Raw genomic sequence first — 72,089 nt, 5'->3', positions numbered from 1 at the left:
GTCATATAACGAACATTTATGGGTTTAGCTCTGGTCAGCAACTTACTGCTGCGGGCCACTTCTCATTGCCCTCCCTGTGTTGTGTTCCTTGGCCAACTTGATAAGACTCTGTGTCCTTCCCCATGTGGCAGTTTCTGCCACAGAGACGTCAATTTGAAGTCAGGAGAGATTCTTTATTTAAAGTATTTTAGAATCATGGAAATGTAGGGCTGAAAGGGAAGTCAGTCAGAAAAAGACCCCTGGTTCTAGTGAAGATTTGAAATGTTCAACCTCAATTTGAACGTTGCAATTGTTGCAACTTCGTCTTTGAGAAATTCCATCATCTTTGTGCAAAATATCTTGAGCCATCCCAGTTTGCATAGGCCACATTAGGCCACAGTGGTTTGTGCAAAATGTCTTGGGACATATAACGAACATTTATTGTTTAGCTCTCGTCAGCAACTTACTTCTGCAGGCCACTTCTCGATCGCCTCCCCATCTTGTGTTCCTTGGTCAACTTGATATGACTCTGTGTTTGCTGCACCTGTTCTTAAATATCTCTAATGACGGGGATTCCACAACCTCCCTTGGAAGCCTGTTCCAGAGTTTAATTTAGTTAGAAAGTTTTCCTATTTTCTAACCTAAATTCCCCTTGCTGAAAATTAAGCCCATTAGTTCTTGTCCTACCTTCAGTGGACCTAGAAAACAGTTGATCACCTTCCACATTATCACAGCCCTTTACATATTTGAAGACTGTTATTAGTTCCCCCCCCCCCCGAGTCTTCTTTTGAAAAGACTAAACATGCCCAGGTATCTTCACCTCTCCTCCCAGGTCAGGTTTTCCTGTGGACTCTCTCCAATTTGGCCACATCTTTGCGTATGTGTGGCACCCAGAATTGGACACAGCACTCCAGCTGGGGCCTCGCTAGTGCTGGGCAGAGCAGGACAATTACCTCCCATGTCTTACGTACGATCCTTGTGTTAATACACTGCAGAGTTATATTAACCTTTTTTACAACTACATCACATTGTTAACTCATATTCAAGTTGTAATCCACTATAGCCCCTAGATCCTTTTCAGCAGTACAACCACCTAGCCAGTTATTCCCCATTTTACAGTTGTGCATTTAATTTTGCCTTCCTAAGTGAAGTACTTTATTGAATTCCATTATATTTTTTTAAGAGCAATTCTTCATTTTAGCAAGGCCCTTTTATATTTTAATCCCATGCTCCAAAGTGCTTGCAACCACTCTGAATTTGGTGTCATGTGCAAATTTTATAAGCATACTCTCTACTCCATTATCCAAGTCATTAAAGGAATTAATGAATAATACCTGACCAAGGACTCACCCCTGTGGGACCCCACTAAATTTGCCCTCCCAGTTTGAGAGCAAATGTATTCTTTGAGTATGGTTGTTCAACCATCTGTGCCCCCACCATATAGTAATTTCATCTAGACCATATTTCCCTAGTTTGCCCATGAGTATCTTTTGCTAGACTGTCAAAAATCTTACTAAAATCAATATAAATCATATCTACTGCTTCCCCTAATCCATTATGGCAGTAACCGCTGTTATAGAGTTGGTTTGGCATAATTTATTGTTGACAAATCCATGCTGGCTATTCCTTATAACCCTGTTTCCTCTAGGTTCCTTCTAACTGATAGTTTAATCGTTTGGTTCAGTATCATTCCAGGTATTGAAGTTCATCTGACTGGTCTATAATTCCTCAGGCTTAACTAGAAGAGCAGGTACTTTGCTTCCCACCCTTACAGGGATGTTGTGGGATGGGATGTACCTGCATATCAATAGCACTATAGTTAAAATGGTGCAACTTTTGTATTTAGATAAGTAACTAGGAATAGAGCACATAAAATCAGATTTTGGATACATATCAAACTAAACACCTGAGACAACACACCTGTGATCATGTAGAGTCAAAAGAACCATGATTGTTGGGGGGGGGGGTCCCCTTAAATCTTAGGGTCTGCACAGAAACATTGTACTGCTAGAGTAAAGCTGCTCTAATTACCATAAAGTAAAGCAGTGTAACCCTATAGTGGGGGCACAGTTCTACTGGGGAAAAGGTGCTTATTAGAGATGGTCAGAAATTTTCTATTGAAACTAGGTTGGAAACACCATTACTGGTGATGCGAAGAACCTTGTGATCTGGAGAAATCCAAACAGGAGACTTTGATCACCCAGCAAGAGGCTGATTTCCCCACTTATAATAAAATCTAGTTGTTGTGAAAAAACAAAACTAACAAGTGCACATTTGCCATGGTGGAAGGGGTGGGAGGCCTGCTATTGTCCTTCTCATTGGAAATCCATTTTTAAAGGAAATGACATTAAAAAATAAAAACATTAATCTCTATTGAATGTTAAATCCACACATGAGTGATTGGGCCACTGTGGTCAATGCAATTGTTTGTATTTCTACATGCTCACATGGATAGATCAGTATTTATTTCATACCACTGCTACTAATCCATTTTGTTTGTTGTTTTTAAGAGAAGCGGGTTCTCTCACAGCTTTATTTATAACCCCATCTCATTGTTCCATGTTATTATTTTCTTGGCATACAAATGGAAAAGAGATAAAACAAAATTATTTTGCTGGAAGGTTGCAATGTAACGCTACTTCTTAGAATTCAGAACAATAACACAAAAGAACTCCAAAACAGATAGAGACAAAGCAGGCTGCTACTTAAAACAGAGAGGCTCAACTCACTCCACCTTACTTTAGGCTTTTTCTCTGAAGACAGACTGCCAACAGCGCAGATTTTAGAGATCCCTCAGAGCCCCATAGCCTGCAAGCAGGGCTAGGATACCCCTTCCAAACTTGAAGCGTTAGTTTGTACTTTTAACACAGTTTTCCGTACACCACACATGGCAGCCAGAGTTCTAATCCTATTATTATAATGAAGAACTAAAGGAAAACACCAAGGGGTGTCTGCGCTGGGCCCTCTGCACTGTATGCCCCCTCTGTATTGCTCATTGCTTCGCTGTCAGCACCTCACCTACACAGCCCTCCCCCTTCTCTTCCACACTGGTATCTATACAGCTCTGAGGGCCCCACTCTCCCTACAGTGGCTACATCCTAGCTCTGCCCTTTTCCACCCCCTCAACACCTGGGACATACTGCCTCCAAAAAAAGCCTTTACGTAACCCCACCTGGGAACTCTACAGCACCCAGATCTCCTTTCCAATGCCAGACACTCTGCAACAGGTTCTCCTATTGCCAGGCTCAGGGGAAATATGGGGTTTCCATGTTTTCAGAGGAAGTATCCTCCTTTCCAGTAAACCCACCAGGTCCATCCCCTTCACCACCTCCTATTCCCCCTCTCTTTTCTATGCCTGGGCAGGAAATGGCACAGACCTAGTCCTTATGCAAACAGCTTCCATCAATACAAGGTCTCCGAATTCTAATGCCTGGCTCCTATTTCCCTCTTCAGAAAAATCCTCCCTACACACACACACACACACACACACACACTTCAAAGCCGTGGCTCCCCAGTATATTCCCCAAACCAGGGCTCATCTAAGTTTGGCACCCCCTAAATCCCCAGCACTCACATCCTCACTCCACTCAAACTACTGGATGACTCAGACAATGGCTCCCTACTCCACCCCACAGAAGGTTCTGCAGCATTCTCAACACACTGAGGTGTCTGCTGCCAGTCGATCCAAACCCCACAATCCCTTCCGTGTGCCTCTGAGTCCCCCCAGCCCCACCCCACAAGTCCCAGTTTACTGGATCCCCCCATATAACTCTATCCCCTCTAGTTTCCACACCATGTGCTTCTGACCCTCCTGATCCCACCACATGTCCCATTCCTCCTCATCCCACCCCCTCCTTCTTATCCTTCAACCCCCCTCATGTTCCTCTAACTCCCAATCCACAGACCTCAAATCTCCCCTGCCTCACACCTCAGGGGCGTTTTCAGAGGGGCCCCAATGGCCTCTCCCTCCCTTCTGTCTTCAGGCCTCCAGGTTCCCCCAACTCCACTCTTCAGTGGGCTGCCAATGGAAGCTGCTGCCCTCCCAATCCACAGAGATACTGATGGATCTTCAGGGGGAAGGACAGGGCCCAATCCTACATGAAGACTGAGCTCTGATGGAGCCAGCTCTGCTGACTTGCGGGGAGCTCCATCATCTATAGTCATGTTCAGATCCCGGCTTTGTCATGGCAAAGACTGTCAAAGTCATTTTAGAGGGATCTCTTGTGCCCTTGCTCTCTACGATGCACTAAGACTACAGGAAAACCAGGCAGGCCCCGCTGCTTCCACAGAACTGTGTGTATTACTGGGTTCAAAAATACTAGGTCTGGCTTCCCATGGAGGGTTCTGCTCCAAAAATTTTGATGGCTACATCAATAAAAGACATGGAGGCCCACGGGAAAGATCACAATTCCTATACACCACATGATGCCACCACCCACACACATATATTCCTGGCTCACTGTATCCTCCATATTATGAAGGTTATTCTGTGATTTTTCAAGGATTTGAAATATCTCTGTAATGGGATGGATGCATAAAAATAGGAAAAATAAAAAGCATACACTAAGAATATTAATAAATACTGTATGAAAAAATTGCACAAGTAATACACACACACATACATATAGAGTTTGATTCCAAGTTACTATTATTTTTAATAGTGTCATATATGTCCAGGGACGAGCAAGAATCCTTTGCAGAATTTAGGACTAAGCCCTTAAAACATGTCTAATAGCAGATGCTGCATCTGTGGCTCACAGAGGTGTTAGATTGAGTAACAGCAACAGTTGCTAGAGGAGCTAACCACAAACTCTCACTCACTTGTGAAGTAACTTCACCTTTTATCACTTTCTTCTATGTTATTTGCTTTATACCTAGAAGTCCATAGCAGATAGACAAGATCAAGCAGAGACTTGATGTGGCAGCATAATGTACACTTTAGAAACTATAGAGAAAATTAAAATCTATCTGGAGGTTTCTACAACAGAGCCCTGTAGTTTGGGGAAGTTTCATTACCCAGGTGATGTCACTAGAAAGAGTACTGAAGGCATTTTGGAGAAAGTTGTGTATTTTAAAGGAGTTGGCTGAGAAGCTGGCTGCACCATTAATGTTGGTTTTCAATAAGTCTTGAACACTGGGGAAGTTGAAGAAGACTGGTAGAAAGCTTCTTTTGTGTCAGTACTTAATATGGATGAACGGGAAGCCCTGGGTTATTATAGGCTTGTCAGTCTGACATCAATCACATAAAAGGTAATGGAGTAGTTGATAGAGACAGGATTAATACAGAATTAAAGGCAGGTAACAGAATTAATGCCAATCAACATGGGTTTATGGAAAAGAGATCCTGTCAAACTAACAATATATATTTTTAATGAGAATACCAGTTTGGCTCATGAAGATAAGTTTGTTGATATAATATACTTAGTCTTCTGTAGGACATTTAACTTGGTATTTGGATTTAAAAAACTGAATTATATAAAATTAATCTGGCACACATTACATGGATTAAAAGATGGCTAACTGATAGGTCTCAAAATGTAATTGTAAACAAGGCATCATCACTGATGGGGTAGATGTCTAGTGGGATCTGGTAGGGATTGGTGAATTTTAAAGAGAAAACAGATAGATAGATAGATAGATAGATAGATAGATAGATAGATAGATAGATAGATAGATAGATTCGATTATCATAGCTCATCATGCTGCAACATAAAATCATTTAATTCATGTTGCTCGGTTCCCCACTAATAATACTGATAAAAATTAATGGCACAGTAAAACAGAACAGCTCTCCTCTCTCTGAACCCATACGTAGTTATTCTCTACACTTCATCTGAGAGTTAGAAGGATGGCTGTGTATGTTATGAGATCTCTTCAGAAATGCCAATCCAATGGCTCATCAGGCAAAATGGCCATATAGCTCTTATGAGATTTCAGTGGGCTTCACTTTACAGGTTTTCACTTTCCATTGGTTTCACAACATATCAACAGAGTGTATCAGCTTCCTTAGTATAAACAAATGCTTTGGTGTACTATATAAGTGATAATTAATGAAGTATACCGAGGCATTCGTTTGTAATAAAGAAGCTTATATCTGATCTCTAAGGCGGAAATTTGACCCCTAATCCAAATGTGACCTCACAGGGTATGTCTAAACAGTAAAAAGACACCGAGGTGGCCTCAGGCTGTGGGGCTGTGTGTGCCGGGGCTGCAGCCTGGGCTCTAGGTCTCTGTGAGGTGGGACGGTCCCAAAGCTCGGTCTGCAGCCGGACCCAGAAGTCTACACAGCAGTGAAACCACAACAGAACGAACCCCACGAGCCTGAGTCAGCTGGCATAGACCAGCTGAAGGTTTTTTGTTTACGGTGTAGTCATACTCCTAGATCATCTGAAATATTATTTTAGTATTAAAAATTCTTAGTCCTGGGGCCACTCTGCTCCCACCATATGAGCAGGTAAAACACAGCACCCCTTGAGCAGAGCTAAGGTCCTTTTGTTTTAAGTCTTTATGTTAAGGGGAACAGCTGTCTGAATCATGAAACTTTATCCCTAAATAAGTCAAAGCAGAGATTTGTTCTACAGGGTGGCCATCTCTTTTCCACTCAATTTGCGGAGTGTTCTTCCCAGAAATCATGACTTGGTCTCATTACAAATGAGAACCAGGTCTTTTGCGAGTTAAAATAAGAGGCCTCTTCGAGTTTGCGATAAAACAACCACATCATCAGCATATAGTAACACCGAGATAAATCTACCTTTAATGTGTGTTGGAAAAAATGTATTTTTCTTTAAAACATCCATAGCATCATTAATATATACATTAATAACAAGAGGTGCTAGAAGGCCTCCCTGGTGTTCTCCCCAAGCCACTGGGAAAACATTCTCCATTGCCTTTACCTGACCCACAGCACTCTGATGCAGAGCCTCCAAAATGTTCAGAAGTGTTAGATCGATACCCATCCTTCTTAATTTTGCCCAAAGTTTGTCTAGATCAATAGAAGCAAATACCATCTTTAAAACTCAAATAGTAGCATACAGTTCATACCCTTAACCACAGTATATTTATTAATGATAGAGGAGAAAATAAAGCAATTATCAATTGTGGCTCTACCAGCTACCTACCTGAAAGCGTATTGCTGTTTTTATCTAACTTCTCTGTGCGTATGGCAAGAACATAGCAGGGAAATAATAGGAGTGACGTGACCGTCAGGGCGATGTGCCCGCTCTTTGTGTCCCCCCTCGGCAGAGAAACATCCAGTGCCCCGTGAGTTTTCTCTGTGGAGAAAGTAGCAGGTGAGAAGACCAGCACCTTCCAACAACAGAGAGACAGATGAAATATAGAACAATTCCTGGGAGATGAGAGGGACAGCTCACTCTCCTGTCACAGCTCCTCATTGCTCTGTGAATGTCCTCCTCACCATGGATTCTCATTCTTCATTCACTCCCCTCAACTTTTCTATTTGGCACTTCCAAATGGGAGGAAATGGGGAGAAAGAGGAAGAAGGTGAATGGGAGGGAGTCTGTGAAGGGGTCTGTGAAGCTTTGCGGGTGGTTAGAATGAATCCTCCAGGGAACTTTGAGGTGTCATACAGCTCTGTAGAACCCTTAGAAATGTTCTTACGTTTCCCTGGTTGCAGTTTAAGCCCAATCACTTCTTGTTCTCTCTGTCCTGAAAGATATACAGAAAAAAACCACCCTAGATTCCTGGCACACAGTATTTATAATGTTATTCACTTTATTTCTCATTTTAAAAACAATGTTTAAACTCTTTGTAATGGGTTTTGATGCATGAAATTAGGAAATGTCCCTAAATACCAGTAAAATATTTCTTAAATATTGTACGAAATAAATATACAAATGCACACACCCTACTGCCAGTGCTTCCAAGGTGCAGCTGTATTCTGAAATACTTCTCTGCAAAAGGACCCTCATTTCAATTTAATGGGAGGCTTTCCATTTTTTAAGAGGGCTTTCGGTCAGGCAGTAGATGGGAAGGCAGGAACTTGACTACTGAGTTTCCCTGAAATTCTCCAGGAATGTTTATGACGCTGTACAAATTATAACTATGCTTATAATTATAATGATACTTATAAAGAGATTGCAGCACAAACTTAGTAAATGTGACATGCATCAAAAAAGTTTTCAACAGATCAGCATTTCACAATCCCCGGTAGCCAATAAATAGAGACTCTCCATCTCCTGTCCATCGTGAAGTCTCTTCTCCCCAGTGACGTTAAGTTCTCAGCCAAACTTCAGCCATGAAGATTCTCTACCTGCTCTTTGCTCTCTTTTTCCTGGTGCTGCAAAGCTCTCCAGGTAAGATTTTAATGAAATGAAGGGAGAATATAGAAGGATATTTGTGAGTCTGTACTAAGGTTTCCTAAAACTTTGTATCATAATTTTTCCAGCTTCTATTTTTTTCTAAAGAGTTCTATGGTTTTCAGCAGACTTGACATTTGACTGGAGAATAGTCATGGGGTGAGAAAGGCGCCTTTAAATGTTCCTATTAAGATCCATTTAGATTTGGCCATTTAGATTTGGGACTATTTAGAAAAGCTGGATGAGCACAAATCCATGAGGCCGGATGCGCTGCATCGGAGGGTGCTAAAGAAGTTGGCGGATGTGATTGCAGAGCCACTGGCAATTAGCTTTGAAAAGTCATGGTGATCGAGAGATGTCCCGGATGACTGGAAAAAGGCCAATGTAGTGCCCATCTTTTAAAAAGGGAAGAAGGAGGATCCAGGGAACTACAGGCCAGTCAGCTTCACCTCAATCCCTGGAAAAATCATGGAGCAGGTCCTCAGGGAATCAATTCTGAAGCACTTAGAGGAGAGGAAAGTGATCAGAAACAGCCAGCATGGATTCAACAAGGGCAAGTCATGCCTGACTCACCTAATTGCCTTCTATGATGAGATAACTGGGTCTGCGTATGAGGGGAAAGCAGTGGATGTGTTATTCCTTGACTTTAGCAAAGCTTTTGATATGGTCTCCCACAGTATTCTTGCCAGCAAGTTAAAGAAGTATAGGCTGGATGAATGGATTATAAGGTGGACAGAAAGCTGGCTAGATCGTCGGGCTCCATGGATAGTAATCAATGGCTCCATGTCTAGTTGGCAGCCAGTATCAAGCGGAGGGCCCCAAGGGTCGGTCCTGGGGCCGGTTTTGTTCAATATCTTCATTAATGTTCTGAGAATGGCGTGGACTGCACTCTCAGCAAGTTTGCAGGTGAGACTAAACTGGGAGGAGTGGTAGATACGCTGGAGGGTAGGGATAGGATACAGAGGTTATGAGTCGACAGTGTGCCCTTGTTGCCAAGAAGGATAATGGCATTTTGGGCTGTATAAGTAGGGGCATTGCCAGCAGATCGAGGGACGTGATCATTCCCCTCTGTTCGACATTGGTGAGGCCTCATCAGGAGTAATGTGTCCAGTTTTGGGCCCCACACTAAAAGAAGGACGTGGAAAAATTGGAAAGAGTCCAGCGGAGGGCAACAAAAATGATTAGGGGGCTGGAACACATGACTTATGTGGAGAGACTGAGGGAACTGGGATTGTTTAGTCTGCAGAAGAGAAGAATGAAGGGGGATTTGATAGATGCTTTAAACTACCTGAAAGGGGGTTCCAAAGAGGATGGATCTAGACTGTTCTCAGTGGTGGCAGATGACAAAACAAGGAGTAATGGTCTCAAGTTGCAGTGGGAGAGGTTTAGGTTGGATATTAGAAAAAAACTTTTTCACTAGGAGGGTGGTGAAGCACTGGAATGGGTTACCTAGGGAGGTGGTGGAATCTGCTTCCTTAGAGGTTTTTAAGGCTAGACTTGACAAAGCCCTGGCTGGGATGATTTCGTTGGTGTTGATGCAGCTTTGAGGAGGAGGTTGGACTAGATGACCTCCTGAGGTCCCTTCCAAGCCTGTGATTCTATGATTCTATGAGCTGTGACCTGTAATAATATCACCAATGTTCTACCTAGTGGAGTTTTACAGGGATTGGTTCTTGCCACCACACTAGTTAAACTTTGTATAAAGGACCCGAACAAACCCATAAAATCATCACAACAGCAGGTGACAAAAATAAAGGGACAGGTCACTCATACAGAGAGATTTGGATCACTTGGTAAGTTGGAAACAAGTTAACAATCATACAGCTAAATCTAAATGTATGAATCTAGGAACAAAGAAGGTTGGCCACAGTTATAAGATGAGGGACTCCATCCTGGGAAGCAGTGCCTCTGAGAAAAGATTTGGTGGTTATGGATGGATAATCAGCTGAAAATTGCTAAAAAGGTTAATACATAACTTGGATGCAGAAAGAGGGAAATCTTGAGTAGGAGTAGATAGATTATTTTACCTTTGTATTCCGCACTTCCAGATGTGACCACTTCTAGAATACTGTGTCCAGTTCTGGTGTCGACACTTCAGGAAGAATGTTGATCAGTTGGAGAGGGTTGAGAGAAGAGCCACAGGAATTATTAAAGGATTAGAAAACATGATTTATAGTGATATACTCAGAAAGTTCAATCTCTTTAGCTTAATAAAGAGAACATTAAGGGGTGACTTGATCACAATTTATAAGTATGTGTGCGATGAACAAATATTTAATAATGGGCTCTTCAATCTAATAAATAAAGGTATTTTGTGATCCAATGATTGGATGTTGAAGCTAAACATATTCAGACTGAACACAAGATGTAAATTGTTAACTGTGAAAGTAATTAACAATTGGAACAATGTTCTAATGTATTCTCCATCCCCGACAGTTTTTAATCAAGAAGGATTGGATTTTTTTTCCCCTAAAAGATATACTATAAGAAATATTTTGGGGAAGTTCCTTCAGACTAGATGGTCACAAAGGTACTTCAGTACGAGGCAAATTGGTTGAAATTATAGTAAAGAACAGAATTATCAGACACATAGATGAACACAATGAGTTGGGGAAGAGTCAAAATGGTTTTTGCAAAGGGAAATCATGCCTCACCAATCTACCAGCATTCTTTGAGGGGGTCAACAAACATGTGGACAAGGGTGATCCAGTGGATATACTGTACTTAGACTTTCAGAAAGCCTTTGACCAGGTCCCTCACCAAAGGTTCTATAGCAAAATAAGCATTCATGAGATAAGAGGGTACGTCTATGATGTATCACTCCATATGTTTTATGAAAATATGTTTATAACTGTGAATATAATGTAACTGGAATATGCTTTATGCAAAAGGTCTCTTGTAAGGTATCATTACAAAGCTTATAATCTACTGAGTGTGTTCATCCTATTTGTATGAATGTATCTTTCTTGTATCTGAAGCTAGAAATATGAAGTATTAATCTGAAGTCCTATTTTAATTATTCAAAGTGTTGGCCATTAATGATGGCTTGGAATCTTGATGGATCCCATTGACTAGGACAATTGGTTGTGAATGGCTCTGTTTACTTGCAAATCTTCCTGGGTACGTGGAGGCCAGCCCTGGAAAAATGAAGGCTGGGGTCTCACAGGACATGTGACCATGTCACATGATAATGGAATCCATCTTAAACCTGTTGCTTTTTCATTTAGAAGGCGGGGTGGGAACCCAGAGAGACAAAAGATTCCCACCTTGTGCCAAAGATATAAAAGGGGGTGGAACAGAACAAAGGATGTCCCAGTCATGAGAAAGCCCCTGCTTTTCACCTAAGATGCCTGCTGGCACTAACAAGGTCTGTACCAGGGGAAAGGATTGGGCCCAGACTAGGAAGGAGTCTAATCTGTGAAAAAATCTTATTGGAACATCTCTGAGGGTGAGATTTTACCAGTAATCAGTATCTTAATGTATTAGTCTTAGACTTGCGTGTTTTTGTTTTATTTTTCTTGGTAACTTATTTTGTTCTGTCTGTTATTACTTGAAATCACTTAAATCCTACTTTTTATACTTAATAAAATCACTTTTGTTTATTAATATACCCAGAGTAAGTGATTAATAACTGGGGGAGCAAACAGCTGTGCATGTTTCTCTATCAGTGTTATAGAGGACTGACAATTTATGAGTTTACCCTGTATAAGCTTTATACAGAGTAAAACAGATTTATTTGGGGTTTGGATCCCATTGGGAACTGGGTGTCAGGATGCTGGAGATAGGTGACCTGCTGAGCAGTTTTTGGTTAAAATCTGCAGCTCTGGGGGCATGGACCAGACCTGGGTCTGTGTTGCAGCAGGCTAGCGTGTCTGGCTCAACAAGGCAGGGTTCTGGAGTCCCAAGCTGGACGGGAAAATGGGCTCAGAAGTAATTCCAGCACGTCAGGTGACAGTGACAATGGGGTCTCTGTGACTGAACCTGTCACAATGTCCTCTCATGGATCGGTAACTGGTTAAAAGATAGGAAACAAATGGTAGGGTTAAATGGTCAGTTTTCAGAATGGAGAGAGGTGAATAGTCGTTTTCCCCAGGGGTCTGTACTGGGACCTGTATTGTTCAAAATATTAATAAGTGATCTGGAAAAAAGAGGTAAACAATGAGGGGGCAAATTCTGTCGATGATACAAAATTACTAAAAGATAATGAAGTCCAAAGCAGAATGCGAAGAGTTACAAAGGAATCTCATAAAATTGGGTGACTGGGCAACAAAATGGCAGATGAAATTCACTGTTGATAAATGCAAAGTAATGCACATTGGAAAACATAATCCCAACTATACAAATAAAATGATGGGGTCTAAATTAGCTGTTACCACTCAAGAAAGAGATCTTGCAGTCATTCTGGAAAATTCTCTGAAAACATCCACTCAATCTGTAGCGGCACTCAAAAAAACTAATGTTAGGAACCTTTAGGAATGGGATAGATAATGAGACAGAAAATATCATGATGCCTCTATATAAATCCATGGTACACCCACACCTTGAAAGCTGTGTGCAGATCTGGTTACCCCATCTCAAAAAAGATATATTAGTATTGGAAAAGTTACAGAGAATGGCAACTGAACTGATTAGGGGTATGGAACAGCTTCTGTATGAGGAGAGATTAAAGAGACTCGACATTTTCAGCTTGTGTTTTCTTCCTCTGGCCTAAACCAATGCAAATATTCTTTGGTCTAGGGCAGGGATGGGCAAACTTTTTGGCCCGAGGGCTATATCTGGGTGGGGAAATTTCATGCAGGGTCATGAATGTAGGACTGGGGTAGGGGGTGGGGTAAGAGAGGGAACGTGGAGTGTGGGAGGGGGTGCAGTTTGCAGGAAGGGGTTCAGGGCAAGGGTTTGGGGTGCAGGAGGGATGAGGGGTTCAGGAGAGGGCTCAGGGCTGGGGGTTGGGTGCAGGGAGTGCAGAGTGCAGGAGGGGACTCAGAACAGGGTGTTGGGGCCCATAGCAGGGGGTTGGGGTGCAGGAGGGGTGCGAGTACGGCAGGGGGCTCAGGACAGAGGGTTGGGGTAAGGGGTGCAGGAGTGGTTTGGGGTGTGGGCTCTAGCCCAGCGCCACTTACCTTGAGCGGCTCCAGGGTGTCAGTGGCGCAGAGCGGGGCGAAGGCAGGCTTCATCCCTGACCTGGCCCCACACCGCTCCTGGAAGCGGCCAGCACCATGTCCCTGCAGCCCCTTGGGGAAGGGGGGGGGCAGAGGGCTCCGCGCGCTGCCCTCCCTGCGGGTACCTCCCATGAAGCTTTCATTGGCCACGGTTCCCTGTTCCCAGACAATGGGAGCTGCCTTCCCAACCCCCAGGAGCCACAGGAAGGTGGTGTCAGATGCTTCCGGGAGCAGTGCGGGGCCACGGCAGGCCCATCGGCCGTAGTGTGCCCACCCCTAGTCTAGGGGATTAAAGGGTTTGGATTGAAGTGTTTGGTAACCTTCACTTGAGATAACAGGGTCTGTGCATATCCTTTTCCTCTGATGAAATGACAGACTTCCTATGAGCTTGTATTGTGCAGGAGGGTACTGAACAGTGCAAGATGTACATTTCTGGGGGACGAGGCTGGCACTGGGAATTGGCTGGTGTTGCTCTGCAGGGTAATTCAGGAGTGTCTTGCTGGAAGTTTTCCTCTAATTCAGCTGGGAGTGACTTTCCATGCTAGGGGCTGTGCATGAGCAGGACCGGAAGTGGTTGCTTTCACAGCGGAGCAGTGTAGGAGGCACTGCAGGTTGGAGACCTGAGGGAATACGGCTGTTCACTGGTCCAGATTGTACCCTGGGGAATGTCACAGTGGATACTTTAAGGAAAGTACAGCTTAAATCTAATTTAAAATAGTCTAATATTAATATCCTAAAGGAGATTTGGGCCAAATTCTCATAAAGACAAGCCTGTCTGGAATGTCTAAGCTTGGCAATTGGTTATTGAGTCAGTATTGCCAAGTGCTGAGTCTTCACAAGAATGTCTGTGCCGAGTCTCATTGACAATCAGGCGTTCTGACTGCAGGGACTTGTTTAAACCCTTCTCTTTCTAAAAGTACCAGCCACCCAACCCAGTGCTGAGCTGGTTCAACCCTGCTCAGCCAATCAGCATTTAGATACTGCCTAGTACATCAGTGTTTGGAATCAGAAAGAGTCAAAACCACTGCAGCAACCACATTTGATATATTATCAAAGATCTAGTGAAAGGGGCACAGGAATATAATTGGGTTGACTTGGACTTGTCTAAGGCCTGGTCTACACTAGGCGTTTATGTCGAAGTTAGCGCCGTTACATCGAATTAACCCTGCACCTGTCCACACTGCGAAGCTATTTAGTTCGACATAGAGGTCTCTTAAATTCGACTTCTGTACTCCTCCTCAACGAGGGGAGTAGCGCTAAATTCGACATGGCCATGTCGAATTAGGCTAGGTGTGGATGGAAATCGACGCTAATAGCTCCGGGAGCTATCCCACAGTGCACCGCTCTGTTGACGCTCTGGACAGCAGTCCGAGCTCGGATGCTCTGACCAGCCACACAGGAAAAGCCCCGGGAAAATTTGAATTCCTTTTCCTGTCTGGCCAGTTTGAATCTCATTTCCTGTTTGGACATCGTGGCGAGCTCAGCAGCACTGGCAACGATGCAGAGCTCTCCAGCAGAGATGGCCGTGCAATCTCAGAATAGAAAGAGGGCCCCAGCATGGACTGATCGGGAAGTCTTGGATCTGATCGCTGTGTGGGGCGATGAGTCCGTGCTTTCCGAGCTGCGCTCCAAAAGACGGAATGCAAAGATCTACCAGAAGATCTCTAAAGCCATGGCAGAGAGAGGATACAGCTGGGATGCAACGCAGTGCCGCGTGAAAATCAAGGAGCTGAGACAAGGTTACCAGAAGACCAAAGAGGCAAACGGACGCTCCGGATCCCATCCCCAGACATCCCGTTTCTACGAGGCACTGCATTCCATCCTAGGTGCGGCCGCCACCACTATCCCACCACTGACCATGGACTCTGAGGATGGGATATTATCCACGGCCGGTTCCTCTGACATGTTAGCGGACGGGGAAGATGAGGAAGGAGATGAGGAGGATGAGGCAGTCGACAGCGCTTACAACGCTGATTTCCCCGACAGCCAGGATCTCTTCATCACCCTTACAGAGATCCCCTACCAACCGTCCCCAGCCGTTAACCTGGACACAGAATCTGGGGAAGGATCAGCCAGTAAGTGTTTTAAACATCTAAACATTTATTTTTAACAGAACAGGAATATTAAGAATAACAACAATGGGTTTCTCATGATTAGTTTGCCCTAGGCGCTTAACGTTTCAGTCCTGGGCAGTGCAACTATTGAAAAAAAATCTAACAATGTCCGGTTTAGCATGATTGTTCTGCCCAAGCCGCTCTACTGTTTAGTCCCTGCCAGTGCCGCTACAGTAAAATGCGGTCTATATGTCCGGGGATAGAGCAGAAATCCTCCTGGGACATCTCGAGGAAGCTCTCCTGGAGGTAATTGGAAAGCCTTTGCATCAGGTTCCTGGGGAGAGCGGCCTTATTGGGTCCTCCGTGGTATGAAACGTTTCCGCGCCAGGAGACAATCAAGTACTCTGGGATCATTGCCCTGCAGAGCATGGCGGCATACGGCCCTGGTCTTTGGAGGCTTTCCCGAAGCATTCTTTCTTTATCAGTGTCTGAGATCCTCATCAGGGTGATGTCGCTCATGGTGACCTGCTTTGAATTAGGTAGGGGAATGTTAGTATTGGGACTGCTTGCCTGTTCCTTTACAGAACTGTAACCGCCGGTTTGCAGCCACGTGGTGGAGGCGGGAGAGGGGCAGCATACAGGGATCTTTCCCTGGGACAGCCGCGAGGGGGTGGGACAGGGGCAGAGTTCCTGCTTGCCGGATTGCTGGCAGCAGGGACTGGCATTGCTTTCAATGTGAAAGGAGGCCAGTGCTACTATTAAAGTTTTAAGCAGCCACAAGTCTACGGCTTACCATGTCTGCCTGCTACACAAATTCCGGTGTCCTGCCCCGCTTCTCAGATCTGCAGTGCAAGACCCCAGGCACTGAATGCGAAGGCCGAGAATTCGACCTTGTCCTGAGTGCGCATGTGATAGGTGCTGTGCATGGTCTTGTTCACAGAGAAAGACTATGTTCTTTGTTCACAACTACATTTATCTTTCTGAGGAATTTACTCCCTTTTTCCCATTCCCACAGCCACATCTGCGACTGTCTCACAACCTAGCCTGGCATCACACTCCCAGAGGCTAGCGCAGATTAGGCATAGGAAGAAGAGGACACGGGAGGACATGTTCTCGGAACTTATGGGCTGCTCCCGAGCCCAGGCAGCACAGCAGACCCAGTGGAGGGAGAACTTGTCCCAAATGCACCAAGCAAACATGGAACGGAAGGAGAGGTGGCGGCAGGAAGACCAGCAGGCGACTCAAACGCTGCTTGGACTAATGAGGGAGCAAACGGACACGCTCCGGCGCCTTGTGGATGTTCTGCAGGAACGGAGGCAGGAGGACAGAGCCCCGCTGCAGTCTATCTGTAACCGCCCTCCACCGCCACCAAGTCCCATACCCCCCTCACCCAAAGTCCAAAGAAGGAGAGGCGGCAGAGTCCGTGCAAACTCTCACTCCACCCCTGCAGACTGCTCTAGTAGTAGAAGGCTCTCATTCCTCAAAATTTGACAAGTCCTTTCCTTCCCGCCTCACACAAGCCCCCGTCCAAGTTTCACCCCCCAGTTTCATGTGTAGTTGCTAATAAAAAATACGTTTCTGTTAATTACTGTTTCCATCATGTTCTTTTGGAGGAGAGTCTGTCTGAAGGGGGGAAGGGGGTTGGTAATTGGACAGGACAGTCACCTTTAGCAGGGTACATAGGCGGGGGCAGGTCCAGCAGCAGGGCACATACACAGTGCAGTCACTAGTTACCCTGGTCAGTCTGGGAGGTGGTTTTCATGTTCTGTGGTGGGGGGTGGGTTGCTCTGTGACTTTGTGGCGGGGGAGGGCAGTTACAGATCTTATGCAGCGGTCCTTATCCTGGATCACAGAGCCATGCAGCAGGGGATCTGTAACCGTCCTCCCTCTGCCACAAAGTCACATAGCCCCCACATACACACAGTCCCGATCAGGAGGGGTGACAGGCTCCGTTGAAACAACCAGTCCACCACTGCGGAGCCTGTCATTCCTGGAGTTTAGAAGCATCATTTGCGTCACTACACTACACCCGTTCCCCACCACAGTCTGCGTCCCAGTTTTCAAACCTTCCCGCGAAAACAGTAATAAAGAAAACGGTGTTCATTAACAAAGTAGAAGTGATTTTATTTCTAAACGTGTGTTGGAAGGGGGTGAAGGGGGTATGTAACTGGAGAGGATAGTCAACATTAACTGGGTAAAGAAACGGGGGCAGGTTCAGCTTCTCTGTACACAAACTTAAAAGTCACAGGTTACCCTGCTCACTCAGGAACCTAGCTTTCAAAGCCTCCCGGATGCACAGCGCGTCCCGCTGGGCTCTTCTAATCGCCCGGCTGTCTGGCTGGGCGTAATCAGAAGCCAGGCTATTTGCCTCAACCTCCCACCCCGCCATAAAGGTCTCCCCCTTGCTCTCACAGAGATTGTGGAGCACACAGCAAGCTGCTATAACAAAGGGGATATTGGTTTCGCTGAGATCACAGCGAGTCAGTAAGCTTCTCCATCTCCCCTTGAGACGGCCAAAAGCACACTCCACCACCATTCTGCACTTGCTCAGCCGGTAGTTGAAGAGTTCTTTTTCAGTGTCCAGGGCGCCAGTATAGGGCTTCATGAGCCAGGGCATTAGCGGGTAGGCTGGGTCCCTGAGGATGACTATAGGCATCTCCACATCCCCAAGAGTTATTTTGTGGTCCGGGAAGTAAATACCTTCCTGCAGCCGTCTAAACAGACCAGAGTTCCTGAAAACGCGAGCGTCATGAACCTTGCCCGGCCATCCGACGTTGATGTTTGTAAAACGTCCCCTATGGTCCACCAGTGCTTGCAGCACCATTGAAAAGTAGCCCTTTCGGTTGATGTACTGGTTGGCCTGGTGCTCCGGTGCCAGGATAGGGATGTGAGTTCCATCTATAGCCCCACCGCAGTTTGGGAATCCCATCGCGGCGAAGCCATCTATGATCACCTCCACGTTTCCCAGGGTCACTACCTTTGACAGCAGTACATCAACGATTGCCTTGGCTACTTGCATCACAGCAACCCCCACGGTAGATTTGCCCACGCCAAAGTGGCTCGCGACTGACCGGTAGCTGTCTTGCGTTGCAAGCTTCCAGAGGGCTATGGCCACTCGCTTCTGGACAGTCAGGGCTGCTCGCATCCGGGTGTCATTGCGCTTCAGGGCAGGGGACAGCAACTCACAAAGTTCAAGGAAAGTCCCCTTCCGCATGCGAAAGTTTCGCAGCCACTGGGATTCATCCCAGACCTGCAGCACTATGCGGTCCCACCAGTCCGTGCTTGGTTCCCGGGCCCAGAATCGCCGTTCCACAACATCCACATGACCCATTGCCACCGTGATGTCCTCGGCGCTGGGTCCCGTGCTTTTTGACAGGTCTGTGCTACTCTCAGACTTCAGGCCCTCACCGCGGTGCCGTAGCCTCCTCGCCTGATTTATCTGCATCTGCCTCTGGGAAAGGTGGATGATAAGCTGCGAGGCGTTGACAACGGCCACAACTGCAGCGATGGTCGCAGCGGGCTCCATGCTCGCAGTGCTGTGGCGTCCGCGCTGTCACTGACTAGAAAAGTGCGTGAACTGATTTCCCGCCGGCGCTTTCAGGGAGGGAGGGCGGGAGTGATGGACGGATGACGACAGTTACCCAAAAGCACCCTCGACACATTTTTTTACCCAGAAAGCATTGGCGGCTCGACCCAGAATTCCAATGGGCAGCGGGGACTGCGGGAACTGTGGGATAGCTGCCCACAGTGCACCGCTTCCAATGTCGACACTTTCCCCGTTAGTGTGGACTCACAAAGTCGAATTACTGTCCTTAGTGTGGACACACACGTTCGACTTTGCAATATCGATTCCAAAAATTCGATTTAAGTAAAATCGAACTACTCTCGTAGTGTAGACATACCCTCAGTGAACTGGAAATTGAGCTAATGAGAAATGCCCGTCATGCTGCAATCACAGCTCTTGTTTACACTTATGTGTGAATGAAAATCAAGACTCTTTTTTCTCTGTGCAGGATTCACCCAGTTTATCAGTAGCCCCAGTGCTTGCAGACTTGTTGGGGGCTTCTGCGGCCATACATGTTACCCCAGTTGGAGATGGATTGGAACCTGCAGTTTTGGGCTGAGTTGCTGTAACAGGAGAGGGGTAAGTTCAGGATGCCACAAGGGAGACATTAGGGTGTAAACAGAACATGTGTGTCTCTAATTTCTATAGCAGCTATTTAATGACCTTGCAGGCTCAGAGCACATGGCCCAACCCTGATATGGGACAAAGGAAACTTCTGTGCTGCCTGATTCTGGACTATCTGGGGTTTCCATGTTAGAGTGAGAGTAATCGTATAGTTGCTTTACTCAGGCTGCCTATGGTCTGTCCACAACCCAGAGCAGCCCAGAGTCTCCATAGTGCTCAGTGCTACAGAGCTTGCCCCTGTGAGACCCGGTAACACCCAGCACCACCCCAGAACAGTACTTGCCAGGAGGGCAGCATAGGTGCAATTATGTGAGCCATGTATTGCTCATGTATTGCAGTTACTCTCCGCAACCCGTTTTGAAGCCCCTCTGGCTTGTCAACATGGCATCATACAGACAGTGTCTGTGGCCAGTCTGTGGCGTACGTCTACATTGTTTCATTTAACAATATGGAAAACAACGGGGAAGGACTAAAGTATATTTCCCAGGAGAGCATTTGGGGAATGTATCTCCTTTGTATCATTGTGCAAAACCTATGAGATGAAAACATAAATGCTTAATTTACCAAAAAGAAATGTGTACAAGTATGGAGCTATGTTTAAGGGGGTGTCTGTCGTTTTCCAGTATAAAATGATTAAACCTGTCACAGAAAAATTAGAATAATCAGCAACACGGCTTCTGATTGACTCTTATACTTTTAAGCCTTTCAGAAATGTTATGTCACTCTTCCAGTCACTGACAGAAGGATCCAATTTTCATTGATGGGGAAATTCCTACCCTTTGTTGAATTTGAAATGTAACATTATAGTGTTCTTGTTTTAATGGATATAAACATAGAATGTGAGAGTTTCTTCGCTTGTTGCAGTACCCAGAGTGAGTGATGGCTGCAAAGAATGTCAAGGCAGGTTCGCTGAGAATCTGGCAGACGACGCCTTGCTTTTAAAGTCCTCGGATGCTTTTCATCTGGGCTGCAAAGAATCTCGCAAGCTGGAAAAAATCCACAAGGGAGCCTTGTGTCCCCCCTAATAGTTTGATGTTCTCCTTTTAATAAAAATAACTGGTTTGTTGTGGTGTATCACAAACATGCGTGTGAGTGTTTTGATTGGCACCCGGGGGCTGTTTTGCTATTTCTTTTCTATGAAATCCCTTCCTTCTTTTATTTTAATGAAATATAAATAAAATAAGTGGTCACTACCATATGTGAAATCCACCCAGGGTGTTCCTAGACCAGGCGACATACATATTTATATGTTTCAGTGAGCTCACATTGATAAATCTTTCCCTTTCCCTTCGTCCTTTGACAAAGCCGTTTGGTTTGTGGTGTTGTCAGAGGAGTTGGGTTCAGTCCCAGTTTGGCTGCACAGTGTGTAATGCCCACATCAGTGCTCCACGGCCTGTCGACCCTCTCTCTGCTCCCCTCGCCTTCCAAACCTCCCCATAATGAGGTCCCTTCTCTTGTGCCTGAGCGTCCAGACCTTGCCCTGTGCAGCAGGCTCCCATACAGGAGCCAGAATGGCAGCGCAAATCCCAAAGACCCAGGCTTAGAAACCTGACTAAATTTGCAAGTGAGGGTGTAACTGAGGCAGCCACATGGGGTCCTCCCATGGAGAGGGAGAAACAATGGAGCTCACAGCTGCTTTGCCATTTCTGTGCATCAGGAAAATATTGTTGTCCCGGGGCACCATTTCGGGAAGGCCTCCCCCCACTCCAGTTTTGTACAAGCTTTGAGTGACGTGTGCAGCAGAAGGGAAGATGCTGCCCTTCCTCCCCCGCCCCCGCTGCCCTGCTCCGCTGTTGTTTGCAGCCATGCTGCCCCGCCCCCCACCATGGGGCCACTGCTGGCGTCACTCCTCACCCACTGATATGCTGCGTAGAACGGGGTGGGGGTTGATATCGGGGTGTTCCCTTCCCCCCGCCAATTGCAGAAGTGGGTGGGCTGCGCACGCCCCTCACCCCAGCCACTGAACTGCAAAGCTGTCCCCACTGAGCCAACTAGGGACTGAGCATGTGTCTGGCCCCGCAGCAACAGCACCTCCTTGGACACAGCCCCTCCCTGCACCCTGAGCTACACCCCTCCCAGCAAACATTCCCTAGCTACCCCCTCACTGCACCCAGAACTACACCCCTCTCGGCCCCTACCTATGCCCTGACTTCACCCTGATCTACTCCCCTCCAGGAACCTCCTGCGTGACCCCTGAAATACACTCCCACCTGGAACCTGAGCTACCTCCATGCCTCCACACAGCCGCTAGTTACACCCTGCCTACACCCTCCGCAGTTTTCTAATTTTTGAGCTGACCCCCGGCTTTTCCGTTATAATTTTTGTTTGTAGGCCCAACACCTTATATGCAAAATCTAGAGTTTTCAGGTGCCTAAGTATACTCAGGAATCACAATTAATGTGCTGCACACCAAAATCTGAAATGATGCCCCTGAAGTTACCTCCAGATGGTTTCTCCACAAAGCAGCTCCTTCTCTCAGTGCCCTCCCCCCTGCCCTGCGCCCATGTCTTCCTCACAGCCCCTATGGTGTACGTTTCAGGGACCAGCCCTGGAGGGACTTGTCTTTACTGGGAAAAGGCATTGTGTGAGAAAAGGGGGTTAATGGATGAAAAAGGAAGACAGTGCAGCCTAGTGGCTGGAGGACAGGACCGGGACATCGATACATGGATTCTGTGCCTGTCTCGGGCCTGTTGGGTGACCCATAGGTCTGTCCCAAGAGGAGTTTGACCAATTAGGGCAAGTCATGGGGCACAGATTGACATGTAACCTGAAGCAAGAGGTGGCATGTGACCCCCCTCTAAAAACTCCTCCCACTTATTTCTAAATAAATATTATTTCTGTTTTCTTAGAATTACTGCTTCTGAGCCTATTCTTGATCGGAGGGCTGTATCCGTGTCCTTTCAAGAACCAGCAAGGCTAACTTGCTCTGGGGAGCCCTCTGTATATCAGAGACAAGCACGCTGGTAATATCTTGGAAATTCCTAGAGGGCGGATCACAACCTTTGTTACTGGTTCAAATAAAATCTACATTAAGGTTTAAAATTAAAAGCTTTTTTTAGGTAATATAATTGGCTTAATATAATTAGATCCAAACCTTCCAGTAACATTGTAGGACCACCCCAAGAGCAGGTTTGAGCCATCAGGGAAAATTTCTGGGTGGACTGACCCATCTAGAAGAATTACGGGATGCATTTCAGCTTTCATGTGTTCTTCTCCTAAATGATGTTCCCCACTGTACAGTTAAGTCGCAGGATGAAATTTCGTAATTGGAGGAAAATAGGTATTGAAAGAGTTTGTCAGGATCCCTCATGATGCTGGTATTCAGTAGGTTTGTTCTTCAGCCAAATTAATCCCACGAGAAATTTTAAAACAATTTAATCATTTGGCGCTTTCATCACCATCCGGTCATTTTGAACTAAGTCATTAGAATACAGATTTAAAATCTGGTCAAAAGGTAAATGATTATTATGGTTATAGAAGGAAAAAACGCAGTGATAGCTACAGGTAAGAATATGGGGCTTTTGTAATTGTCAAGTATGGAACATAATGTCGGCAGCATTTTTATTTAAAAATTTCATCCTGCTTCTAGGAATTTTCATTTTCATGCTGCTTCATGACTGGAAAAAGGCTAATGTAGTGCCCATCTTTAAAAAGGGAAGGAGGAGGATCCGGGGAACTATAGGCCAGTCAGCCTCACCTCAGTCCCTGGAAAAATCATGGAGCAGGTCCCCAAGGAATCAATTCTGAAGCACTTAGAGGAGAAAAAAGTGATCAGGAACAGTCAGCATGGATTCACCAAGGGTAAGTCATGCCTGACTCACCTAATTGCCTTCTATGATGAAATAACTGGTTCTGTGGATGAGGGGAAAGCAATTATTCCTTGACTTTAGCAAAGCTTTTGATACGGTCTCCCACAGTATTCTAGCCAGCAAGTTAAAGAAGTATGGGCTGGATGAATGGACTATAAGATGGACAGAAAGATGGCTAGATCGTCAGGCTCAACGGGTAGTGATCAAGGGCTCCATGTTTAGCTGGCAGCCAGTATCAAGCAGTGTGCCCCAAGGGTCGGTCCTGGGGCCGGTTTTGTTCAATATCTTCATTAATGATCTGAAGGATGGAATGGACTGCACTCTCAGCAAGTTTGCAGATGATATAAACTGGGAGGAGTGGTAGATACGCTGGAGGGTAGAGATAGGATACAGAGGGAGCTAGACAAATTAGAGGATTGGGTCAAAAGAAATCTGATGAGGTTCACCAAGGGCAAGTGCAGAGTCCTGTACTTAGGACGGAAGAATCCCATGCACTCCTACAGACTAAGGACCGAGTGGCTAGGCAGCAGTTCTGCAGAAAAGGACCTAGGGGTTACAGTGGACGCGAAGCTGGATATGAGTCAACAGTGTGCCCTTGTTGCCAAGAAGTATAACGGCATTTTGGGCTGTATAAGTAGGGGCATTGCCAGCAGATCGAAGGAAGTGATCATTCCCCTCTATTCGACATTTGTGAGGCCTCATCTGGAATACTGTGTCCGGTTTTGGGCCCCACACTACAAGAAGGATGTAGAAAAATTGGAAAGAGTCCAGCGGAGGGCAACAAAAATGATTAGGGGGCTGGAGCACATGATTTATGAGGTGAGGCTGAGGGAACTGGGATTGTTTAGTCTGAAGAGAAGAATGAGGGTGGATTTGATAGCTGCTTTCAACTACCTGAAAGAGGGTTCCAAAGAGGATGGATCTAGACTGTTCTCAGTGGTGGCAGATGACAGAACAAGGAGTAATGGTCTCAAGTTGCAGTGGGGGAGGTTTAGGTTGGATATTTTTCACTAGGAGGGTGGTGAAGCACTGGAATGGATTACCTAGGGAGGTGATGGAATCTCCTTCGTTAGAAATTTTTAAGGTCAGGCTTGACAAAGCCCTGGCTGGAATGATTTAGTTGGGAATTGGTCCTATTTTGAGCAAGGGGTTGGACTAGATGACCTCCTGCGGTCCCTTCCAATCCCGATATTCTATTATTCTATGATTCTATGAAAGAACATTCTGTTTCGGAGGTGTCCTTATGAGACAAAATACTCTTTGCGGCAACTTTCCTCCAGGTACAAGATGAGCCAATGTTCACCCAGTTCATTGTGTGGTCCATATGATACAGATGGTGCTGGGGCCACCTATACTTTCTTTAAAAAATGGGTTACTGATATAATTTGCAGTTTATAACCTTTGGTTTCATCACCCATTAAGCAGAGGGCATCGTCACTGTTTGTCAGTTTTATTTTCACATCCATACTTGTCAAGGCTGATTCCTCACTCTGGCACTTCGAGTGCAGAAGGTGGGGGCCCGCAAGGATTCTAAAAATTAATACTGGCCACTCCAAGCTTGTATTAAACTCCCAAGGTTACAGCTTTTCTCTGACCTTGGCTTGGTAAATGCTGCCACCACCCAAATGAAAAAAAAAAACCTTGGTTCCAGGAAGGAGCACTTGGTTTAATTCCTCCCTGTGGGGTACCCTCAAGACCTTTTACCACCCTCCTCTTCCGGGGAATAGCTGAGAAAGAAAACAAAGGAAATTAGCTGTGGCTACCAGCTAATCAAACAACATGCACAAACCTCTTAGGACACCAAAAATCCAATCCTGTTCTTAAAAAGGTAAAAAAACAAAAAGGAAGCAACAGGGCCGGCTCCAGGCACCAGCTTAACAAGCAGGTGCGTGGGGCGGCCAAGGGAGAGGGGCGGCACCTGTGGCAATTCGGGGGCGGCAGGTCCCTCACTCCCTCTAGGAGCGAAGGACCTGCCGCCGAACTGCCGCCGCCGATCGCGGCTTTTTTTTTTTTTTCTTTGCTTGGGGTGGCAGAAATGCTGGAGCCGGCCCTGGGAAGCAAATACATCTAGGCTTTTGCTAGTTTTTAAAAGAGCAATTCCAAAAACTAAGCACCCAAAATAGCTTTCTTGGGGGTTCAGCTTAACGATTACAAGCAAACAAAAGCATCTGGGGTTACCACAGAGAAGTCCATAAGCCTTAAAAAATAAACAGAAATAAACCTCATCGCGTCTTTCTAAACATTCCTAAATTACTTACATATTTGGGGATTTCAAATCAGTAATTCTAGGGACAATCTGATGATTTCTCAGCTCTGGCTTAAAGCTGCTTATAGTGTAGTCATAGCCCTGACTTTGCTTCTTTCCCAATTTTAAAAAGTTCTAGCCTTCCCATTGGCTCTTTTGGTCAGGTGTTCTTTTTTAACCCTTTAAAGGTAAAGCAAGCAGAGAACAGCTACCAAGAGGGATTTTACAGCTAATTGGCTGGCTTGGTGTCCATAAAAGGGAGCTACCCCTCCCCCGCTTTACTTATCACAATGCTGTTCAACAGAAGTTTTTTCTTGAAAAAACAGGTCGCTATGTACATGACCTAGTATCTGTATCCAGCCTCAAATAGTAATAGTTTCTGTAGTTGAGGGTATCTCCGTAATAGTTTAGGGTCACCGGAGTGTTTTGCTTTATAGAAGCCCTGCTGTCTCTCCAGGAGCACAGGTTCAGCTTGATGGCCACCTTCTCAAAGCAAAATGAGACGTGTCTGTTCTGGTCTGTCTGTATTTCAGTGGTGATGGTGTCAATGTGGTGTTTACTGACAGGAACATAATGAGCTTTATCATACGTGATGGTGACAAACTGGTTGTTTCTTCCTCGAATGGGGATGCAGATAAACAGTGGTATGGAAAAGTCCCCCACAAACACTAGTTCTAAATGTCTGTGTATAGAGACAAGAATTTGAACCCCCCACCCCTGTAATGTTTGCTGAGGTCATTTTTTGACACCACAATTGGGGACCAAACCCAAAATATTAGCTAGCTCCTTTCATGAGCAACATCAGAGAATGTAATTCTATATATTCTTCCTTTGTAATTTGACCTGGTTTCCACTTTCGGTGTGAGTCTTTTTTTGAATTTCAGGTCATTGGAGATCTCCTAGTTAAGCCAGGGTGGTCTCTTACCATACTTCTGAATTTCCTGTATATTGCGGTATTTAGTCTGTTAAGGAAAGTTTGCTTATGTAACTTCATTTTGGTTTGGGCCCACCCTTAGCTAGAAGCGGGCAAATCGTGTACCAGGAGACAAGAGGGGAGGAAGGGGGACATCTGGAAACAAAGAGAGAAGGGCAACAGGGAAAAAGCTAATCGCATGCCTAAGTAGTTGCACCCCTAAGCAGCACGGGCAAGGGCCTAGCGGGGATAGGTGGCAGATAAGAAAAAGGCTTGTTTATTGGCTAAGTTTACGATGCACGAGGGCAGCATGTCTTGCTTAAAGGTATATAATCTTTGTGTAACCTCAATTTTGAGTCCCCTTCTGACTAGCAGGGGGGCACCACACTCGAGTGTAATAAACCTGCTATCTCTGTAATACTCTGCAGTTGTGGACTTTGTTCATGTGCCTCAGCCTAGACTCGAACTGCGCATGACCTATAGGTATAATTCGCAACAGGTCTTGCATCCTTGCTAATGTCAGACCAGTGGTGGTCTGAAATTAACCTCTGGCACTGGATGACACGGAGAAAATTCATAAATGGGGGCTGTAAACAGAATTCCTTGTCACAGACTTAACTAAGTAGAGGTTGCCTCTTTCCATGATTGTTCTGGTTCCCACTCCCAGGCTGACATTCCATATGGAGGAGCAGCTGTCTTTGGCCACCTTGGTCTAATGGTTAGCACACAGCACTCACAGTCAGAGGGTAAGTAAAGGGCACATTAGAAATGTAGATAGATTCCACCTCCCGAACCCTTCCTTTAATGAGGAGACGGTAATCTCTCCCTTCCCCAGAAGTACAGAATTTCTCAACCCTCACACTGAACAGGGCAAATTGGCATTAGAAGGAAATGGTGGTGGCGGAAGGAGGGGTTGGGCAGTGGGAAATGCTCAAATCCTGTCTGATGAGGCAGGGAGGTCTTGATAGTTGGGTAGGTGGGAGTCAGGGGCTCCTCTTGTCCACGTGTGGAGGGAAGAGTCAGGTGGGTTTTGAGGGTGTGGGTGTGTCAGCTGGAAATCAGGTAACCGATGTCTTGTCTTCACTGCTAAATAGGGTGACCAGATAGCAAGTGTGAAAAATTGGGATGGGGTGGGGGGTAATAGGTGCCTGTATAAGAAAAAGCCCCAAATATCAGGACTGTTCTTATAAAACAGGTGTGTCTATGCAATTACAGTCTTCTCCTCGGATCTTTTCCCTGAATCTGTCAGTAGACGTCAGGGGAGAGTTCATTCACACCCTCCTTACAGTAGGTTCACCTCATAAATTAAGCTATTTCTGTGCAATTGTCAACAAGCAGCTGAACAGGCCGTTTGGTTTTCTAGACTTTATAACATTTCATTTGGATTCATTTCTAGAGGTTTTCACTTCTCAACATATCAATGGAATGTATCACCTTCTACAATATAAAACAAAGGCCTTTTCCCCTTAATTGTATTTATAATAGATAAATAATAGTATTGCAAATATGTCATATTTGCAATACTCTTTGAGGTCAGATCTCCTTGGTAATAAAACTTCCTCAAACTGCACATCCTGGTTACAGATTCTTCATTAGAGCTTTCAAATGTCTGTATAGTTTCTTAAACTTTTATTGACAACCTTTGCATTTTTTCCCCATTAAAAGATTTGTACATGATATTTCCATATGAAGTAAGGCCTGGATCTACTGTATCTCTATTATGGATTTCTTGGCATAAAGTATATAATCTGGAAGAAAAAAAGATAAAGGAGGAAGCTATTTCCCATTTTAACAAAAAAGTGTGTGGGCAGCTTAGCAGGCAACTGTTCCTCTTAGTCTAACTCTTCTGTGTAAATCAGAAGCAGCCTCTCTAACTTCATGTGTTTTAAAGGTTTAGGTCTAAATGATGCCAAGGATTCTGGCCTATTCATTGATGCGTATGACATTATTATTAGAAGTAAATTCCATGTTTTCATACTAATCATGACATCTGACAAGTGTCTGTTTCACATAAATTGCACGGTAAATACCTACAGACTGGTTCAAAGCCTGTTGAAGTCACTGGACAATGTCCCTTTCACTGGACTAAATTCTCTGGAGAAATTCAAACACATCATATTTATCGCATGTGCTCAGTATATAATTCGACACCTCCCCCCCCAAAAAGACAAGGCTAGTTCTCGCCAAATCAATGGGGGAAAAGATCTCAGGAGAAGACTGTATTTCAATAGACACATATATTCTGCCTACGTAATCAGCAGACAGCCCTGCTTTGTCCAAGCGATCAATTTTGGCCATGTAACCCCTCCGCCATGTAGTGTAGGCAGCAAGAAATTCCAGGCTCAATATCAAGGGCTTCTTCTTAACAATACAAAAGACAACCAGCTTCAGACCCCACCCACCAATCTAAGAACTGAGTGTCTATAACAAAAGAAAACTTTTCCTAAAGAAGAAAACGCAGCATTGATTTAGGAAGACACTGCAAAATGGATTTGGAAGTACACAACTAATAAGTAAAACACTCACCCTACAGTATCTTGAGCAGTGTCCGTTTTCTCAGTTTCCCACCTTGCGATGTGAAACCCAAGGAACAAATGTCTCTTTAGCATGCCAATCCCTTTTTCCTTCCACTGTCCCCTACTCATAGTTTGTTGTCTAAGATCAGCAATGTCCCCAGAGTCCAGACGTGGGTTTGTCTTCTGCACCTGAGGAGAGAGGATGGTTGAATGATGCCTCCACCTCTGCTCATAAATGTCTCTGCAATCACCATCACTCCCACTTCTCTCCACGGCATTGTATTCTGAGATTCTACCACTTAGCCCAACTCTCTGTGTTTTCACTGACTGGTAGAAAGCCTCTTTGCAGCTGTCTTTTTTGCACTGCTTTTAACCAATGCTATCTCCTTATCACTTCTAAGATCCAGTTCCCTTAACTGAGCTTATCAGTAAATTCAGATTTAGCAATCACTGAGGAAGAAACAAGACACTCAAAAGAGACTATTCACCTTTGTCTTTAAACACAGGAGAGAGAGAGAGTCAAATAACTTCTAGGACTCCTTAAACTAACCCACATGCACAAGAAAGGAGCACCTGTCTCTAATCCCCTCTAGCACTTATTTGGATTTGGCATCACTGCCCACTACTTAGCAAATGATGTTCCAGTCAGGGCTCGTTAAGTACAGTTCTGCTTCCCTGTACACATACACTACAGATAAAATCATTTCATTACCCTTCCTTTCAGCACTAAAGTTAATTTTAACCCCAAAATTGATCAGTTTGGCAATACAGACCTGTGTGATGAGCCCCTTGGCACAGTCATGTGTTTCTGCAAATATAGTCTCCTGCTGAGTATGAAGGGCCTGCTCTCCTCTGTCTGAACGGAGTAGGTAGGATCTGCTGGGGGAAAAGAGAACAGGGAAAGGCAGGAGAGCTGATCTTAAGAACTAAGATGAAGAATGAACCCTGAGTGATCTACTTATTGGCCTTCTCCAAAGTCAACCTAAAGACTCCCTGAAATTAACCTCTGCCACTGGACCACGCCTCAACAGATTGGGGAGTTATTATTTAAATCTACCTTTAGATATGGAGGATTGTAAAGGGGAACACTCACCCCACCACCACCTCATGGTCAGGGGGCACAGCAGGCTGTTTTCTTTCCAGGTGCTCCCCTTTCCCTGCAATGATCTGCCCCTTCAGTGACTCAGCCCTCCAGCCAGGTCTCACATTCAAGCCCATGCTTTCAGGGTATATGCAAAGAGTTCAACAATGGGGTAGCCTTCTGGATTAGGCATGGGACCCCAGGCTTCCCCCTTTGGGTTGGGGTCATCTTGTGCCTGGACCCTACAATCTTTTAGCTTATCACAGCCTTAACTAGGCAGAGGCTATTGTCCTTCATTGATTCTCTTTGTTTTATTGCCAATAAAGTGCAGCAGGCTGTGCTTGTCATGCAGCAGATTCCCCAGAAGAGAGTGCAGTGTGTTTGTGTCCCCGGTACCAGTCTGCACAGAAAGTGTGGGCAAAACTCAGAACAAAAAAATTGGGAGGAGCAGAAGTAGATATCAAGTCATAGAAATCAGAAGTAATGAACTGCAGAAATATAATTGAAGCTCAAGAGATCAGGGAAGACTCCCTGGTGGTAGGGCCAAGGAGAACAAAGAGGTTTTATTTAAGTATTTCAGGAACAAAAGAGATTCTAACACTGGTACGGGCCCATTATTCCATGAAGATGGTAAAATAATTATAATGATACAGAAAGGACAGACGTGTTCAATAAATATTGCTGCTCTGTATCTGGAAAGAAGCACAATGTTGTACATATAACACCTGTAAGAGGGTCCTGGACTGAAGCCCCATAGAACAGCTGTGACAACAGCTGTCTTGATCACCAAATAGAAGCAGAGACCTCCAGAGTGACCTGCAGGAGTCTCCATAGACTGAGGTCTGAAGTCAGCTCCTGGGGGAGAGGGATGTGAGAGACACACATGCCCTGTGGGCCAGCACGAGGGGGCTGTTAGCAAAAGAGCTGGCCAAATTCCCTGTGCTCTTCCCTCCTTCTTTCCTTTTCTCCCCTTTACCCTCCTCTCTGCCTCCCTTCCTTCCCCAACCCCCTGCCCTGCTCGCCTGTCTCCCCGTCTCCTTTCTCTCCCTAAACACTTCTTCTTTCAGGTTTCATCTTAACCCCTTCTCTTTTTCCTTACCTATTCTCTCTCTTCCGTGCCCCATCTTTTCTCTCCTCCCCTACCTTCCTTCCCTCATTCTTTCTCCCTTTTCTTGCTGTCCGCATCCTTAATTCCAGAAATCTTCCCAAATTGAAGTTCCACAGCCATAATGTTAGTTAATTAGCAGGTGATTAACTAATAGCCCTATAGGGGACATACACTGTTTATTTAGATAACTAGTATGTCTGGATATAGGGAATTTGGATTACTGGAATTATCCTGTAAATCGATTTTAACTCAGGTAGTTTTAAAATTACCACATTTTCATTTGGATAAATAAAACACATGTATTACTGCTACTTCTCCATTAAAATTGGCAGGAAGGCACGTTCTCCAGCATTGCTTCACTGGAGACCTGAGTGGTTTCTGAAGATAGTTAGAAAGATCATTCAGGTAGTTCATTGACTCAAGGGGTTAGGACAGCTGTGTTCTTCTCTTTCTGGATCTCACAGGCATCTCCCTAGATAGGACTTTAAGGAAGAGTTATTAGGGGGATTATCTGACTTTATGACGTTAGTTTAGCAGTTGCCAGACTTGGAGGGGGGCTCTCAGTAGCCAGGTGATAACAGCCCAACTTGCTGTGTGTCTCAGCCAGATATTTTCGCTTCAGTAATTGATACTTTGACCAAAACAGCCTGTTTTATACAGATTCTGAATGCTTGATTTCTTCTTAGTAAAACCTGTGGGGGTAGGGGGAAGGACAGTCAGAAAGTGACCAATGGTTGTGGTGAAGATTGAAATGTCCAACTTAAATTTGAACATTGGAATTGTTGCAACTTTGTCTCTGGTATATTCCAAACATCTTCAGCCATCTCAGTTTGCACAGGACACATTAGGCCACAGTGGTCTGTGCAAAACTTCTTGGGACATATAATGAACATTTAGTGGTTTAGGTCTGGTCAGCAACTTACTTCTGCAGTCCACTTCCCATTGTCCTCCTTGTGCTGTGTTCCTTGGCCAACTTGATAATACTCTGTGTCCTTCCCCCTGTGTCAGTTTTTGCCATAGAAAGGTTAATTTTGAAGTCAGGAGAAATTCTTTATGTAAAGTCTTTTAGAATTGTCAAAATGTAGGGATGACAGGGACCTCAAAGGATGATCAAGTCCAACCCCCTGCACTGAGGCAGGACCAATTAAACCTGGATCATACCGCATAGGTGTTTGCCCCACCAGATCACAAAAACCTCTAATGAGTTTCCACAACCTCCCTTGGAAGCCTATTTCAGAGTTTAATTTAGTTAGGAAGCTTTCCTAATATCTAACCTAAATCCCCCTTGCTGAAAATTAAGCCCATTACTTCTTGTCCTGCCTTCAGTGGACCTAGAAAACAGTTGATCACCATCCTCTTTATCACAGCCCTTTACATATTTGAAGACTATTATTAGGTCCCCCCACCCAGTCTTCTTTCCAAAAGACTAAACATGCCCAGGTACCTTCACCTTTCCTCCCAGGTCAGGTTTTCCTGTGGACTCTCTCCAATTTGGCCACATTTTTCTTATGTGTGGTACCCAGAATTGGACACAGCACTCCAGCTGGGGCCTCGCTAGTGCTGGGCAGAGCAGGACAATTACCTCCCATGTCTTACGTACGATCCTTGTGTTAATACACCGCAGAAGTATATTAACCTTTTTTACAACTGCATCACATTGTTGACTCATATTTAATTTATAATCCACTATATCCTCTAGATCAGCAGTTCAACAACCTAGCCAGTTATTTGCCATTTTACAGTTGGACATTTAATTTTGTCTTCCTATGTGAAGTACTTTGCACTAGTCTTTATGGAATTCTATTATATTTTATTAAGAGCAATTCTTTGTTTTAGCAAGGTCCTTTTATATTCTAATCCCACCCTCAAAGGGCTTGCAACCCCTCTCAGCTAGGTGTCCTCTCCACTCAATTATACAAGTCATGAAAGGAATTATTGAATAGTACCTGATCCAGGACTCACTCCTGAGGGACCCCACTAAATATGCCCTCCAAGGTTGACAGCAAATGTATTCTTTGAGTATGGCCTTTCAACCACGTGTGCACCCACCTTTAGTAATTTCATCTAGACCACATTTCCCTAGTGTGCCCATGAGTATGTTTTGCCAGAATGAAACATCCCTCTAATGGGATGGATGCATAAAAATGGGAAAAATAAAAAAATACACTAAGAATATTAATCAATACTGTATGAAAAAGGTGCACAAGTAATACACACATACACACACAGACACAGAGTTTAATCCCAAATTATTAGTATTTTTCATAGTGTCATATATGTCCAGGGATGAGCAAGAATCCTTTGCAGAACTTAGGACTAAGCCCTTCAAACATGTCTAATAGCGGTTGCTGTGTCTGTGGCTCACAGGGGAGTTAGATTGAGTAACAGCAACAGTTCCTAGCGGAGCTAACCACAAACTCTCACTCACTTGTGAAGTAACTTCACCTTTTATCACTTTCTTCTATAGTATTTGCTTTATACCTAGAAGTCCATAGCAGATAGACAAGATGAAGCTGGGACACGATGTGGCACCGTAATGTCCATTTTAGAAACTATATAGAAAATTAAAATCTACCTGGAGGTTTCCACAACAGAGCCCTGAAGTTTGAGGAAGTTTCATTACCCAGGTGATGTCATTAGAAAGAGTACTGAGAGTATTTGGGAGAAAGTTGTATATTTTAAAGCAGTTGGCTGAGAAGCTGGCTGGACCATTAAAGTTGGTTTTCAATAAGTCTTGAACATTGGGGAAGTTGCAGAAGACTGGTACAAAGCTTGTCAGTCTGACATCAATTGCAGGAAAGATAATGGAGTCGTTGATACAGACAGGATTAATACAGAATTGAAGTCAGGTACTCAGCATGGGTTTATGAAGAAGAGATCCTGTCAAACTAACTTAATATATTTTTTAATCAGAATACGAGTTTGGCTCATGAAATTACTGCTGTTGAAATGATATACTTAGTCTTCTGTAAGATATTTAATTTGGTACCACCGGACATTTGGATTAAATAAACCTGAATTATATAAAACTAACATGGCATAAATTACATGGATTAAAAGCTGGCTAACTGATAGGTCTCAAAATGTAATTGTAAACAGGGCATCATCATTGTTGGGGTATATGGTATATGTCTAGAGGGGTCTGGCAGGGATTGGTGAATTTTAAAGAGAAAAGCTGTGTATATATAAATATATATATATATATATATATATATAATATATATATATATATATATATATATATATATATATATATATATCATAGCTCATCACGCTGCAACATAAAGTCATTTAACTCAGGTTGCTCAGTTTCCCACTTATAATACTGGTAACATTAATGGCACAGTAAAACAAAAGAACTGTCCTCTCTGTACCCTTACCTGGTTATTCTCTACACTTCATCGGGTACTTAGAAGGATGGCTACCTATGTTATGAGATCTCTTCAGAAATGCCAGTCCAATGGATCATCAGGCCAAATGGCCAAATAGCACATATGAGATTTCAATGGGCTTCACTTTACAGGTTTTCACTTTTCATTGGTTTCACAACATATCAACTGAATGTATCAGCTTCCTTATTACAAACAAATGCCTTGGTATACTATATAAGTAATCACTGATAAAGAGAATGAGAAGTGATTGGGCTACAGCTGCAGCCAGGGAAACTGAAAGAAATTTCCAAACTTCTGTAATGGAGTCAGTGATCGCTGGGAGCCCAAGTAGGATCAATGAGGCAGAATAACTGTACCGCTGATAACGGTTAGTTTTTTACCCAGTGAAGCAGATCTGTGAGTTTTTAAGGCTAGACACTGCCATACTTAGGGTATGTCTACACTACAAAAGGTACAGCAGCATAGCTGATCTCCAAGGCTGAAATTTGACCCCTAATCCAAATGTGACCTCAGAGGGAATGTCTACACAACAACACGATACCTGTAGCTGGCCTCAGTCTGTGGGGCTCTTTCACTGCTGTGTAGATGTCTGGGCTGAGGCTGCAGCCTGGGCTCTAGGTCTCTGAGGTGGGACGGTCCCAAAGCTTGGGCTGCAGCCAGAATCCAGAAGTCTACACAGCAATGAAACCATCACAGCTGGAACCCCATGAGCCTGAGTCAGCTGCCATGGGCCAGCTTTTCTTTTTTTATGGTGTAGACAAACTCAGAGCATCTGCAATCTTATTTTAGTATTAAAAATTATAAAAACCACCATATGAGCAGGTAAAACGCAGCACCCCTTGAGCAGAGCAAAGGCCTTTTGTTTTAAGTCTTCATGATAAGGGGACCAGCTGCCCAATTCATGAAACTTTATCCCTGCATAAGTCAAAGCAGAGATTTGTTCTACAGGGTGGCCTTCTATCTTCCACTCAATTTGCACAGGGTTCTTCCCAGAAGTCATGACTTGATCACATTACAGGACCAGGTCTTGTAAGTTAAACTAAGAGGGAAAAGTCATTTCAGAAGAGGCCTCTTAGAGTTTGCGATAAATCTACCATTAATAGGTGTTGGATAAAATGTATTGTTCTTTATAACATCCACTGTATCATTAATATATATATTTATAACAAAAGGTGCTAGAAGGCATCCCTGGTGTGCTCCCCAAGCCACAGGGAAAACATTTCCGACCCACATCTCTCTCATGGAGAGCCTCCAAAATGTTCAGAAGTCTTAGATCGATACCCGTCCTTCTTAATTTTGCCCAAAGTTGGTCTAGATTAATAGAATCAAACACCATCTTTAAAACTCTAATAGTAGCATACAGTTTGTACCTTAACCACAGTATATTTATAAATCACATCGGAGAAAATTGAGCCATTATCAATTGTGGCTCTATCAGCCACCTACCTGTAAGCCTATTGCTGTTTTTGTCTAACTTCTCTGTGCGTATAGCAAGAACATAGCAGGGACATAATAGGCGAGACGTGGCAGTCAGGGTGATGTGCCCGCTCCTTGTTTCCCGCCTCAGTAGAGAACTTTTTTTAAAGGATTTTTAACCTCTTTGTAATGCGTTTTGATGCATGAAATTAGGAAATTTCCCTAAATACAAGTAAAATATTGATTAAATATTGTACAAAACAAATACAGAAATGCACACGCTCTACTGTCAATGCTTCCAAAGTACAGCTGCATACTGAAATTCTTCTCTGAAAAAGGACTCATTTAAATTAATCTGGAGGCTTTTCATTTTTTCAGAGGGCTTTCGATCAGGCAGTAGATGTTTGCTTGCTGTAAATATTCATATTCTAACTTCAAGGCAGGAATTTGGCTATTGTGTTTCCCTGAAATTCTCTGGGAATGTTTATGATGCTTTACAAATTAATTGATTATAAACAGATTGCAGCACAAACTTAGTAAATGTGACATGCTTCAAAAAAGATTTCAACAGATCAGCATTTCACAATCCCCAGCAGTCCATAAATAGAGGCTCTCCATCTCCTCCCTATCTTGGAGTCACTTCTCAACAGCGACATTCAGTTCCCAGCCAAACTTCAGCCATGAAGATTCTCTACCTTCTCTTTGCTCTCTTCTTCCTGGTGCTGCAAAGCTCTCCAGGTAAGATCTTAATGAAATGAAGGGAGAATATAGAAGGACATTTGTGAGTTTGTACTAAGGTTTCCTAAAACTTTGTATCATAATTTTTCCAGTTTTTTTTTCTAAAGAGTTGTATGGTTTTCAGCAGAGACTTGACATTTGACTGAAGAATAGTCCTGGGGTGAGAAAGGTGCCTTTAATGTTCCTATTAAGATCCAGTCAGATTTGGCTGAACTATGACCTGTAATACTATCACCAACGTTCCACTTAGTGGAGTCCCACAGGGATTGGTTCTTGCCACCACACTAGTCAATCTTGTTACAAAGGACCTGAAAAAAACTCATAAAATCATCACCTATAAAGTTAGCAGGTGACAAAATTAAGGGACATGTCACTCATACAGAGGAATTTGGATCACTTGATAAGATGGCAACACACATACAGCTAAATCTAAATGTATGGCTCTAGGAAGAAAGAAGGTTGGCCACAGATATAGGATGAGGGACTCCATCCTGGGAAGCAGTGACTCTGAAAAAAGATTTGGGGGTCTTGGAATGGTAATCAGCTGAAAATTGTTAAAAGGGTTAATACATAACTTGGATGCAGAAAGAAGGAAATACTGAGTAGGTGTAGTGAGATTATTTTACCTTTGTATTTTGTACCACCAGATGTGACCACATCTTGAATACTGTGTCCAGTTCTAGTGTCCACACGTCAGGAAGAATGTTGATCAGTTGGAGACGGTTCAGAGAAGAGCCATAGGAATGATGAAAGGATTAGAAAACATGCCTCATAGTGATAGACTCAGAAAGTTCAATCTCTTTAGTTTAACAAAGAGACGGTTAAGGGGTGTCTTGATCACAATTTATAAGTACTTGTACAATGAACAAACATTTAGTAATGGGCTCTTCAATCTAGTCAATAAAGGTATTTTGTGATCCAATGATTGGATGTTGAAGCTAAACAAATTCAGACTGGAAATAAAATGTAAATTGGTAACTGTGAAAGTAATTTACAATGGAACAACTTTCCAATGTATTCTCCATCCCTGACAGTTTTTAAATCAAGAAGGATTGGTTTTTTTCCCCCCTCTGAGAAATATTTTGGGGAAGTCCCTTCAGACTAGATGATCACAAAGGTACTTCAGTACCAGGCAAATTGATTGAAATTATAGTAAAGAACAGAATAATCAGACACATAGATGAACACAATGAGTTGGGGAAGAGTCAACATGGTTTTTCCAAAGGGAAATCATGCCTAAAATGGTAGGAATAAATGGTCAGTTTTAAGACTAGAGAGAGATAAACAGTGGTGTCCCCCAGGGGTCTGTACTGGGACCAGTACTGTTCAAAATATTAACAGGTGATCTGGAGAAAGGGGTAAACAGTGAGGGGGCAAATTTTGTAGATGATACACAATCATTCAAAAATAGTGAAGTCCAAAGCACAGTGCAAAGAGTTAAAAGGAATCTCAAAAAACTAGGTGACTGGGCAATATTATCAAAGATCCAGTGAAAGGGGGCACAGGAAGATGACTGGATTGACGTGGCCTTGTCCCAGTGAACTGGAAATTCAGCTAATGGGAAATGCCCGTCATGCTACAATCACAGCCCTTGTTTAAATTTATGTGTGAATGAAAATCAAAACTCTTTTTCTCTGTGCAGGATTCACCCAGTATATCTATGGCCCCGCTGCTTGTAGACGTGCTCGGGGCACCTGCTTCCGTTTTTGTGTCGGCAGATACAGACTGATTGGAACCTGCGGTCAAGGGCAGAATTGCTGTAAAAGAAGGGTAAGTTCAGGATGCCACAACGGAGACATTTTGTGTAAACAGAATATTTGTGTCTCTCCTTTCTATAGCTGCTGTTTAATGGCCTTGGAGGCTCAGAGCACTCGGCACAACCCTGGGACGAGGGACAAAGAAAATGTTTGTGCTGCCCTGATTCTGTACTATCTGGGGTTTCCATGTTAGAGTGAGAGTAATGGTATAGCTGCTTTACTCAGGCTGCCTATGGTCTGTCCACAACCCAGAGCAGCCCAGAGTCTCCACAGTGCTCAGTGCTCCATGTGAGCCATGTATTGCTCATGTATTGCAGTTACTCTCTCCATCCCGTTTTAAAGCCCCTCTGGCTTGTCAACATGGCATCATACAGACAGTGTCTGTGGCCAGTCTGTGGCGTGCGTCTACATTGTTGTTTCATTTAAGAATATGGAAAACAACGGGGAAGGACTAAAGTATATTTCCCAGGAGAGCATTTGGGGGATTTATCTCCTTTGAATCATTGTGCAACACCTATGAGATCAAAACATTAATGCTTAGTTTACCAACAAGAAATGTGTACAAGTATGGAGCTATGTTTAAGGGTGTGTGTGTCATATCCCAGTATAAAATGATCAAATCTGTCACAGAAAAATTAGAATAACTAACAACACAGCTTCTGATGATACTTTTAAGCCTTTCAGAAATGTGATGTCACCCTTCTAGTCACTGACAGAAGGATCCTATTTTCAATAACTACCCGAGGACACATTCAAGCATGGAATTTTCTTGGTAGCACTCAGCATAATGACAGCTGCCAGTCTGATTCCATTATAACCCCTTCTCCTCACATACTCGTCCTTGTCTGGAAAGGTCTCCTTTCTGGATATCATTTCTGCATTTGAAAGGCCTGCTGTCCTCCTACTGAGGGGAGTTGGTAGGACCTGTTGTGAGTCTCTCTGGCAAGAAAGAGAGCAGGGAGGCTGAGTTGACAAAAAGTAATGGCTTAAAGATGAAGCCTGCAAAAGCAAACTGAAAGGAGCTTAGAGACGAGTTGAGCAGAGGAGAATTTGGGAGCCCTATGTGAAAGCAGCTGAGGTCACTCAGCCCCTGAGGAAGCATCTCCAGCCCAGAGAGTTTTGTGTTTTTCTTTTAAATGTTATTTTGCCCCAGCTGGGGGAGGCTTTGGTTCAGTGGGGGGGCGGGGGGAGGGTTAAACCACCAACCCAACAGGAGAAACGGAGGCACTGGCCAAGTCTGACGATGAGAAGGTAAGCTGCACCCACACAGTGTGGATATAACCATGATTTTCCCATAGAAAAAAAAGGTATTTTTAAATCATTCCACTCAAAAATGGAAGAACAACGAAACTCAATTTGTGGCCTGGACCTCACTGCAGAGTCCCTCCAGAATGACACAGTGTGAAAAACTGGAAATGAAAACAGTTTTGAACATGTGAGGATTTCAGATAAACAGGTCCTGTGCAGGATTCTTGGAGCTGTGTTAAAAACATCTGGGTCCAGATGCTGCAAACATGAGGAGCCGTGTTGAGCATAATGTTGCCCCTGTGTGTTTTTGTGGGATAGAGGCGATTTTGAGCACACGTGTGAAGGCTGCCGTGCCTTCTGGGACCAGGATTCTGTGGTTTGAACCAGAGTCCTCCAGAGTTAAATGCTCAAGTGCCTTCAGGTTGAAGACCAGGCCTAAAGTACCATAGAGGCAGTTTTGGGATAGGAGATGTGAAGATAGGAGCTCCGTGATAACAACTGCACTGCTACTTAACTGGCCGCTTCACTGAGTATGTACAGAGATTTTAATCAGGTAAGGAAATGCAATGTGAATAGGGTCAGGATTTAGGCTTACATGAGCTGGAAGACAGAATAGTCCATTCATTCTTTAAAAATAACTTATTTATCCTCTAATTAAATATTTATTGTTTTAGTTTTAGCTATGGACAAAAGTGTGTTTGAAAGGAAAACTGATCATGGACATGAGACATGTTGTTCTACATCTTACATATGTGTCATTTTATTTTTTTTTCTATATATCATAGAGATAGTCAGTATTTTTAAAATTCACAATTCGGATTAATTCCCTCAATGGAATTTCAAATTTCACCTTTTTTTTTTTTTTTTTTTTAGGGCAAAGGGAGGGAAGATCCATGTTTAGAAGTCCTGCATATTTACTTCAGAAGCCAGATGGGCAGACAGTACAAGTTTAGATAGATTAAATAGATTGAGTTTGTTCTATAGCCTTAGGTAAGAGCGGGTTGTCTTTTAGCTCATGTAGTAGAGGCTCATGCATTAAGCTCCTGAGGCCCCAGGTTCGATCCTGCCCTACGACGATTAAGGTGTATTGGTGTTACATCTGCACACACTATTAAATGATGGGGAAATTCCCGGTCTATCTTGAATTTGAAATGTAATGTTATATTGTCCTTGCTTTAATGGCTATAAACAAAGAATGTGAGATTTCTTCCCTTTTTGCAGTAAAGAGAGTGAGTGATGGCAGCAGAGATTGTCAATGCAGGATCTCTCGGAATCTGGCAGATGACGCCTTGCTTCTAAAATCCTTGGATGCTTTTCATCTGGGCTGCAAAGTTTCTTGCAAGCTGGAATAAACCCACAAGGGAGCCCTTGTGCCCCCCCCCCCCCCCCCCCCCGCAATAGCTTGTTCTTCTCCTTTTAATAAAAGTAGCTGCTGGTTGTGGTGTATTGCAAACATGCCTGTGAGTGTTTTGATTGGCACACGGGGGCTGTTTTGCTATTTCTTTTCCATAAAAATCCCTTCCTTCTTTTATTTTAATTAAATATATATAAAATAAATGCTCACTGCCATATTTAAATCCACCCAGGGGTGTTCCTAGACCAGGGGACATACAATTTATATGTTTCAGTGAGCTCACGTGGATAAATCGTGGACCTTTTCCTTGGTCCTTTGACAAAGCCGTTTGTTTTGTGTTGTTGTCAGAGGAGTTGGGTTCAGTCCCAGCGTGGCTGCACAGTGTGTAATGCCCACATCACTGCTCCACGCCCTGTCGACCCTCTCTCTGCTCCCCTCGACTCTCAGACCTCCCCATCATGAGGTCCCTTCTCTTGTGCCTGAGTGTCCAGACCTTGCCCTGTGCAGCTGGCTCCCATGCAGGAGCCAGAATGGCAGCGCAAATTCCAAAGACCCAGGCTTAGAAACCTGAGCAAATTTGCAAGTGAGGGTGTAACTGAGGCCTTTTCAGAATGTGTTTTCGCTCTCAGGTTCCCAGTTTTAATCAGGGAATAGAGATGGGCACATTCCTGGTTGGGGGACAGGCCACAGGCAAAGCAGCTGTAACCCTGTTCAAACTCCTCAGGATTGATGAACAGAGAACAATCTTTCATGTGTTTATCAGCTGTCTGTGTATACCAGATTCGTGTCCAAGCTCAACAATTCCCACCCCCAAAGTGTGGTTGCAGAACTTATCTCTTATCTCTTCACCATCCACATATAAAGCCACAAAACTAATATCACAGTGTTAAAAGTGAAAGGGGTTTTAAAAGTAATTTCCACTAAAGGTATCATTATCCACAAAACCAAGGGCAAGCGATTTGGGTAACTGCCCCAAGAACAGGTTCTCCTGGTTACTGACTCTGCTGCCTGTGGGGTTACTAAACACTTTCCCGTCACAGAGTCCAGGTGGCATTTAGAATCACAGAATCCAATGACTGAAAGGGACCTCAAGAGGTCACTTAGTCCAGTCCCATGCACTTATGGGAGGACGGAGTATTATCTGGACCATCCCTGACAGTTGCTTGTCTAACCTGTTCTTATAAATTTCCAATGATGGAGATTCCACAAACTCCCTAGGCCAGTGTTTCTTAAACTGGGGTCAGCAGATGCCTGGGGGTCCCCATGTGTACTCCAAGGGGTCTGCGTGCCCCGCTGATCAGATCCTCCCCCTCCCTCTATTTCCTGGAGGCTACTGAAGCCAAATTGGGAGATTTTAGGTGCTAAAAGTCCGGCGGCGCAGTGGGTCTAAGGCAGGCTCCCTGCCTGCCCTGCTCCGCGTCACTCCCGGAGGTGGCCGGAACATCCCTGCGGCCCCAGGGGGCGGGGGGGGGGACAGGTGGTCTCCGTGTGTCACAACCCCCCGAGCATCGACTTTGCAGCTCCCATTGGCTGGGAACTGTGGCCAATGGGAGCTGCGGGGGTGGTGCCTGCAGGCAGCGGCAGTGTACGGAGACCACCTGTTCCCCACCTCTCCCCCAGAAGCCGCTTCCAGAGAGATGTGCCGGTCACTTTGTGGACTCGCCTGAGGTAAGCGCTGCCTGGCCAGCACCCACACCCCCTCCCACACCACAACCCCCTACCCCAGCCCTGAGCCACAGCCTGCACCCAAACTTCCTCCCATAGCCCACACCCCTCATCCCTTCCTGCACCCAAACTCCCTACCAGAGTCTGCACCCACATCCTACACCCAAACTCCCTCCCAGAGACTGCACCCACATCCCTCACCCAAATTCCCTCACAGAGCCTGCACTCCGCACCCTCTCCTGCATCCAAACCCGCTGCCTCAGCCTGGTGAAAGTGAATGGGAGTGGGGGAGAGTGAGTGATGGGGGGAGGGCGGATGGAGTGAGCAGGGGCAGGAAGAGGTGAGGTGGTGGTGCCCTGGGGGAAGGGGTAGAATGGGGTAGAGCCTGGAGTGGAACAGCGGGGTTTGGGGATCCCAGAAAAATATTAAATCAAAATGGTGGTCCTCGGGTTGCAAAAGTTTGAGAACCGCTGCCCTAGGCAATTTATTCCAGTGCTTACCTACCCTGACAGTTAGGAAGTTTTTCCTAATGTCCAACCTAAACCTCCCTTGCTGCAATTTAACCCCATTGCTTCTTCTCCTAGTCTGAGAGGTTACAGAGAAAAAAATTTCTCCCGCTTCCTTGTAACAATTTTTATGGACTTGAAAACTGTTATGTCCCCTCTCAGTCTTCTCTTCTCCAGACTAAACAAACCCAGTTCTTTCTAATCTTTCCTCATAGGTCATGTTTTCTAGACCTTTGATCATTTTTGTTGCTTTTCCGCAATTTGTCCACATCTTTCCTGAAATGTCCACTTCTTTTCCAGAACTGGACAGAATACTCCAGTTGAGGCCTAATCAGCGTGGAGTACAGTGGAGGAATTACTTCTTGTGTCTTGCTTAGAGCACTCCTGCTAATACATCCAAGAATGATGACTTTTCAACAGTGTTACACTATTGACTCATTGGTTGTGATCCACTGTGACTCCCAGATCCCTTTCCGCAGTATTCCTTCCTAGGCAGTCATTTCCCATTTTATATGTGTGCAACTGATTGTTCCTTCCTAAGTGGAGTATTTTGCATTTGTCCTTGTTAAATTTCCTCCTATTTACTCCAGACCATTTCTCCAGTTTGTCCAGATCATTTTGAATTTTAATTCTATCCTCCAAAGTACTTGCAACCCCTCCCAGCTTGGTATTGTTTGCAAACTTTATAATATACTCTCTATGCTATTATCTAAATCATTGATGATGATATTGAACAGAACCAGACCCAGAACTGATCCCTGTGGGACCCCATTTGATATGTCCTTCCAGCTTGACTGTGAAACACTGCTAACTACTCTCTGGGAACAATTTTCTAACCAGTTATGCACCCACCTTATAGTAGCTCCATGTCGGTTGTATTTCTCTAGTTTGCTTATGAGAAGGTCATGCAAGACAGTATCAAAAGCCTTACTAAAGTCATATCTATCACTTCCTCCCTATCCACAAGACTTGTTACCCTGTTAGCTGTTAGATTGGTTTGACATGATTTTTTCTTGACAAATCCGTGCTGTTATTTATCACCTTATTATCTTCTAGGTTTTGTAAATTGATGGCTTAATTATTTGCTCCACCATCTTTCTGGGTACTGAAGTTAAGCTGACTGGTCTGTAACTCCTCAGTTTGTCCTTATTTCCCTTTTTATAGATAGGCACTATATTTGCCCTTTCCCAATCCTCTAGAATCTCTCCTGTCTTCCATGACTTTTTGAAGGTAATCGCTAATGGCTCAGGTATCTCCTCAGTCATCTCTTTGACTATTCTAGGATGTATTTCTTCAGGCCCTGGTGACTTGAAGGCATCTAATTTCTCTAAGCAATTTTTAACTTGTTCTTTCCCTCTTTCAGCCTCTGATCCTCCCTCATTTTCATTGGCATTCACTATGTTAGACGTCCAATAGCTACTAACCTTTTTGGTGAAAACCGAAACAAAAGGGTCATTAACACTTCTGCCATTTCCACATTTTCTGTTTTTGTCATAGCATTAGCACTAAGCAGGCCTCCACCTGATCCAGACAGTGCCAGGGCCACCTGTACTTTCTTTATAAAATGTGCTACTGATATAATCAACAGTTTATAAACTTTGATTACATCGCCTATTAAGCAGAAGGCATCATCACGGTGATGATACTTCCCTCTTTCCTGTACATTGCAGTATTTGCTCTTGCATCCTTGATAATGTCAGACCAATAGTGGTCAGAAATTAACCTCTGCCAATGGATCACACAGAGAAAATTTAGAAATGGGGGCTGTAAAATTGTGGTGGGGGAAGGAGGGGTTGGGAAGTGCTCGAGTCCTGTCTGATGAGGCAGGGAGGGCTTGATAGTTGGGAAGATGGGAGTCAGGGGCTCATCTAGTCCACGTGTGGAGGGAGGAGTCAGGTGGGTTTTGAGGCTGTAGGTGTGTCAGCTAGAAATCAGGTAACCAATGTCTTGTCTTCACTGCTGAATAGGATGACCAGATAGCAAGTGTGAAAAATTGGGATGGGTTGGGGGTAATAAGTGCCTATATAAGAAAAAGCCCCAAATATCAGGACTGTTCTTATAAAATAGGTGTGTCTATGCAATTACAGTCTTCTCCTGAGATCTTTTCCCAGAGTTAGTCACTACATGCCAGGGGAGAGTTCATTCACACCCTCCTTATGGTAGGTTCACCTCATAAATTAAGCTATATCTGTGCAATTGTCAACAAGCAGCTGGTCAGGCCTTTTGGTTGTTTAGACTTTATAACATTTCATTTGGATTCATTTTTAGAGATTTTCACTTCTCAACATATCAATTGAATGTATCACCTTCAACAATATAAAACAAAGGCCTTTCTCCCTATATGAATGTCCATTTGACTGGAATAAATTCTCTGGAGAAATTCAAATACATTTTGTTTATTGTGTACGAGTCAGCAACTAAGTATATAATTCAATCCACAACAAAGAAAGAAAGAAAGTAAGAAAGTCAGTCATACCTGGCAAAGCTTTTCTCTCCAAACCAATAGTGGAAAAGATCTCTGGAGAAGACTGTATTTCAGTAGACACATCCATTCTGCCTAGGTAATAAGCAGACAGCCCTTCTTTGTGAAAGTGATCAATTTTGGCCATGTGATATAGGCTGTATCAAAATCTGAGTTCAATATCAAGTGCTTCCTCTTAACAATACAATAGAGAACTGGCTTGAGACCCCACCCACTAAACTAAGAAAAATAAACACTACCCCTTGCCACTAAGAGGCAATACTTCCCCTCTCGCAAGAACTGAGTATCTATAACAAAAGAAAACTTGTATTAAAGAAAAAAGAAGAACAGGAGTACTTGTGGCACCTTAGAGACTAACAAATTTATTAGAGCATAAGCTTTCGTGGACTACAGCCCACTTCTTCGAATGCATATAGAATGGAACATATATTGAGGAGATATATATACACACATACAGAGAGCATAAACAGGTGGGAGTTGTCTTACCAACTCTGAGAGGCCAATTAATTAAGAGAAAAAAAACTTTTGAAGTGATAATCAAGCTAGCCCAGTACAGACAGTTTGATAATAAGTGTGAGAGTACTTACAAGGGGAGATAGAGTCAATGTTTGTAATGGCTCAGCATTGACTCTATCTCCCCTTGTAAGTATTCTCACACTTATTATCAAACTGTCTGTACTCGGCTAGCTTGATTATCACTTCAAAAGTTTTTTTTCTCTTAATTAATTGGCCTCTCAGAGTTGGTAAGACAACTCCCACCTGTTTATGCTCTCTGTATGTGTGTATATATATCTCCTCAATATATGTTCCATTCTATATGCATCCGAAGAAGTGGGCTGTAGTCCACGAAAGCTTATGCTCTAATAAATTTGTTAGTCTCTAAGGTGCCACAAGTACTCCTGTTCTTCTTTTTGCGGATACAAACTAACACGGCTGTTACTCTGAAACCTTGTATTAAAGAAGTAAACACAACATTCATTTAGGAACACACTCCAACAAGGATTTGAAAGTACACAACTAATAAGTAAAACACTCACCGTACAGTATCTTCAGCAGTGTTTCTTTTCTCAGTTTCCCACCTTGTGGTGTGAAAGCTCAACGGACAAATATCTCTTTAGCATGCCAATCCTTTTTTCCTTCCATTGCCCCCTACTCATAGTTTGTTGTCTAAGATCAGCAACGTCCCCAGAGTCCAGGTGTGTGTTTGGGTGGGTTTTGCCTTCTGCCCTGAGGAGAGAGAGTGGTTGAGTGATGCTTCCACCTCTGCGCATCAGTGTCTCTGCAGGGTCCATCACTACCCCTTCCCTCCATAACATTATATTCTGAGGTTCCACCATGTCATAACTATAAAGGGAAGGGTAACAGCTGTCCTGTGTACCGTACTATAAAATCCCTCCTGGCCAGAGACTCCAAAATCCTTTTCCCTGTAAAGGGTTAAGAAGCTCAGGTAACCTGGCTGGCATCTGACCTAAAGGACCAATAAGGGGACAAGATACTTTCAAATCTTGGGGGGGGAAGGCTTTTGTTTGTGTTCTTTGTTTGGGAGTGCGTTCGTTCTCGGGACTGAGAGGGACCAGACATCAATCCAGGTTCTCCACATCTTTCTAAACAAATCTCTCCTATTTCAAACTTGTAAGTAAATAGCCAGGCAAGGCGTCTTAGTTTTCCTTTGTTTTCTCAACTTGTAAATGTACCTTTTACTAAAGTGTTTATCTTTGTTTGCTGTACTTTGAACCTAAGACTAGAGGGGAGTCCTCTGAGCTCTTTAAGTTTGATTACCATGTAAGGTTAATTTCCATACTGATTTTACAGAGATGATTTTTACCTTTTTTCTTTAATTAAAAGCTTTCTTTTTAGAACCTGATTGATTTTTCCTTGTTTTAAGATCCAAGGGGTTTGGATCTTGATTCACCAGGAGTTGGTGGGAGGAAGGAGGGGAATGGTTAATTTCTCCTTGTTTTAGATCCAAGGGGGTTGGATCTGTATTCACCAGGAGTTGGTGGGAGGAAGGAGGGGGAATGGTTAATTTCTCCTTGTTTTAGATCCAAGGGGGTTGGATCTGTATTCACCAGGAGTTGGTGGGAGGAAGGAGGGGAATGGTTAATTTCTCCTTGGTTTAAGATCCAAGGGGTTTGGATCTGTATTCACCAGGGAATTGGTGAAAGGTTTCTCAGGGCTTCCCAGGAAGGGAATCTAATTGGGAAATGGTGGCAGCGGAACAAGAGCTAAGCTGGTAGTTAAGCTTAGAAGTTTTCATGCAGGCCCCTACATTTGTACCCTAAAGTTCAAAGTGGGGATCCAGCCTTGACACACCACTTAGCCCAAGTCTCCATGCTTTCACTAACTAGTAGAAAGCCTCTCTGCAGCTGTTTTTTCTGCAGTGCTTTTAACCAAAATGCTATCGCCTTATCACTTTTAACATCCCCTTAAATAAGCTCATCAGTAAACACAGATCAAGTAATTACTGAGGAAGAACCACAACACTCAAAAGAGGCTACTCCTCTCTGTCTTTAAATACAGAAGGGAGAGTCAAATAGCTTTTAAAGATCTTTAAACCAACCCCCAATCATAAGAAAGGAACACATGGCTCTAATCATGCTTCATACTTGCTTGAATTTGGCATCACGGCCCACTACTTAACAAGTGATGTTCAAGTTAGGGTCACCCCTTCAGTTAGGGCTTGCTAAGTACAGTTCTGCTTCCCTTTACTCATACACTAAGGATAAAAACATTTCATTACCCTTCCATTCAACACTAAAGTTAATTTTAACCCCAAACAGCCAAAACTGTTCAATTTGGCAATACAGATCTGTGTGCTGAGCCCCAAGGCAAAGTTGTGTGTTTATGCAAATACAATCTGTTCCTGAGGTCTTTTGAACCAGACTGTCACTAGGTGTCAGAGGAGAGTTCATTCAGACCCTGCTTACAGCTGGTTTGGGTGAAAACTCATGTTAGTGTACAATGCTGGGGTAATGAAATCTTGTTATCCTTATTGCATAAATAAACAGCAGCAGAACTGCTCTTAGCATGCCCTAGTTGAATGGGTAACAGTAACGTCACTCACTAAGGAGCGGGGAGTGATGCCAAATCTATGAAAAAGTCAGGAGACTCCTGGGACAGTTTCTTCTGTTGGGTAGTATGGACAGTGTATAAACAGTGCTCGTTACTAATGGATGCTTTTCTCCCTTGTGTTTAAAGACAGAGTTGAAAAGATTCAATTCGATTATTTCTCCTCAGTGATCACTAGAGATGAAATCATTTACGAGCAGATCTAGAGATGGAGCCTTAGCTATAGCCCAGGGACAGTGTGGTGCTGTGAGACAAGGCAGTGGCTGCAGTAGTAGGAAGGTTCCAGGCTACCCTGTGAAATCACTAAGAGCTGGGGTATGTGGTGGAACCAGTAGCAGAGAGCAGCAAGTGGCAGCAGAGACAGGAGGCAGCAACAAAGACATGACGTAACCCTCCTTTAGGGTGACCCCAGGTGAATCCCTTGAATTCTCGGACTTGTAGTCCAGCAATCATGGGAAGGGTAGGCTGCTAAGAAGGGTATTAAGGGCTGCTCTCCTCAGTCCGAGCGGAGTTGGTAGGACCTGCTGGGAATCTCTCTGGAAAGGAGAGCAGGGAAAGGCAGGACAGATGTGATGATCTTAAGAACTATGATGAAGACCGAATCCTGAGTGATTGACCAAAAGCCTTATCCAACGCCACCCTAAAGCCTTCCTGAAATTAACCTCTGCCATTGGACCATGCCTCAGAAATTTCACGCAGATTGGGGGGTTATAATTCATATCTACCCTTTAGATATGGAGGATTGTAAAGGGGAACACTCACCCCACCACCAACTCATGGTCAGGGGGAACAGCAGGCTGTTTTCTTTCCAGGTGCTCCCCTTTCCCTGCAATGATCAGTCTCTTCAGTGACTCAGCCCTCCAACCAGGTCCCACATTCATGTCCATGCTTTCAGGGTATATGCAAAGTGTTCTACAGTAAGGTAACCTTCTGGAATAAGCATGGGACCCAGGCTTCCCCTTTTGGATTGGGGTTATCTCGTGCCTGGACCCTACAATCTTTTATCTTATCACAGCCTTAACTAGGCAGAGGCTGTTGTCCTTCATTGATTCTTTTTGTTTTATTGCCACTAAACTGCAGCAGGCTGTGGTTGTCATGCAGCAGATTCCCCAGAAGAGAGTGCAGTGTGTTTGTGTCCCCGGTATCAGTCTGCACAGAAAGTGTAGGGAAAAATTAGAAAAAAAAATAAAAATTGGGGAAGAGAGGAAGTAGATAGCAATGCATCAAAATTAGAAGTAATGAAATGCAGAAATGTAAGTAAAGCTCAAGAGATCAGGGAAGACTCCCTGGTGGCAGGGCCAAGGGGAACAAGGAGGTTTTATACAAGTATTTCAGGACCAAAAGAGATTCTAACACTGGTACGGGCCCATTACACCATGGAGATGGTAAAATAATAATAATGATACAGAAAGGACAGACGTGTTCAATAAATATTGCTGCTCTGTATCTGGAAAGAATCACAAAGGAGTACATATATCACGTGTAAGAGTGTCCTGGACTGAAGCCCCATAGAACAGGTGTGACAACAGCTGTCTTGATGACCAAATAGAAGCAGAGACCTCCAGAGTGACCTGCAGGAGTCTCCATAGACTGAGGTATGAAGTCAGCTCCTGGGGGAGAGGGATGTGAGAGAGACACATGCTCGTGGGTCATCACGAGGGGGCTGTTAGCAAAAGAGCTGGCCAAATTCCCTGTGCTCTTCCCTCCTTCTTTCCTTTTTTCTCCTTTACCCTCTTCTCTGCCTCCTTTCCTTCCCCAACCCCCTGCCCTGCTCTCCTGTCTTCCCATCTCCTTTCTCTCCCTGAACACTTCTTCTTTCAGTCTTCATCTTAACCCCTTCTCCTTTTCCTTACCTATTCGCTCTCTTCCGTGCCCCATCTTTTCTCTCCTCCCCTACCTTCCCTCCCTCATTCTTTCTCCCTTTTCTTGCTGTCTTAATCGCTAATTCCAGAAATCCTCCCAAATTGAAGTTCCGCAGCAATAATGTTAGTTAATTACCGGGTGAGTAACTAATAGCCCTATAGGGGACATACACTGTTTATTTGGATAACTAGTATGTCTGGATAAAGGGAATTTGGATTACTGGAATTATCCTGTAAATTGATTTTAACTCCGGTAGTTTTAGAATCATAGAATCATAGAATATCAGGGTTGGAAGGGACCTCAGGAGGTCATCTAGTCCAACCCCCTGCTCAAAGCAGGACCTAATCCCAACTAAATCATCCCAGCCAGAGCTTTGTCAAGCCGGGCCTTAAAAACCTCCAAGGAAGGAGATTCCACCGCCTCCCTAGGTAACGCATTCCAGTGCTTCACCACCCTCCTAGTGAAATAGTGTTTCCTAATATCCAACCTAGACCTCCCCCACTGCAACTTGAGACCATTGCTCCTTGTTCTATCATCTGCCACCACTGAGAACAGCCAAGCTCCATCCTCTTTGGACACCCCCCCTCAGGTAATTGAAAGCAGCTATCAAATCCCCCCTCATTCTTCTCTTCTGGAGACTAAAGAATCCCAATTCCCTCAGTCTCTCCTCATAAGTCATGTGCTCCAGCCCCCTAATCAGTTTTGTTGCCCTCGGCTGGACTCTTTCCAATTTTTCCACATCCTTCTCGTAGTGTGGGGCCCAAAACTGGACACAGTATTCCAGATGAGGCCTCACCAATGTCAATCTGCTGGCAATGCCCCTACTTATACAGCCCAAAATGCCATTAGCCTTCTTGGCAACAAGAGCACACTGTTGACTCATATCCAGCTTCTCGTCCACTGTGACCCCTAGGTCCTTTTCTGCAGAACTGCTGCCTAGCTATTCAGTCCCTAATTTGTAGCAGTGCATGGGATTCTTCCGTCCTAAGTGCAGGACTCTGCACTTGTCCTTGTTGAATCTCATCAGGTTTTTTTTGGCCCAATCCTCTAATTTGTCTAGGACCCTCTGTATCCTATCCCTACCCTCTAGTGTATCTACCATGCCTCCCAGTTTAGTGTCATCTGCAAACTTCCTGAGAGTGCAGTCCACACCATCCTCCAGATAATTAATAAAGACATTAAACAAAACCGGCCCCAGGACCGAACCCTGGGGCACTCTGCTTGAAACCGGCTGCCAACTTGACATGGAGCCATTGATCACTACCCATTGAGCCCGACGATCTAGCCAGCTTTCTATCCACCTTACAGTCCATTCATCCAGCCCATACTTCTTTAACTTGGCGGCAAGAATACTGTGGGAGACCGTATCAAAAGCTTTGCTAAAGTCAAGGAATTACACATCCACTGCTTTCCCCTCATCCACAGAACCAGTTATCTCATCATAGAAGGCAATTAGGTTAGTCAGGCACGACTTCCCCTTGGTGAATCCATGCTGAGTGTTCCTGATAACTTTCCTCTCCTCTAAGTGTTTCATAATTGATTCCTTGAGGACCTGCTCCATGATTTTTCCAGGAACTGAGGTGAGGCTGACTGGCCTGTAGTTCCCTGGATCCTCCTTCTTCCCTTTTTTAAAGATAGGCACTACATTAGCCTTTTTCCAGTCATCCGGGACCTCCCCCAATAGCCATGAGTTTTCAAAAATAATGGCTAATGGCTCTGCAATCTCATCCACAAACTCCTTTAGCACCCTCAGATGCAGCGCATCCAGCCCCATGGACTTGTGCACATCCAGTTTATATAAATAGTCCCGAACCACTTCTTTCTCCACAGAGGGCTGGTCACCTTCTCCCCATACTGTGCTGCCCAGTGCAGCAGTCTGGGAGCTGACCTTGTTCGTGAAGACAGAGGCAAAAAAATCATTGAGTACATTAGGTTTTTCCACATCCTCTGTCACTAGGTTGCCACCCTCATTCAGTAAGGGGCCCACACTTTCCTTGACTTTAAAATCACCATGTTTTCATTTGGATAAATAAACAAATGTATTACTGCTACTTCTCCATTAAAATTGGTAGGAAGGCGTGTTCTCCAGAATTGCTTCAATGGAGCCCTGAGTGCTTTCTGAAGATAGTTAGAAAGATCATTCAGGTAGCTCATTGACTCAAGGGGTTAGGACAGCTCTGTTCTTCTCTTTCTGGAGCTCACAGGCATCTCCCTAGATAGGACTTTAAAGGAAGACTTATTAGGGGGATTATCTGACTTCATGATGTGACTTTAGCAGTTGCCAGACTTGGAGGGGGGCTCTCAGCAGCCAGATGATAACAGCCCAACTTGCTGTGTCTCTCAGCCAGATATTTTCGCTTCAGTGATTGATACTTTGACCAAAACAGCCTGTTTTATACAGATTCTGAATGCTTGATTTCTTCTTAGTAAAACCTGTGGGAGTAGGGGGAAAGGACAATCAGAAAGTGATCCCTGGTTGTGGTGAAGATTGAAATGTCCAACTTGAATTTGAACATTGGAATTGTTGCAACTTTTTCTCTGGTATATTCCAAACATCTTCAGCCATCCCAGTTTACATAGGACACATTAGGCCACAGTGGTTTGTGCAAAACATTTTGGGACATATAACAAACATTTATTGGTTTAGCTCTAGTCAGCAACTTACTTCTGCAGGACACTTCTAATTCAGAATCGTGGAACTGTAGGGCTGAAGGGGACCTCAATCAGAAAATGACCCATGGTTCTAATGAAGATTTGAAATGTCCATTCTCAATTTGGACATTCGAATTGTAGCAACTTCGTCTCTGAGAAATTCCATCGTCTTTATGCAAAACATCTTGTGCCAACCCAGTTTGCATACAACACGTTAGGCCACAGTGGTTTGTGCAAAATGTCTTGGGACATATAACGAACATTTATTTGTTTAGCTCAGGTCAGCAACTTACATCTGCAGGCCTCTTCTAATTGCCCTCCCCGTGTTGTGTTCCTTGGCCATCATGATATGACTCTGTGTCCCTCCCCATGTGGCAGGGTTTTTTTTGCGCACTTTGATATGTTGCATAAAGGTCAATTTTGAAGTCAGGAGAAATTCTTTATGTAAAGTCTTTTAGAATTGTAAAAATGTAGGGCTGACAGGGACCTCAAAGTGTGATCAAGTCCAACCCCCTGCACTGAGGCAGGACCAATTAAAACTGGGCCATACCTGACAGGTGTTCGCCCCACCAGTTCACAAAAACCTCTAATGAGGTAGCCTGTTTCAGAGTTTAATATAGTTAGAAAGTTTTCCTAATATCTAACCTAAATCCCCCTTGCTGAAAATTAAGCCCATTACTTCCTGTCCTGCCTTCAGTGGACCTAGAAAACAGTTGATCACCATCCTCTTTATCACAGCCCTTTACATATTTGAAGACTATTATTAGGTCCCTCCCCTCCCCCCCCCCCCCCCAGTCTTCTTTCCAAAAGACTAAACATGCCCAGGTACCTTCACCTTTCCTCCCAGGTCAGGTTTTCCTGTGGACTCTCTCCAATTTGGCCACATTTTTCTTATGTGTGGTACCCAGAAATGGACACAGCACTCCAGCTATAGCCTCGCTAGTGCTGGGCAGAGCAGGACAATTACCTCCCATATCTTACGCATGATACTTGTGTTAATACCTCACAGAGTTATATTAACCTTTTTTTACAACTGCATCACATTGTTGACTCATAATCAATTTGTAATCCACTATAGCTCCTAGATCCCTTTCAGCAGTACAACCACCTACCAATTATTCCCCGTTTTAAAACTGTGCATTTAATTTTGTCTTCCTATGTGAAGTACTTTGTACTAGTCTTTATGGAATTCTATTATATTTTATTAAGAGCAATTCTTTGTTTTAGCAAGGTCCTTTTATATTCTAATCCCACCCTCCAAAGTGCTTGCAACCCCTCTCAGCTAGGTGTCATCTCCACTCAATTATACAAGTCATTAAAGGAATTATTGAATAGTACCTGATCCAGGACTCACTCCTGAGGGACCCCACTAAATATGCCCTCCAAGTTTGACAGCAAATGTATTCTTTGAGTACGGCCTTTCAACCACCTGTGCACCCACCTTACAGTAATTTCATCTAGACCACATTTCCCTAGTGTGCCCATGAGTACGTTTTGCCAGACTGAAACATCTCTCTAATGGGATGGATGCATAAAAATAGGAAAAATAAAAAAAAATACACTAAGAATATTAATCAATACTGTATGAAAAAGGTGCACAAGTAATACACACATACACACAAACACACACAGACACAGAGTTTCATCCCAAATTATTAGTATTTTTCATAGTGTCCTATATGTCCAGGGATGAGCAAGAATCCTTTGCAGAATTTAGGACTAAGCCCTTCAAACATGTCTAATAGCTGTTGCTGTGTCTGTTGCTCACAGGGGAGTTAGATTGAGTAACAGCAACAGTTCCTAGCGGAGCTAACCACAAACTCTTAATCACTTGTGAAGTAACTTCACCTTTTATCACTTTCTTCTATGTATTTGCTTTATACCTAGAAGTCCATAGCAGATAGACAAGATGAAGCTGGGACACGATGTGGCACCATAATATCCATTTTAGAAACTATATAGAAAAATAAAATCTATCTGGAGGTTTCCACAACAGAGCCCTGCAGTTTGAGGAAGTTTCATTACCCAGGTGATGTCACTAGAAAGAGTACTGAGAGTATTTGGGAGAAAGTTGTATATTTTAAAGGAGTTGGCTGAGAAGCTGGCTGGACCATTAATGTAGGTTTTCAATAAGTCTTGAACACTAGGGAAGTTGCAGAAGACTGGTAGACAGCTATTGTTGTGCCAGTACTTAAAACGGGTGAACGGGAAGCCCTGGGTTATTATAGGCTTGTCAGTCTGACATCAATTGCAGAAAAGATAATGGAGTCGTTGATACAGACAGGATTAATACAGAATTGAAGGCAGGTAATCAGCATGGGTTTATGGAGAAGAGATCCTGTCAAACTAACTTAATATATTTTTTAATGAGAATACGAGTTTGGCTCATGAAATTACTGCTGTTGATATGATATACTTAGTCTTCTGTAAGATATTTAATTTGGTACCACCGGACATTTGGATTAAAAAAACCTGAATTATATAAAACTAACATGGCACACATTACATGGATTAAAAGCTGGCTAACTGATACGTCTCAAAATGTAATTGTAAACAGAGCATCATCATTGATGGGGTATATGTCTAGAGGGGTCTGGCAGGGATTGGTGAATTTTAAAGAGAAAAATATATATATATATATATATATATATATATATATATATATATATCATAGCTCATCACGCTGCAACATAAAGTCATTTAACTCAGGTTGCTCAGTCTCCCACTAATAATACTGGTAACATTAATGGCACAGTAAAACAAAAGAACTGTCCTCTCTGTACCCTTACCTGGTAATTCTCTACACTTCATCTGGTACTTAGAAGGATGGCTACCTATGTTATGAGATCTCTTCAGAAATGCCAGTCCAATGGATCATCAGGCCAAATGGCCAAATAGCACATATGAGATTTCAATGGGCTTCACTTTACCGGTTTTCACTTTTCATTGGTTTCGCAACCTATCAACAGAGTGTATCAGCTTTGTTATTACAAACAAATGCCTTGGTATACTATATAAGTAATCACTGATAAAGAGAATGAGAAGTGATTGGGCTACAGCTGCAGCCAGGGAAACTGAAAGAAATTTCCAAACTTCTGTAATGGAGTCAGTTCTCGCTGGGAGCCCAAGTAGGATCAATGAGGTAGAATAACTGTACCTCTGATAACGGTTAGTTTTTTACCCAGTGAAGCAGATCTGTGAGTTTTTAAGGCTAGACGCTGCCATACTTCGGGTATGTCTACACTACAAAAGGTACAGCAGCATAGCTGATCTCTAAGGCTGAAATTTGACCCCTAATCCAAATGTGACCTCAGAGGGAATGTCTTCACAACAACACAATACCCGTAGCTGGCCTCAGTCAGTGGGGCTTTTTCACTGCTGTGTAGATGTCTGGTCTGGGGCTGCAGCCTGGGCTCTAGGTCTCTGTGAGGTGGGACGGTCCCAAAGCTTGGGCTGCAGCCAGAATCCAGAAGTCTACACAGCAATGAAACCATCACAGCCGGAACCCCACGAGCCTGAGTGAGCTGGCCTGGGCCAGCTTCAGTTTTTCTTTTTTTATGGTGTAGACAAACTCATAGACTATCTGCAATCTGCAATCCTGGTTTTGCGGAGAGTGTAACTTGCAATTTCCACATACTGATATCCAGGCTGGGGGGACCATCCAATGTGAAAGGTGACTGCTGGTGGAATCTCTCAGCCAGCTGGTGGGAGAGCTACAGGAGGAGGTGGCTAGGTTGAGGATCATCCGAATCCATGAGCAATTCCTGGACAGTGTCCATGTGGCGGCAGCTGAGATAGCTCTCTCAGGGTGGACACTGGTAGCTGGTTACTTCTGGCAGCAGGCAGTGCTCCACCCCTGCTCCGAACTCTCCCGCCGTAGTAATAGGTAACCGTTATGCTCTTCTTGATATAGGAAAGAAGGAATCACCCCCTACAGTAACGGAGGAGAAGCCTTGTACCCCTAAGTCTGCCACCACTGCGAATAGGAAACGTAGGGTAGTGGTGGTCGGAGACTCTCTGCTGAGGGAGACGGAGGTGCCCATCTGTCGCCCTGACATTTCATCTCGGGAGGTATGCTGCCTGCCGGGAGCCCGTATCCGAGACGTTACGGAGGCATTGTCGAGGATTATCCAGCCCTCTGACTACTACCCCATGCTACTTATCCATGTGGGCACAAATGATACTGCGCGGTGTGACACTGAGCGGATCAAGAGTGACTACAGGGCTCTGGGAGTACGGGTGAAGGAGTTTGGAGCGCAGGTGGTATTCTCTTCGATTCTTCCTGTCAAAGGTAGGGGCCGGGCAGAGACAGATGCATCATGTAGGTGAATGTCTGGCTGCGAAGATGGTGTCGCCAGGAGGGCTTTGGCTTCCTAGACCACGGGATGCTATTCTAGGAAGGACTGCTAGGCAGAGATTGCATTCACCTTTCGATGAGGGGAAAGACCCTATTTGGACACAGACTGGCTAACCTAGTGAGGAGGGCTTTAAACTAGGTTCGACGGGGACAGGTGAGCAAAGCCCACAGGTAAGTGGGGAACATGGAGACCTGGGAGATGGGTCGGAAACGAGAGGGAGTGTGGGATATATTGGCAGAGAGAAAGGAGGGTCAGGACAAAACTGGGAGGAAAGATCAAACCACTATCTTAGATGCCTATATACAAATGCGAGAAGTATGGGTAATAAGCAGGAAGAACTGGAAGTGCTAATAAATAAATACAACTATAACATTGTTGGCATCACTGAAACTTGGTGGGATAATACACATGATTGGAATGTTGGTGTGGATGGGTACAGCTTGCTCAGGAAGGATAGACAGGGGAAAAAGTGAGGAGGTGTTGCCTTATATATTAAAAATGTACACACTTGTACTGAGGTAGAGATGGACATAGGAGATGGAAGTGTTGAGAGTCTCTGGGTTAGGCTAAAAGGGGTAAAAAACAAGGGAGACGTCATGCTAGGAGTCTACTACAGGCCACCTAACCAGGTGGAAGAGGTGGATGAGGCTTTTTTTAAGCAACTAACAAAATCATCCAAAGCCCAAGATTTGGTGGTGATGGGGGACTTCAACTATCCGGATATATGTTGGGAAAATAACACAGCGGGGCACAGACTATCCAACAAATTCTTGGACTGCATTGCAGACAACTTTTTATTTCAGAAGGTTGAAAAAGCTACTGGGGGGGAAGCTGTTATAGACTTGATTTTAACAAATAGGGAGGAACTTAGAAAAGTTATATGCCTGCAAGTCACCTGGGCCTGATGAAATGCATACCAGAATACTCAAAGAGCTAATAGAGGAGGTATCTGAGCCTCTAGCTATTATCTTTGGAAAATCATGGGAGATGGGAGAGATTCCAGAAGACTGGAAAAGGGCAAATATAGTGCTCATCTATAAAAAGGGAAATAAAAACAACCCAGGAAACTACAGACCAGTTAGTTTAACTTCTGTGCCAGGAAAGATAATGGAGCAAGTAATTAAGGAAATCATCTGCAAACACTTGGAAGGTGGTAAGGTGATAGGGAACAGCCAGCATGGATTTGTGAAGAACAAATCATGTCAAACCAATCTGATAGCTTTCTTTGATAGGATAACGAGCCTTGTGGATAAGGGTGAAGCTGTGGATGTGGTATACCTAGACTTTAGTAAGGCATTTGATACGGTCTCGCATGATATTCTTATCGATAAACTAGTCAAATACAATTTAGATGGGGCTACTATAAGGTGGGTGCATAACTGGGGGGATAAGAGAGTTGTTATTAATGGTTCCCGATCCTGATGGAAAGGCATAACGAATGGGGTACCTCAGGGGTCTGTTTTGGGACCGGCTCTGTTCAATATCTTCATCAACGACTTAGATATTGGCATAGAAAGTACGCTTATTAAGTTTGCGGATGATACCAAACTGGGAGGGATTGCAACTGCTTTGGAGGACAGGGTCATAATTCAAAATGATCTGGACAAATTGGAGAAATGGTCTGAGTTAAACAGGATGAAGTTTAACAAAGACAAATGCAAAGTGCTCCACTTAGGAAGAAAAAATCAGTTTCACACATACAGAATGGGAAGAGACTGTCTAGGAAGGAGTACGGCAGAAAGAGATCTAGGGGTTATAGTGGACCACAAGCTAAATATGAGTCAACACTGTGATGCTGTTGCAAAAAAAGCAAACATGATTCTGGGATGTATTAACAGGTGTGTTGTGAGCAAGAGACGAGAAGTCATTCTTCCACTCTACTCTGCTCTGGTTAGGCCTCAGCTGGAGTACTGTGTCCAGTTCTGGGCACTGCATTTCAAAAAAGATGTGGAGAAATTGGAAAGGGTCCAGAGAAGAGCAACAAGAATGATTAAAGGTCTTGAGAACATGACCTATGAAGGAAGGCTGAAAGAATTGGGTTTGTTTAGTTTGGAAAAGAGAAGACTGAGAGGGGACATGAGAGCAGTTTTCAGGTATTTAAAAGGGTGTCATAAGGAGGAGCGAGAAAACTTGTTCACCTTAGCCTCTAAGGATAGAACAAGAAGCAATGGGTTTAAACTGCAGCAAGGGAGGTCTAGGTTGGACATTAGGAAAAATTTCCTAACTGTCAGGGTGGTTAAACACTGGAATAAATTGCCTAGGGAGGTTGTGGAATCTCCATCTCTGGAGATATTTAAGAGTAGGTTAATAAATGTCTATCAGGGATGGTCTAGACAGTATTTGGTCCTGCCATGCGGGCAGGGGACTGGACTCGATGACCTCTCGAGGTCCCTTCCAGTCCTAGAATCTTTGAATCTATGAATCTTATTTTAGTATTAAAAATTATAAAAACCACCATATGTGCAGGTAAAACACAGTACTCCTTGAGCAGAGCTAAGGGCCTTTTGTTTTAAGTCTTCATGATAAGGGGACCAGCTGCCTGAATCATGAAACTTTGTCCCTGAATATGTCAACGCAGAGATTTGTTCTACAGGGTGGCCTTCTATCTTTCACTCAATTTGCACAGGGTTCTTCCCAGAAGTCATGACTTGATCTCATTACAGGACCAGGTCTTGCGAGTTAAAATAAGAGGAAAAAGTCATTTTAGAAGAGGCCTCTTGGAGTTTGCGATAAAACAACCATGTCATCAGCATATAGAAACACTGAGATAAATCTACCCTTAATGTGTATTGGATAAAATGTATTGTTCTTTATAACATCCACTGTATCATTAATATATATATTTATAACAAAAGGTGCTAGAAGGCCTCCCTGGTGTTCTCCCCAAGCCACAAGGAAAACATTTCCGACCCACATCTCTCTCATGGAGAGCCTCCAAAATGTTCAGAAGTTTTAGATCGATACCCATCCTTCTTAATGTTGCCCAAAGTTTGTCTAGATTAATAGAATCAAACACCATCTTTAAAACTCTAATAGTAGCATACAGTTTGTACCTTAACCACAGTATATTTATAAATCACATCGGAGAAAATTAAGCCATTATCAGTTATGGCTCTACCAGCCACCTACCTGCAAGCCTATTGCTGTTTTTGTCTAACTTCTCTGTGCCTATAGCAAGAACATAACAGGGAAATAATAGGAGTGAGGTGGTGTCAGGGGTGATGTGCCCGCTCCTTGTTCCCCCCCTTGGCAGAGAACTTTTTTTAAAGGATTTTTAACCTCTTTGTAATGGGTTTTGATGCATGGAATTAGGAAATTTCCCTAAATACAAGTAAAATATTGATTAAATATTGTACAAAACAAATACACAAATACACACGCTCTACTGTCAATGCTTCCAAGGTACAGTTGCATACTGAAATTCTTCTCTGAAAAAGGACACTCATTTAAATTTATTGGGAGGCTTTCCATTTTTCAGAGAGCTTTCAATCAGGCAGTAGATGTTTGCTTGCTGTAAATATTCATATTCTAACTTCTTCAAGGCAGGAATTTGGCTATTGTGCTTCCCTGAAATTCTCTGGGAATGTTTATGATGCTATACAAATTAAATGGTTAGATTGCAGCACAAACTTAGTAAATGTGACATGCTTCAAAAAAGATTTCAACAGATCAGCATTTCACCATCCCCAACAGCCCATAAATAGAGACTCTCCATCTGCTCACTATCTTGAGTCACTTCTCAACAGCAACATTCAGTTCCCAGCCAAACTTCAGCCATGAAGATTCTCTACCTTCTCTGTGCTCTCTTCTTCCTGGTGCTGCAAAGCTCTCCAGGTAAGATCTTAATGAAATGAAGGGAGAATGTAGAAGGACATTTGTGAGTCTGTACTAAGGTTTCCTAAAACTTTGTATCATAATTTTTCCAGCTTTTTTTTCTAAAGAGTTGTATGGTATTCAGCAGAGACTTGACATTTGACTGAAGAATAGTCCTGGGGTGAGAAAGGTGCCTTTAATGTTCCTATTAAGATCCAGTCAGATTTGGCTGAACTATGACCTGTAATAGTATCACCAACGTTCCACTTAGTGAAGTCCTACAGGGATTGGTTCTTGCCACCACACTAGTCAATCTTGTTACAAAGGACCTGAAAAAAACTCATAAAATCATCACCTATAAAGTTAGCAGGTGACAAAAATTAAGGGACAGGTCACTCATACAGAGGAATTTGGATCACTTGGTAAGATGGCAACACACATACAGCTAAATTAAATGTATGGCTCTAGGAAGAAAGAAGGTTGGCCACAGATATAGGATGAGGGACTCCATCCTGGGAAGCAGTGACTCTGAAAAAAGATTTGGGGGTCTTGGAATGGTAATCAGCTGAAAATTGTTAAAAGGGTTAATACATAACTTGGATGCAGAAAGAAGGAAATATTGAGTAGGTGTAGTGAGATTATTTTACCTTTGTATTTTGTACCACCAGATGTGACCACATCTTGAATACTGTGTCCAGTTCTAGTGTCCACACGTCAGGAAGAATGTTGATCAGTTGGAGACGGTTCAGAGAAGAGCCATAGGAATGATGAAAGGATTAGAAAACATGCCTCATAGTGATAGACTCAGAAAGTTAAATCTCTTTAATTTAACAAAGAGACGGTTAAGGGGTGTCTTGATCACAATTTATAAGTACGTGTACAATGAACAAACATTTAATAATGGGCTCTTCAATCTAGTCAATAAAGGTATTTTGTGATCCAATGATTGGATGTTGAAGCAAAACAAATTCAGACTGGAAATAAAATGTAAATTGGTAACTGTGAAAGTAATTTACAATGGAGCAACTTTCCAATGTATTCTCCATCCCTCACAGTTTTTAAATCAAGAAGGATTGGGTTTTTTTCCCCCCTCTGAGAAATATTTTGGGGAAGTCCCTTCAGACTAGATGATCACAAAGGTACTTCAGTACCAGGCAAATTGGTTGAAATTATAGTAAAGAACAGAATTATCAGACACATAGATGAACACAATGAGTTGGGGAAGAGTCAACATGGTTTTTGCAAAGGGAAATTATGCCTAAAATGGTAGGAATAAATGGTCAGTTTTAAGACTAGAGAGAGATAAATAGTGGTGTCCCCCAGGGGTCTGTACTGGGACCAGTACTGTTCAAAATATTAACAGGTGATCTGGAGAAAGGGGTAAAGAGTGAGGGAGCAAATTTGGTAGATGGTACACAATTATTCAAAAATAGTGAAGTCCAAAGCACAGTGCAAAGAGTTGCAAAGGAATCTCAAAAACTAGGTGACTGGGCAACAAAATGGCAGATGAAATTCAATGTTGATAAATGCAAAGTAATGCTCTTTGGAAAACATAATCCAAACTATACATATAAAATTATGGGGTCTAAATTAGCTCTTACCATTCAAGAAAGAGATCTTGAAGTCATTGTGGATAGTTCTCTAAAACCTTTAGGAAAGGGATCGATAATAAGACAGGAAATATCATGATGTCTCTCTATAAACCCATGATCTTCCCACATCTTGATTACTGTGTGCAGATCTGGTCACCCCATCTCAAAAAGATATATTAGGGTATGTGTGACGGGTTGGATCACAGAAACCCCCTTGGGAGCTGCCACCCGATGTGCAAAGACTACCCCTGCTTCTGTTTTCCCTGCCAGCTCAAGACTCCAGCATCCTGTCTTGCTGAGCCAGACACTCCCGTCTGGCTCCAGACACAGACCCAGGGTCTGAATCACTTGTCCCAAAGCTGCAAGTTTACCTGAAAACAGCTCACAGTAGTGTGCTTGTTTTTAGCACTCAGATGCCCAACTCCCAATGGGGTCTAAACCCAGATAAATTCGTTTTACCCTGCATAAAGCTTATGCAGGGCAAACTCATAAATTGTTCACAGCTCTTGTTTAAATTTATGTGTGAATGAAAATCAAGACTCTTTTTCTCTGTGCAGGATTCACCGAGTTTATCAATAGCTCCCGTGCTTGTAGACGTGCTCAGGGCTCCTGCTTCCGTGTTTGTTTCCGCAGATACAGACTGATTGGAACCTGCGGTCAAGGGCTGAGTTGCTGTAGGACATGGGTAAGTTCAGGATGCCACAATGGAGACATTTTGTGTAAACACAATATTTGTGTCTCTCCTTTCTATAGCTGCTGTTTAATGGCCTTGGAGGCTCAGAGCACTCGGCACAATCCTGGGACGAGGGACAAAGGAAAATTCTGTGCTGCCTGATTCTGAACTATCTGGGGTTTCCATGTTAGAGTGAGAGTAATCGTATAGTTGCTTTACTCAGGCTGCCTATGGTCTGTCCACAACCCAGAGCAGCCCAGAGTCTCCACAGTGCTCAGTGCTACAGAGCTTGCCCCTGTGAGACCCAGTAACACCCAGTACCACCCCAGGACAGTACTTGCCAGGAGGGCAGGATAGGGGCAATTATGTGAGCCATGCATTGCTCATGTATTGCAGTTACTCTCCGCAACCCGTTTTAAAGCCCCTCTGGCTTGTCAACATGGCATCATACAGACAGTGTCTGTGGCCAGTCTGTGGCGTACGTCTACATTGTTGTTTCATTTAAGAATATGGAAAACAACGGGGAAGAACTAAAGTATATTTCCCCGGAGAGCATTTCGGGGATGTATCTCCTTTGAATCATTGTGCAACACCTATGAGATCAAAACATTAATGCTTAGTTTACCAAAAAGAAATGTGTACAAGTATGGAGCTATGTTTAAGGGTGTGTGTGTCGTATCCCAGTATAAAATGATCAAATCTGTCACAGAAAAATTAGAATAACCAGAAACTCGGCTTCTGATGATACTTTTAAGCCTTTCAGAAATGTGATGTCACCCTTCTAGTCACTGACAGAAGGATCCTATTTTCAATAACTACCCAAGGACACATTCAAGCATGGAATTTTCTTGGTAGCACTCAGCATAATGATAGCTGCCAGTCTGATTCCATTATAACCCCTTCTCCTCACATACTTGTCCTTGTCTAGAAAGGTCTCCTTTCTGGATATCATTTCTGCATTTGAAAGGCCTGCTGTCCTCCGACTGAGGGGAGTTGGTAGGACCTGTTGTGAGTCTCTCTGGCAAGAAAGAGAGCAGGGAGGCTGAGTTGACAAAAAATAGTTGCTTAAAAATTAAGCCTGCAAAAGCAAACTGAAAGGAGCTTAGAGAAGAGTTGAGCAGAGGAGAATTTGGGAGCCCTACGTGAAAGCAGCTGAGGTCACTCAGCCCCTGAGGAAGCATCTCCAGCCCAGAGAGTTTTGTGTTTTTCTTTTCAATGTTATTTTGCCCCAGATGGGGGAGGTTTTGATTCAGTGGGGGGTTAGGCAGAGGGCTAAACCACCAACCAAACAGAGGAAACGGAGGCACTGGCCAAGTCTGACGATGAGAAGGTACGCTGCACCCACACAGTGTGGGTATAACCATGATTTTCCCATAGAAAAGAGGGTATTTTCAAATTATTCCACTCAAAAATGGAAGAAAAATGAAACTCAATTTGTGGCCTGGACCTTGCTGCAGAGTCCCTCCAGAATGACACAGTGTGAAAAACTGGAAATGAAAACAGTTTTGAACATGTGAGGATTTCTGATAAACAGGTTCTGTGCTGGATTCTTGGAGCTGTGTTAAAAAACATCTGGGTCCAGATGCTGCAAACATGAGGAGCCGTGTTGAGCATAATTTTGCTCCTGTGTGTTTTTCATAGATTCATAGATTCATAGATTCTAGGACTGGAAGGAACCTGGAGAGGTCATCGAGTCCAGTCCCCTGCCTGCATGGCAGGACCAAATACTGTCTAGACCATCCCTGATAGACATTTATCTAACCTACTCTTAAATATCTCCAGAGATGGAGATTCCACAACCTCCCTAGGCAATTTATTCCAGTGTTTTACCACCCTGACAGTTAGGAACTTTTTCCTAATGTCCAACCTAGACCTCCCTTGCTGCAGTTTAAACCCATTGCTTCTTGTTCTATACTTAGAGGCTAAGGAGAACAAGTTTTCAAGTGCCTTCAGGTAGAAGAAAAGAGCTAGTCTCTAGATGGAGCCTGTAACAGATTCACAGCCTCCACTGAGCGGAATTTGTAACACACACTGATCAGGGGGGTTACACATGTATATTGTCAGATGTGCTCACTTTGCAATACAATTCAATAAGCACTAGTGCACTTCAAGGATTGATGCTACTTTCAGTCTTTAACGTAGCTCAGTACATACTCGGAGCCTTTACATTTCTCCTTTCAGAATTCCAGAGCAATTACAAACCTTGGTTACGTCAATGCTAGCATTGCTCAGAATTTATTTTTTCTGGCTTAAACATCATGTTTCCTACAGTTAAGTTAACTTGGTCTCATTACTCATTTGTAGCCAGTTCTATGTCTGTTCTTATTGTTAGCTGCTGGTTCTCCCCTTAGTCTTGTACAAGGTGCCCAGCATGCTCAAATTAATGTCACAGCAGGGACACGACTCACAGAGGAAGCTGGGAGGGGTGAGAGGTTTTCCCAGACAGTTTGGGCTTCTTCTCTACACCCAAACGGCTACAGTGGCACAGCAACACCGCTGCAGCTGAGCCAAAGCGCTTCAGTGAAGACGTTACCTGCCCCGACGGGAGGGGTTCTCCCCTCTGTGTAGGCGCTGCAGCTCCCCGAGAGGTGGTAGGTGCGTCAATGGAGAATGCACCCATTGACCTAGCGCTGTCTTCACCAGGGGTTAGGTCGGTTTCACTGTGTCACTCAGGGGTGTGTATTTTTCATTCTCCTGAGCTACACAGTTACACCAGCCGAATTTCCTAGTGTAGACCAGGCCTAAAGTACCATAGAGGCAGTTTTGGGATAGGAGATGTGAAGATAGGAGCTCCGTGATAACAACTGCACTGCTACTTAACTGGCCGCTTCACTGAGTATGTACAGAGATTTTAATCAGGTAAGGAAATGCCATGTGAATAGGGTCTTTAGGCTTACGTGAGCTGGAAGACAGAATAGTCCATTCAGTCTTTAAAAATAACTTATTTATCCTCTAATTAAATATTTATTGTTTTAGTTTTAGCTATGGACAAAAGTGTGTTTGAAAGGAAAACTGATCATGGACATGAGTCATGTTGTTCTACATCTTACATATATGTCGTTTTATTTTTCTATATATCATAGAGATAGTCAATATTTTTAAAATTCACAATTCGGATTAATTCCCTCAATGGAATTTCAAATTTCAACTTTTTAAAAAAAAGTTTGGTGAATATTTCCATGACATTGTACATGATATTTCCAGCAGTTTTTATTTAATTTGCTGGGGTTCTTTTTTTAATGACCCAGCGACTTGATTTTTTGTGGTTGTCACTTTAATTGTGTAGAATGTGAATAGGAAGGACTTTTTAAGAAAATGAGAATCTGACTCCTTTACTGGAGAGTTAGGGGCAAAGAGAGGGGAGATCCATGTTCAGAAGTCCTGCATATTTACTTCTGAAGCCAGGTGGGCAACCAGTACACATGTTTAGATATAATAGATAGATTGAGTTTGTTCTATAGCCTTAGGTAAGAGCGGGTTGTCTTTTAGCTCATGTAGTAGAGGCTCATTCATTAAGCTCCAGAGGCCCTAGGTTCGATCCTGCCCTACGACGATTAAGGTGTATTGGTGTTACATCTTCACACACTATTAAATGATGGGGAATGTCCTGGTCTACCTTGAATTTGAAATGTAACGTTAGATTGTCCTTGTTTTAATGGCTATAAACATAGAATGTGAGAGTTTCTTCCCTTTTTGCAGTAAAGAGAGTGAGTGATGGCAGCAGAGATTGTCAATGCAGGATCTCTCGGAATCTGGCAGATGACGCCTTGCTTTTAAAATACTTGGATGCTTTTCATCTGGGCTGCAAAGTTTCTCGCAAGCTGGAATAAACCCACAAGGGAGCCCTTGTGCCCCCGCCCAATAGCTTGTTCTTCTCCTTTTAATAAAAGTAGCTGGTTGTTGTGGTGTATTGCAAACATGCCTGTGAGTGTTTTGATTGGCACACGGGGGCTGTTTTGCTATTTCTTTTCCATAAAAGTCCCTTCCTTCTTTATTTTAATTAAATATATATAAAATAAATGCTCACTGCCATATGTTAAATCCACCCAGGGGTGTTCCTAGACCAGGGGACATACATATTTATATGTTTCAGTGAGCTCACGTGGATAAATCGTGACCTTTTCCTTGGTCCTTTGACAAAGCCGTTTGGTTTGTGTTGTTGTCAGGGGAGTTGGGTTCAATCCCAGCTTGGCTGCACAGTGTGTAACGCCCACATCACTGCTCCACGGCCTGTCGACCCTCTCTCTGCTCCCCTTGACACCCAAACCTCCCCATCATGACGTCCCTTCTCTTGTGCCTGAGCGTCCAGACCTTGCCCTGTGCTGCAGGCTCCCATGTAGGAGCCAGAATGGCAGCGCAAATCCCAAAGACCCAGGCTTAGAAACCTGACTAAATTTGCAAGTGCGGGTGTAACTGAGGCCTTTTCAGAATGTGTTTTCACTCTCAGGTTCCCAGTGTTAATCAGGGAATAGTGATGGGCACATTCCTGGTTGGGGGACTGGCCACAGGCAAAGCTGGTGTAACCCCGTTCAAACTCCTCAGGATTGATGGACAGAGAACAATCTTTCATGTGTTTATCAGCTGTCTGTGTGTACCAGATTCGTGTCCAAGCTCAACAATTCCCACCCCCAAAGTGTGGTTGCAGAACTTATCTCTTATCTCTTCACCATCCACATATAAAGCCACAAAACTAATATCACAATGTTAAAAGTGAAAGGGGTTTTAAAAGTAATTTCCACTAAAGGTATCATTATCCAAAAAACTAAGGGCAAGCGATTTGGGTAACTGGCCCAAGAACAGGGTCTCCTGGTTACTGACTCTGCTGCCTGTGGGGTTACTAAACACTTTCCCGTCACAGAGTCCAGGTGGCATTTAGAATCACAGAATCCAATGACTGGAAGGGACCTCAAGAGGTCACTTAGTCCAGTCCTCTGCACTTATGGGAGGACGGAGTATTATCTGGACTATCTCTGACAGTTACTTTTCTAACCTGCTCTTAAAAATTTCCAATGATGAAGAATCCACAAACTCCCTAGGCCAGTGTTTCTTAAACTGGGGTCAGCAGATGCCTGGGGGTCCCCATGTGTACTCCAAGGGGTCTGCGTGCCCCGCTGATCAGCTCCTCCCCCTCCCTCTATTTCCTGGAGGCTACTGAAACCGAACCGGGAGATTTTAGCTGCGAAAAGTCCGGCGGCGCAGTGGGTCTAAGGCAGGTTCCCTGCCTGCCCTGTCTCCGCGTCGCTCCCGGAGGTGGCCGGAACATCCCTGCGGCCCCGGGGGGGGGGGGGGGGGAGACAGGTGGTCTCCGTGTGCCACCCCCACCCCGACCGTCAACTTCGTAGCTCCCATTGGCTGGGAACTGTGGCCAATGGGAGCTGCTGGGGCGGTGCCTGCAGGCAGCGGCAGTGTATGGAGACCACCTGTCTCCCACCTCTCCCCCAGAAGCCGCTTCCAGAGAGATGTGCCGGTCACTTTGTGGACTCGCCTGAGGTAAGCGCTGCCTGGCGAGCACCCACAACCCCTCCCACACCACAACCCCCTACCCCAGCCCTCAGCTGCAGCCTGCAGCCAAACTTCCTCCCATAGCCCACACCCCTCATCCCTTCCTACACCCAAACTCCCTACCAGAATCCGCACCCACATCCCTCACCCAAATTCCCTCACAGAACCTGCACTCTGCACCCTCTCCTGCATCCCAACCCACTTGCCTTAGTGAAAGTCAGTGAGAGTGGGGGAGAGTGAGTGATGGGGGGAGGGCAGATGGAGTGAGCAGGGGCAGGAAGAGGGGAGGTGGTGGTGCCCTGGGGGAAGGGGTATAATGGGGTACAGCCTGGGGTGGAACAGCGGGGTTTGGGGATCCCTGAAAAATATTAAATCAAAATGGTGGTCCTCGGGTTGCAAAAGTTTGAGAACCGCTGCCCTAGGCAATTTATTCCAGTGCTTACCTACCCTGACAGTTAGGAAGTTTTTCCTAATGTCCAACCTAAACCTCCCTTGCTGCAATTTAACCCCATTGCTTCTTCTCCTAGTCTGAGAGGTTACGGAGAACAAATTTTCTCCCGCTTCCTTGTAACAATATTTTATGGACTTGAAAACTGTTATGTCCCCTCTCAGTCTTCTCTTCTCCAGACTAAACAAACCCAGTTCTTTCCAATCTTCCCTCATAGGTCATGTTTTCTAGACCTTTGATCATTTTTGTTGCGTTTCTGCAATTTGTCCACATCTTTCCTGAAATGTCCACATTTTTCCCAGAACTGTACAGAATACTCCAGTTGAGGCCTAATCAGCGTGGAGTACAGTGGAGGAATTACTTCTTGTGTCTTGCTTAGAGCACTCCTGCTAATACATCCAAGAATGATGACTTTTCAACAGTGTTACACTATTGACTCATTGGTTGTGATCCACTGTGACTCCCAGATCCCTTTCTGCAGTACTCCTTCCTAGGCAGTCTTTTCCCATTTTATATGTGTGCAATTGATTGTTCCTTCCTAAGTGGAGTATTTTGCATTTGTCCTTGTTAAATTTCCTCCTATTTACTCCAGACCATTTCTCCAGTTTGTCCACATCATTTTGAATTTTAATTCTATCCTCCAAAGTACATGCAACCCTTCCCAGCTTGGTATTGTTTGCAAATTTTATAATATACTCTCTATGCTATTATCTAAATCATTGATGATGATATTGAACAGAACCAGACCCAGAACTGGTCCCTGTGTGACCCCATTTGATATGTCCTTCCAGCTTGACTGTGAAACACTGCTAACTACTCTCTGGGAACAATTTTCTAACCAGTTATGCACCCACCTTATAGTAGCTCCATGTCGGTTGTATTTCTCTAGTTAGCTTATGAGAAGGTTATGCAAGACAGTATCAAAAGCCTTACTAAAGTCATATCTATCACCTTCTCCCTATCCACAAGGCTTGTTACCCTGTTAGCTGTTAGGTTGGTTTGACATGATTAGTTCTTGACAAATCCGGGCTGTTATTTATCACCTTATTATCTTCTAGGTTTTGTAAATTGATTGCTTCATTATTTGCTCCACTATCTTTCTGGGTACTGAAGTTAAGCTGACTGGTCTGTAACTCCTCAGTTTGTCCTTATTTCCCTTTTTAGAGATAGGCACTATATTTGCCCTTTCCCAATCCTCTAGAATCTCTCCTGTCTTCCATGACTTTTTGAAGGTAATCGCTAATGGCTCAGGTATCTCCTCAGTCATCTCTTTGACTATTCTAGGATGTATTTCTTCAGGCCCTGGTGACTTGAAGGCATCTAATTTCTCTAAGTAATTTTTAACTTGTTCTTTCCCTCTTTCAGCCTCTGATCCTACCTCATTTTCATTGGCATTCACTATGTTAGACGTCCAATCGCTACTAACCTTCTTGGTGAAAACCGAAACAAAAAGGTCATTAACACTTCTGCCATTTCCACATTTTCTGTTTTTATCTTATCATTAGCACTAAGCAGGCCTCCACCTGATCCAGACAGGGCCGGCGCCACCTGTACTTTCTTTAAAAAATGGGCTACTGATATAATCCACAGTTTATAACCTTTGGTTTCATCACCTCTTAAACAGAAGGCATCATCACAGTGTGTCAGTTTTATTTTCACATCCATACAGTTCAAGATTTCTTGAAAAACCAGGTTGCTATGTAGATGACCCAGCAGATGTATCTTCCTGTTCTGGGTCATCTGCTTTGCCTGTCTCATAAACACTTTATTATCACCATCCAGCTTCATTGCTTCATCTGGTCCAGGAATGTCTTTGTATAACAGGCCAGCAGAAAACATGGAAAACTCCCCCACAAACAGTTCTACAGTATCTGTGAATAGATATGAGAATTTGAAACATGCTCCCCCCCACCCTCCCACCCATAATGTTTGCTGAGAAGGTCATTTTTTGACAGCAAAATTGGGGACCAAACCCAAAATATTAGCTAGCTCCTTTCATTCTATATATTCTTCCTTTGTAATTTGACCTGGTTTCCAATTTTGGTGTGAGTCTTTTTCGAATTTCAAGTCATGGGAGATCTTCTGGTTAAGCCAGGGTGGTCTCTTACCATACTTCCCTCTTTCCTGTACATTGCGGTATTTGCTCTTGCATCCTTGATAATGTCAGACCAATAATGGTCAGAAATTAACCTC

The 72,089-nt window shown here is 43.9% G+C and overlaps 1 protein-coding gene and 1 long non-coding RNA gene across 2 annotated transcripts; both read left to right on the top strand.

The window, feature by feature from the left end:
- Window positions 1–14,516: 14,516 nt before the first annotated feature.
- On the top strand, window positions 14,517–17,502 carry LOC135982154 (uncharacterized). Its single transcript, XM_065587487.1, has 2 exons — window positions 14,517–15,528; window positions 16,523–17,502. The coding sequence occupies exons 1-2, from the start codon at window positions 14,952–14,954 to the stop codon at window positions 16,996–16,998; spliced, it is 1,053 nt and encodes a 350-aa protein (XP_065443559.1). The 5' UTR covers window positions 14,517–14,951; the 3' UTR covers window positions 16,999–17,502.
- A 19,253-nt stretch (window positions 17,503–36,755) lies between these two features.
- On the top strand, window positions 36,756–41,372 carry LOC101944367 (uncharacterized). Its single transcript, XR_255548.4, has 3 exons — window positions 36,756–36,914; window positions 38,557–38,684; window positions 41,141–41,372. It is a non-coding gene; the product is annotated as an uncharacterized LOC101944367 (long non-coding RNA).
- Window positions 41,373–72,089: the final 30,717 nt, after the last annotated feature.

This window comes from Chrysemys picta, chromosome 3 (genome assembly GCF_011386835.1).
Source record: "Chrysemys picta bellii isolate R12L10 chromosome 3, ASM1138683v2, whole genome shotgun sequence".
In the NCBI taxonomy this organism is placed as follows: Eukaryota; Metazoa; Chordata; order Testudines; family Emydidae; genus Chrysemys; species Chrysemys picta.
The sequence above is the reverse complement of the archived record's forward strand: the minus strand, read 5'-3'. Positions and strand labels throughout refer to the sequence as shown.

Coding starts and splice junctions, on each gene's coding strand:
- LOC135982154 (XM_065587487.1), top strand. CDS start 14,952: ATGCAGAGCTCTCCAGCAGAGATGGCCGTGCAATCTCAGAATAGAAAG. Junction 15,529..16,522: donor ATCTGGGGAAGGATCAGCCA/GTAAGTGTTTTA, acceptor CCATTCCCACAG/CCACATCTGCGACTGTCTCA.